This window comes from Barbatula barbatula, assembly GCF_947034865.1.
Source record: "Barbatula barbatula genome assembly, chromosome: 6".
Classification (NCBI taxonomy): Eukaryota; Metazoa; Chordata; class Actinopteri; order Cypriniformes; family Nemacheilidae; genus Barbatula; species Barbatula barbatula.
In genome coordinates, this window is record NC_136765.1 from 17,157,610 (window position 1) to 17,222,653 (window position 65,044).

At 39.2% G+C, this 65,044-nt stretch overlaps 5 protein-coding genes across 10 annotated transcripts; 2 read left to right on the plus strand and 3 right to left on the minus strand.

The window, feature by feature from the left end:
- Positions 1-586: 586 nt before the first annotated feature.
- On the minus strand, positions 587-31,988 carry ttc7b (tetratricopeptide repeat domain 7B). 3 transcript variants are annotated; one of them, XM_079459219.1, is made up of 22 exons: positions 31,805-31,977; positions 30,674-30,828; positions 29,703-29,871; positions 26,787-26,920; positions 24,505-24,626; positions 23,039-23,117; positions 22,196-22,368; positions 21,846-21,909; positions 21,506-21,643; positions 20,674-20,757; positions 20,311-20,415; positions 20,047-20,164; positions 19,308-19,365; positions 19,074-19,146; positions 18,571-18,731; positions 16,524-16,640; positions 15,380-15,477; positions 13,034-13,195; positions 10,301-10,351; positions 5,066-5,206; positions 3,197-3,399; positions 587-1,975 (listed from the first exon to the last, which is right to left on the minus strand). In XM_079459219.1, the coding sequence occupies exons 1-22, from the start codon at positions 31,923-31,925 to the stop codon at positions 1,754-1,756; spliced, it is 2,748 nt and encodes a 915-aa protein (XP_079315345.1). In that variant the 5' UTR covers positions 31,926-31,977; the 3' UTR covers positions 587-1,753. The 3 variants fall into 3 exon arrangements, with proteins under 3 accessions (XP_079315345.1, XP_079315346.1, XP_079315347.1); XM_079459220.1 differs by lacking the exon at positions 13,034-13,195; XM_079459221.1 differs by lacking the exons at positions 10,301-10,351; positions 13,034-13,195 and having other exon boundaries at positions 31,805-31,988.
- Positions 31,989-32,342: 354 nt separating this feature from the next.
- On the plus strand, positions 32,343-33,824 carry mrpl57 (mitochondrial ribosomal protein L57). The gene is made up of 2 exons (XM_079459254.1): positions 32,343-32,383; positions 32,796-33,824. Exon 2 carries the CDS (start codon positions 32,827-32,829, stop codon positions 33,130-33,132), a length of 306 nt encoding a protein of 101 aa, XP_079315380.1. The 5' UTR covers positions 32,343-32,383; positions 32,796-32,826; the 3' UTR covers positions 33,133-33,824.
- A 1,476-nt stretch (positions 33,825-35,300) lies between these two features.
- On the plus strand, positions 35,301-42,680 carry fam149b1 (family with sequence similarity 149 member B1). Of its 3 annotated transcripts, XM_079458168.1 has the most exons (17): positions 35,301-35,495; positions 35,568-35,726; positions 36,014-36,133; positions 36,586-36,703; positions 37,068-37,210; positions 37,312-37,428; positions 37,519-37,677; positions 37,765-37,943; positions 38,019-38,161; positions 38,663-38,731; positions 39,124-39,239; positions 39,390-39,614; positions 39,692-39,815; positions 39,946-40,071; positions 40,197-40,278; positions 40,372-40,509; positions 40,737-42,680. In XM_079458168.1, exons 2-17 carry the CDS (start codon positions 35,680-35,682, stop codon positions 40,790-40,792), a joined length of 1,962 nt encoding a protein of 653 aa, XP_079314294.1. In that variant the 5' UTR covers positions 35,301-35,495; positions 35,568-35,679; the 3' UTR covers positions 40,793-42,680. The 3 variants fall into 3 exon arrangements, with proteins under 3 accessions (XP_079314294.1, XP_079314296.1, XP_079314295.1); XM_079458170.1 differs by lacking the exon at positions 38,663-38,731; XM_079458169.1 differs by lacking the exon at positions 38,663-38,731 and having other exon boundaries at positions 35,301-35,726.
- Positions 42,681-43,389: 709 nt separating this feature from the next.
- ndnfl (neuron-derived neurotrophic factor, like) lies at positions 43,390-52,349 on the minus strand. 2 transcript variants are annotated; one of them, XM_079457919.1, is made up of 5 exons: positions 51,947-52,191; positions 50,418-50,683; positions 49,116-49,302; positions 47,115-47,239; positions 43,390-45,535 (listed from the first exon to the last, which is right to left on the minus strand). In XM_079457919.1, exons 3-5 carry the CDS (start codon positions 49,280-49,282, stop codon positions 44,091-44,093), a joined length of 1,737 nt encoding a protein of 578 aa, XP_079314045.1. In that variant the 5' UTR covers positions 49,283-49,302; positions 50,418-50,683; positions 51,947-52,191; the 3' UTR covers positions 43,390-44,090. The 2 variants fall into 2 exon arrangements, with proteins under 2 accessions (XP_079314045.1, XP_079314044.1); XM_079457918.1 differs by lacking the exon at positions 50,418-50,683 and having other exon boundaries at positions 43,399-45,535; positions 51,947-52,349.
- A 4,986-nt stretch (positions 52,350-57,335) lies between these two features.
- sparcl2 (SPARC-like 2) lies at positions 57,336-63,080 on the minus strand. Its single transcript, XM_079458156.1, has 9 exons — positions 62,424-63,080; positions 62,022-62,120; positions 61,344-61,416; positions 60,930-61,041; positions 59,904-60,022; positions 59,595-59,749; positions 58,639-58,751; positions 57,719-57,813; positions 57,336-57,608 (listed from the first exon to the last, which is right to left on the minus strand). Exons 2-9 carry the CDS (start codon positions 62,079-62,081, stop codon positions 57,556-57,558), a joined length of 780 nt encoding a protein of 259 aa, XP_079314282.1. The 5' UTR covers positions 62,082-62,120; positions 62,424-63,080; the 3' UTR covers positions 57,336-57,555.
- Between the last annotated feature and the right edge of the window lie 1,964 nt (positions 63,081-65,044).

Consider the following 65,044-nt stretch of genomic DNA (forward strand, 5'->3'; position numbering starts at 1 on the left):
CTACTTTGGTCAATGGAGTGTCCGAAAACAATTTTACGTACATACAAGGTGTAAAAACACTTTAACTTTCTAACAATAGGCAGTTATTATTACCTTACTTCTTGACTGAATCTAAAAATGTCTAATCCCCTCTTTTCTGTCAGCCTACTCGGATCTGATTGGTCAGATGGTCCCGCTAAAGTGTCGCAAATAGAATAACAAATCATAACAGAAGTGAAAAATTAGACAGACGACTCTTTCGTGTGATTCAGATTCGACTCCCATTTTTTCCCAAGCTAATAACTTTGTTATTCGTTCATTTCCAACTTTCCAACTTACACACAACACACATGAAATGTAATTCTTTGTAATAGTTACTCTTTAAAGAATGCTGGTAACCGAACACACATTATATAATTATATAAATTCTATTGTGTTCTGTGTAAAAAAGTCATACAGGTTTGAAATGACAAGAGGGTGAGAAAATGATGACAGAATATACAATTTTGGGTGAACTATCCCTTAAACTACCTTCAATGTTTCTCTCTGTTGCAATTACACCCCAACTTCCAACAAAGACACAAATATTTTAAGCAAACACATCTCTCACATTTTTCAATCGATCATTTATTGACATCATTTAAACAGCATTTCCAGTTGTGTGATTGGCTATATATGACACGCTTGCACGCACGCACACAAATAATCTTCCTGTTTCTGGCTTGTCATCCTGTCCATTATAAAGACATCTGAGAAATGTGTTCATCCGTTACCTTGTCATCCATGTTCTTCACACAGGTAAACACCCACCCACACAACACACACACATACATGTCTTCACCCGTCCCACACACGACCACTGTGACAGATAAATAAACATCTAATATAACATGTCTCTGTTAAACCAACAATATAAATCTGACCTCTGAATAAAGCTATACATGGAAAAATAAACAAACAAACAAAATCATCCAAAACTATATTTATCCTTTCTTAACAAGAGAAACCAGGGGAAATATTTGAATAACTGTTATTTTGGCATCCGTTCCATTTGCTCTAGTTGAATTATACATACAGTATATAAACAGTACAGTGTTGAATTCAGAAGGGGGCGTGATGTTTCCTTATGACTCATTGTATGTGTGACATACCTGCCCTCATACATACAGCATTCAAACATCACTTTTATAATATGTGTGTGTAACAGGGATCAACTATAACAGTGTGTAGAGTTTACTATGAAAAATAAACACACGCACGATAGGATGTCCTTTATCATCACATACAAAGGAAACACAAACTCCTACAGTCCATTTCACTCTGCACCAACACACACAGCACATTTACACACACAACCGTCTCCATGCCAGTGTTATTATTGGGTCATATGACAGACATCGACGAAGATTCTCTTAGGGGGAAAAAGAAAGGAATGTGGTTTGATGACATGGCTGCGTCAAACCAGACTGCCAAGAGCTTTACATGTTTCAAATTGGTCAAACTAACAGTAGTGTAAAACAAGGCCAATACAATATCTATTGAAGGGAACTGAGAAAACACTACCACCAAAGACAGAAAATAAGAGAACGAGAGAGAATGTAGACGTGATGTGGTTAGTGCAGTTGTGAAGTCTGTTGGTCACTTCTTCGTCTTGACAGATCCGAAACTGATGGGTGAGAAAGGCATCTCTCTCTAATGGCTCTCTCATGGGCGTGTCTGAGGACTGTAGTTCATGCATGACTCTCGGACAGATGTTTTATTGGTGCTGAGTGTCTCAGAGGCTGCGGGGAATGATGGTAAAGGGTAAGATGGGGCAGCTTGCCTCCAGCTCCAGGGCGGTGAGGAAGCATTCGGTCGCCGCGGCGTTGTTGCCCTGCGCTTGCAGAACTTCGCCCAAACTGTTCCAAACGTCATGGGCTGTGCTGTTCACCTGCACCGCGTCACGCAAGATCTTCTCGGCAAGGCTGTACCGTTGCAACTGATGCAATATCAGACCCTAAAGAAATATAAGTTGTACATTCATGATTAGTGTTCGACCTCCGCCATTACCTCTACCAAAAGAAGCATGTTGGTACAAGATAAAGTTAGGAATAAAGGTCAGAGAGACAGAGAGAGAGAGAGAGAGAGAGAAAGAGAGAGGGGTCAAATACAGTGCAGTACTTCCTCTTGGTGCTGTCTGCTAAAGAGAGCTCCTTTATGAGACATGACATTTATGCTTACTATGAAGATAAACCAACACTGGCACACAAAGCTGGAGACATCACTTGTTATGATCATCGACGCGCTCTATGACAAGCTTTTACATCCTGGACTCATTGTCTGCTAAACAATGACAATGCATTAGACGTGTGACGATGGCACACATGCACGCACGCATACACATATTCACATTGGGTGCCGTTATGAATGTGCATTAACGCAGCATGGAGGGCTATGAATCATAACTATGGGTTTTGTATTAAAAGGCATGTGGGGACTAAAAGAGAGAATGTGATTGAGAATTGACACCTGCTTGTCTGCATACAAGTGCCATTACACATTGAGTTGCAGAACATGAAGACGAGACAACAGACCACGCCTCCAAGCAGACGAGGAATGTTTGGGCAATTATTTTGGGACGTTGCGGGTGTGTGTTGGGGGGGTGGGGTTCCAGTTTTGCCTAAATTGTGTGAACCAAGGACAGTAAAATCTAATAACAGCGGAGCCGACCAACAGTGACGAAAACAGTTAACATTCGAAAAAAAAACATGTCTTGTAAAAAACAATAAGCTTGTGTATGTTATCAAAAAATACAATGGATCATTAGGTCACAATGCAAACAATCCATAGAGGGTATGCATTGCATTGACATCACTTTCCCACATGAACATGCCGGGACAGGCCCTGGGACCCGCTTCCCTTGTTGGCAAAATGGCTGAGCAGAATAGGAGAAACAAAGAAACCGGGACTAAAACACGCAATTATCTACTGAATTTACAAGCAGCTGGACTCGACAGTGATCCTTATGACTTCTAAAGGAATCAGGTGTTCCTGGACACTGAAATGTTGCAAGAAATTGCATTTCCTGATTTTGTAAGCAATTATTTTGCTGAGTGTTTTGCCACCCATGGGGCCACGCTTTTACGTGATCACGTGGTAAAGTCGGAGACACGTCCATACCCTCTATATCAACGGAAAGTTAGTATGATAGAAAAACAAAGTATGCATGACCGCTCACCAGTCTCTGCATAGTCTTAACATGGGTTGGGCTGATGGAAAGCGCCTCCTCGTACCAGCGTTTGGCCTCGTCCACGTTTCCCCGCAGCTCTGCCACCTGACCCTTCATAAACAACACGTTATGAGACATGGAGAACAGGTTGGCTGCTTCCTGTGTACACGCTGTCGCCTCGGCCGCCTTTCCCATTCCAATATACACCTCCGCTATAGAGAGAGAGAGAAGAAGAGATAAAAATGAAGAGGTGAGATGAAGAGGAAATGGAGAGGAACTCATTGTTGGGAATGACTTATCGTTGGGTTGTTTATCTGATCTAAGTCACACAGGAAATGAGATCCAGATGTGGATTGGATGCATCATCACACCTCGCTGCTTTAAAGGTTTCTCTGGAATTAAGCTCATGAAGGGAGAACTAGAGAGACCAACAATGGAAATGTATCTTCTAATTTCAGGTCTCAGCCAAACTCCATCCACAACAAGAGAAAGTGACTGCTAAATGAGCTTCACCCTTGGCACCTCTTCCACAATGCCAGGATCTGCTAGGGTTCCCTTAAGTGGCTCGGTGACAGTAAAGCTGATTAAAGAATAATCAGACTTAATCAGTTAACCGTCTTATCCTGAGACAACCAATTAAAGCATCCACACAGTATAATCAACAGTCATCTTCAAACGTACAATTTGTGCATTTAACAGATGCTTTTTATTCAAATTTTTATGTCCTCTGGAACTTAAACCTTCACCATAGCCTTCCACAGTTAAGCTATGGGAATCTTTATGAAAGCAGCACCTCGCTTCCTTCTGAAACTCATATCTGCATAATGTATCATTATTATTAGTAAGTCTTGCAAATATAAAAAAAAGTGTTAAAAATGCTTGTCAAATTTTACAACAGTGTTTAATCATTTAAAAAGTGTTTCCTGAAAAACTGTGAATTTGGACATTCAAGTTTTCGGAAGTGGCCAGAACAGAAGTGACCAGGACAGGGTCAGAAGTGATGACCCAAAATTTAGTATCTGCAAAATGAATAAATAAATGTAAACGTATAAAAATGTTATTCAAAGATTATTATCATTATATATATATACACAGTATATTGTATATTATTAAAGATGTATTAAATACTTTGCATTCATGTTGCATAGCAGTACATAAATATCTTGGCAGTAAAATACACTCACAAAGCATATTTTTGGTGCAGAATGGCTACAAAATCACTGTAAGAAATTATCAACAACTATTAATAACAGTTAAAATTGTAGTCAGTGCTTGCTTTATTTTCTTTGAGATTTTTGTTTGTATTTCTTTGTTTATTATTATAAACTCATATTACCTGATATGTTGTAGTTTGCCAAACAATTTTATCCAATAAAAACATTAACGTTTAGAGTTTTGTCTATTTTGTACCATGCTTTCCTCTAACCTGAGGGTGCATGAAAAGCAAATATCGTAAAATATGTCCCCCTGCACATCACTTTCAGCTACAACTGTTCTCTGGGTCGCCGGATTTCAAGCACAGCTGTCAAATTTGCTCGGTGCTGACTGTATACAAAGAACAAATGCATCCCGTGAAGTAATCTGACCCTGCTGGACGTTGTTTTCCTAATGTATTTTCCTGGACAATGGCAGCTATTGATATGGCAGCATGGGTTCGCAGTGCATACAGTGAGGAATATGATGCCTAAACAAGGTGTACATTTACAATTTACAAACTGTTTGGATGTTTGTAACCGAACCGGCTACGTTCTAGCACGACTCTAGAACACACGGTCTATTTTCGGCAAAAATCATTTGTTTTGCATGTGTAACAATACGATGTGGGTGTGGTGTGTGTAAATTAGATGCAAATTATGGGCATGTGCGTGTGGCATATACCTGCATGTAGCCAGATCTGAGCGAGGGTCATCCACGGATGGAGGGGTCCTTGTTTCGGAGCGCTACTTTGCAGAGACGAGGCCACCTCGGACAGCGCCTGCTCCACCCGTGATGCTGCTATGGAGGTGGCGTGGACGGAACCTGCAGTCGAAACACAGACAGTAAGCAATGGCGCTATGCATGGTTAGCATCCACAACACTCCAGGGATTAGGGGTCAAGCCACTCAGAGTGAATACTTATCTAATATCACGTTTTATCATTCTGAATCATATGAATGCTAATGAACAGCTGTATAGTAATAATATTGATAGTAAATAAGGAAGCTTTACATATATGCTGCTGCTTTGCACAAACGTACTGAAGTGCATATACATTTCACAACGGAGCAGCAGGTCAGTAGGAATAAGGCTTCCTGTCTGCTCTGTTTGAAAAGGAACGCCTTATTTTAAAGACACAGTTCACCCAAAAATGAAGTTGAAAACTAAAGTTAGCTTTTGAACTTGACAAATGATGCAAAAGCAGCATCAATGTATAACATGCAATTTGGTCACTTTTCCAGGTTTAAAGTTATAGATAAGAAATTCTGTCATCATTTATTCACCCTCTTGTCATTTCATACCAAAGATATTTTTAAAACTGTTGGTAACTGACACCCATTCACTTGCATTGGTTTTCTGTCCATACAATAGAAATAAATGGATGCGCACCCTGTTTGGTTACCAACTTTCTTCATAATATCTACTTTTGTGATCTGCGAAAAAAAGTCATACAGGTTTGAAATGACAAAAGTAAATGATGACAGAATTTTCCTTTTTAGGTGAACTATCCCCTTAAAGGCTACAGTTGTGTCCCAAGATAAAAAAACAGAAGACAGGGTAAGTGAGAAAACCAAGTCGTTCAGTTTAAGGTGAACTGTTCCCCTACCAGCTTCAACAATAAACTGTCCAGATTCGGTCTCAGTTCTTTTTCAATTTGCCAGATTCAAGAGATGAACGGCACAGAATGAACAGAAGACACCACATCAGTCCCTTGAACTGAAACTGCCCCATGCAGTTCAGCGATCACACAGTCCCTATTTGTCTGGACATGTGGCCGCTCAGGGCATCAGTGTGGTCATTAAAGTCTCGGTCGGGGTTCAGAGGAACATATTAGGATCCTCAGAGACTATGAGTCACAGGCCGGACTTTATCGACCAAACCAGCGGGACGTAAAACGCATTCAGACTGAAATCGATCCCCGTATATCTCAGTTTCTTTCTTTTTAGCAACAAGCCCGTTGAGTCCAATCCATGGCTGCTGCTCCTATGTTTAGCGTTTCTATGGTGACTGTGGATAAAAGCATGGATGACTGAACTAAACGCTAAGACCCTGACACCCCCTGTGTGCAGTGTTTAAAAGACTTCCAGGGGATCTTTCCTGAACGTCTTAAACCGTAGCCTTTGAAACCAAAGTTAACACGATGGACGCAAAACTGAAGGTTCCTTTAGGGCTAGTTGACCTCAAACCACTTTTGAATATAAATAATTTAAACAGAAAGAAACACTATTAACACAGTTCACCCCCAAATGTTTGTGCGGTATTAAACCTTTGTTTCCCCAGGCACTAAATCTGAATATCGTCGCTTTCCTTCTGAAACCTCGGATGTCCACATTGCTTTGATGGTTAAAGGTATAGTTCACCCAAAATTGGAAATCCAGTCATGAATTACTCACCCTCAAGTTGTAACAACGGAACAAAATAATGTATACAGTTTTGAACACAAAGAATGGATTTCAGTAACCAAACAGATCTTATCCCTCATTCACAGCCATAGTAGGGAAAACTAATATTTGCAAGACCCAGTGAAAAACATCAAGGGTGACTAATAATAATGATTTAAAAAAAATCACGAAATATGGAGTAAAAAGGTTCAAAAGGACAGCAGTGGTATACGTGAATGTGAATGATGTTCCTCACACAATGCTATCACATGGTTTCAGAAGACTTGAACAAAAGCACACAAATTGTATGATCTTCTTCATTTTGCATTAGAAAACAGTACCAAACATGGTTTTATTGAGTGGATAAAATAAAGTCAGACATATATAAACAACTTGAGGGTGAGTAAATAATGACAGAATTTTTACGTTCATTCTTGGGGAATGTTTTCTTAAAGTGTCCTAAACATTACAGGTCCACTCATGACAGTACATTCAAGTGGAGGACACCAGCGGGTCAACAGAGCTGGTGTCTGTAAACTGAGGCTGACAAGTGCATTCTGAGACTTAGATTGACAGCTTCGCATCTCTCTTGAGCACATGCGTGTGCACACGCAAACTCAAACAGACTATCATGATACATCAGTACAAACTGTGACAATAGCAGGACCAAGCCACATGCTAACAGTGGGATGGGCTTTAAAACTTCATCACACGCAGTCGCACATATAAAGCAGATCTGTATTTAAAGAGACAGTATTAATAATTTTCAGTTCAATAAATTCAGTAACAAATGTATTTAGAGCCTTAAGGGTGCTGTGTGTCATTTTTTGGAGGATCTATTGACAGAAATGCAATATAATATACAAACCTTTGTGTTCAGAGGTGTATAAACACTTTACATAAGGAAGCGTTATGTTTTTATTACCTTAGAATGAACACCGCGGGTCGCCTTGAATGGAATTCGCCATGTTGCTACAAACGACTGTATACATACAATCCTCCGAAACGCTTCATGGCTCTCTTAATGGAGCTCAGTGGAGTTTAGTAACAGCTGCAATCTTGGCGTTTTATTCGATAGTACTCTGTCATTTGAGAACCGTGTCACAAACACCTGTAAAATTGCGCTTTTCCATCTTATAAATATATCTTAACTACGTGATATGCTGTCACCGTCATATGCAGAGAAGTTAATTCATGCCTTTATGACATCAAGACTAGATTACTATAAAGCAATATCAGGTGGTTGCCCTCCAAGCTTATTACAAAAACTCCAACTGGTCCAAAATGCGGCAGCTCGAGTTCTTACACACAAAAAAAAGTATGAGGATATTAGCCTGCGTAAATATAAAGCATCGCATTAACTTTAAAATCTTGCTTATTGCCTTTAAAGCCCTACATGGTTTAGCTCCTCAGTACTTGAGTGAACTTCTCTCGTATTACAGTCCTTCACGTGCACTACGCTGCGTCCAGTCAGTTGGTAATACCTAGAATTTCTAAATCAAGTGCGGCCGGGAGGCAGACACACTCAGTTTAAATCTAGACTAAAGACGCATCTTTTTAATCTTGCTTACACTACACTATCATAATATAAATATTCCAAAGGTTTAGGCTGCACTAGTTAGATCAACCGGAACACTTCCGGAACACCGGATCATAACAACTGTTGTACAGTATTTGTTGCATCAAAGAGTGCAGAACAATACTCTACTATCAGCCAGTCTTGTCTCGATGTTCCAAGGTTACCAGAGCGGTAGGACGCAGTCCAAGGTTACCAGAGCGGCAGGATGCAGTCCATGCCCAGAACAGACAAAAGCTGTGATGACAGAGCTGGACAAAGGACGCGGTGACTCTACAAAATTCCAGGCGCTATTAGATTATTAATGATAATCTTAAATCAACATTTTTTATTTTGCCTTGTTGTGCAAGCACTGTCAAGCTTTTTTTTGTCACGCTTTTGCCAGAGGGGAACTGGAATCCCCTGGTTAGGCCTGGTTTCCCTCAGATGTTTTTTTTTCCTCCAATGGAGTTTTGGGTTCCTCGCCACCATTTGCATACTGTTTTGCCTGGCCGGGGGGGCTGCTAGAATTGTATTGTTTTATTTAATTAACACTGCATATAGGAATTTATAGTCTGTCTGATATTTCACCTGTGTTTTGACTTGCATAACCTTATATGTTTGGCTTATAGTCAATATGTTTTCTTGTACAGCTGCTTTGTAACAATGAACATTTTAAAAAGCGCTATATAAATAAACTTGACTGCTTAACACAAGACGCTAAAGGAAATGAAAGCTCGTGGTCTGGAGGCTATCAGATATCTCACACCCACTTTACACTGAGTGTCTAATGACAAATCATTAATATTTAAATAATATATCTTCAGGTAATTATAGTAAAATTCCTTTTTCGGGTGGATTTCACTGAGATTTGTAATATTTGGGACATGAAATGAACCATTGATCCTAAACGGGGATTAGAACGGTGAGCTGTCTGATGGAAATTAAAAGAGGTTTAATCTTATTTTGGATTACCGGTAAAAAAATTAAAGCACTTCTAACGTCAATGCTCTCAAGGCACTTAATCTGTTTAGATTAGTTGATTCAATTTTAACATCATAGCCATCCCTTCAAAAGAGAAGTGACTTCAGTGTTTTTGCTAGGCATTGGCCATTTAATCTAAATAATAATAATAATAATTAATTTGCGCAGCACAAATGCTGTGAGATGAGTTACATGCCAAAGTTGAATACTCAAAAGATAATATTAAATTATTGTCAAAAGGCTTGTCAAATATCAAATGGCTGTCAAACGATCATTTCATTATTTTCATATTCATTTTGTATTTATAAACACAAACATATACATGCATATATTTAAGAAATATAAAAACTAATAAATATTTATATATAATTAAAATGATTGGTAAATATAAGTAAATACATTAAAATATTTACAGAATACGTATACATGCAAGTGTACGTGTTTATAAATTCAAAATGAATATGCACCATACACAGACATTATTATTAATATTATTATGTAAACACAAACTTTTATTCTGGATGTGATTAATCGCGATCCTAGTTAAAATCACTAACCACGAGCAACAGCAACAGAGCTGTCATTGCAGCCATTACACCCTAACAATAAAAGTAAAATACTGGTTTACAAACACAACACTTAAGTGGATTGTGTACACACTTGTGAGCCAGCTCCGGGTGCGTTAAACCCTGGAGGAACAATACTGTCTCTTTAATTATTAAGAACTGAGGCCCATCGAGCGCAATTACGTCTCTCTCCAGCACAAAAAGGCCTGGGGACACAGCACACCAGGAGTAGACACAATCAGAGGGCGAAACAAAGGTAACGTGTCCACTAAACACACAATACCAGAGTGGTGATGAGTGTGAGATTGTCGACACAAACAGGTGGTGGGTGCACTCTGCCAAGGGAAAGCCAGCAGGGCAATGAAGCAAGTGTGTGTGTGCGTGTGTGTGTGTGTGTAGAGGCAGAGCGGTAACAGCAAAAGCTACTTACAAACCCCAATAAAGGAGTCAAAACCAAGAAAGAAAGCATCTGGAAGGTTGCCTTGGAAACCAAAAGAACAATATAAACACAAAAATGAGGTTTTGATTACTCATACAAAATTGAAATGAAAAGCACAACAACAGAAATGAGCACAGAAACACAGAAAGAAATATAAAGGAAAAAAGAAATTGATTTCTTTTGTCTTTACAGCACAAACCATGAGAGTTCTGTGTGGGTAAAGACAGTACCTGTGATTCCCAATCACTGCTGAACAGGTGTGTGACAGCGTCTTTGTTTGAAGTGTCTCCAAATAATTTGGACACTTGTGTCACATTATGAAGGTCTGACCTCTAGTGAATTAGAAACAAAATATCAACCAAGTGTCAAGTGTTGGCCTCAACAAAGTGGCAAACAAATGTTCGACTTAAAACGAACCTCACTTGTAGTTGTCACTTTTGCAACAACTTCAACAAAGTCTCAAACAGCACAAACTCCAATACTGCAGATTATTTATATTTAAAAATATGATCATATTTTTATTATTGTTTTCTGAAATTCTCTAATTTGCATTTCTTTCTTCACTTGGTTGAAAATTTTGTTGATCTAATGTATTGTCATTTATACACTTTTAGATGTGGGCTAGGTTTTCAAATACCTTGTGGGTTTACCGTGTTTGTAAATATAATGGTTTAAATATAATTATAACAGAGAATCACATAGAGACTATTGAGAAAGAAAAAAGACAGGGAGTACTTTTTAAATGGCTAACAAGTTACTTTATATTTTCTAGTTAAAAACTGTCAAGCTGTGTATAAGACTTTATCCTTTCTCATTACCGATAGAGGTATTTTTCCACATTTAAAGACATTTTAAATGTATAGTATGAAAATATAATTCATTAATGTCTGATTATATATGATTCATAAAACTAGCTTAGGCATCATGGCTTCACTTGTCTTAAGCAAACATGCCATGCGATTAAAAGTTTTAAATGGTTACGGTAATGAGAATTTTTAAGCCCTTTCTCGTACAACCTTTTTAAAAATGGTGTTAAACTGTCAGTAAAACTTTTGAAATGAATGCCTTAAACATGTTACCTTGTTTTAAATGAACATAAAGGTCAATTGTTTATACAAGTGTTTTTAAGAAAATCACGTTTGAAATCTTGAAAGCAAGATTTCGTGAGAATCAGCAGTTTACACTCGGTATTAACATAAAAAATATCACTTATTCACATTTAGAGTTAGTCAAAAACAGAAGTGACCACCGTATACATAGCACTAATGGCATAGCGCCCATAGGGCCGAGGCAACAGTGACTCACCTGTTTTTTTTCTGACGATACTTGGAATCATTTTGAAAACGCCCACACAAGTACATGCACAAGTTCCTCACGATACCTCATATCAACATGCAGTGACATGTGAAGCACACACGTTCAAAGTTCCTTATCGACATGCAGCGATACAATCATATTGTTAGTGATATTTGCAGTCAATGTTAATACTAGATGTAATAAAGGATCAAAGTGAGAATGTGGAAATATACATATTGTAACAACCTGGCAAACTCCCGATGAAGGTCACAAACTGTACACATTTCATTCAATACTAAAAAGATCTGAAGTTACGCTGTAAAACTTTGCTGTAATTTGCAGTAACTTACAGTAAAAGTAACCTAAGGTATTTAGTCTTGTTTAATGAAAGAAGATATGAGAACTAGGTAAGTTTATGTTTAAAACAAAATTGTAAATTAAATCCACAGTAAATAACTGGCAACCCTGCTGCAAAAAGTACAGCAAAGTTTTACAGTGTAGGATTACATTTTATTTAAAAAGTTTCCCCCAAACTTGATTATTTTTATGCTTACTAATGCATTGTGTCCGTAGCTTTGTCACATGCGGATGACAAACTCGATTGAAATCAATTGCGGGTTGAGATGCTGCCTTCAAAGGAAGTTGTTTAGGGTTCATTAGGTTTTGAAACTAGAGATCAAGGTGATAAGATGTTCCAGAGTAACACAAGAAGCCAGTTTTCTCTCTTTGAGTATGGTGGTTCAATGCTGGATATGATCTGGGGTTTTAAAGCTAGTTGATAGTGAATGTCATTCCTCGTTTTCCTGGGAATCTCTCTGTGGAGATTAAGAGCTTAGAGTCAGTGTGACGGGCCACTGGATCCCTGAACCCACACCATTGCATTATCCTGTCAAAGGCGTTTAGACCCTTGTATCAGTATCGTGCCCTTTTACAGCTGATCTTAACCTTTGCTGGACAACTATATAAGCGGATTGAGCTACATTTTAAATGTATAAACAAGACCATGATACCGGAGCACTTTTTTGATATACACTACACATTATGTATAAGTCTGAGAGAAGCCATTAAAGGAAGCCAAAGGATGTAGTAACTTATAAAACAGTCTCTCAGACACTCAGATTTTTAGAATGCTTATGTACATGTAGACTGAAAACTTGAGGAATTTATGGAAAATGTATAAATTTCACCATGTTGTGAAGCTGTCAGTGCCTTTGAGCATAGCATATTTTAAAGGGAAGCCTGCAAAACCACAACACAAATCCAAACTGCACCAATAAGTCACGATACACAACCCATTTCCAAACTAACTAGGCTGGTGGGCGGGGACTCAGGCAGAGTGATGCGTTAAGTGCCAGGGGATTGGCTGGTGAGCAGGGAGTCATGCCGGGCTATTGGCCGAAAACACAAGCAAGGTGCACAGTGCATTACTGGGAGAGGAGAAGCGCCGACGGGGGGCGTGGTCACAGAAAGCACGGCTGCTGCGCATCTGGGTGGATTCGGTCTTTGGTGGAGGTGGAGAATAGAAGGATGGAAGGGGAAAGAAAGGAGATGCGGGTTCTGTCCCCGAGAGGGATGAAGAGGTGTGAGAGGCTAGAAACAAAAATGAGAAGGTGAAAAGAAAGTGAAAGAAAAAACACAACAAAGAAATAAAATGGTCCTAAAAATAAAAAGGGTCAACCAAATAACCCAAGGGCTGAACAGTTGGAGCAGGAAAGGATGAGACAGTAAAGAAAATGGATAACTGATGACTCAAGAGGCAGGACGACATGTTTACTGTCTGCATGCACAGCACTGAAACTTCCCCCGCTGTGCAAACACTCATTTCAGCCCTTTCATCTGATTACTAACTGCATGAGACACTGGGCAGAATCCATTTCGGACATTAAAGTCTAAAATGATTAAATGCAGGTTTTCACAAATATTTGATGAAGGTCTACAGTTTGTTCGAGATTTAAAGGGCTAACATCATGCATTTTATTTTATTTGATGATGCTTTCCTGTAGGAATTCTGTCCTATACTTCCTATTTCCTCTGCTGAATCAGATAGGTTGGTTGCCAATCAGGTAAAATAGAAAGTTCTGACAAAAATGAAAATTCTGTGATCATTTCCTCACCCTCTTGTCATTTCACACATGTATTGCATTTCTTTCTTCTTGAAGAATGTTGGTAACCGAACAATGGTGGTACCCATTGAGGTGCACTGGTTTTGTTTCCATTAGGGGTGAGCCTGAATAGTTGAAAATTCGATGCTTCGATAGGAGGAGCCTGATTCGACTAACAATCTCACAATCAAATCTTCGCAGAGGTTTTATGCAATGGGGATCATGCCATTGTGGTTAAATGGGCAGTGGCGTAGAAGACGGGCACGCACTGCAGCGCAAACATTTTTATTTAAGAAAGAAATGGGACATTTTTGGGGTAGGGAACCAAAACCCTGGCGCATACGAGTGCGAGGTCCGGCTATGACCCATCGCATGAACACGTCTCTCCGCATCTTCTGTGCCGTGAGACCGGTAAAGAGAAGCAGCACGTTATGCACACGCAGATGACTTGCACACCGTTTCCAAACATTTGCCACTTACTGAATGTTTAGGCATATAAATATGAATGAACACTTTGTCTGTAAATGAACGTAGTTCGTTACTTACACTGAACTTTGCGCTGCATACCAAAAAATAAAGTGCTAAAAAATAACACTGCATAAAGCAAGCACGGCGCAGACTTTCGGAAGCAAGCTCGCGCGTCAGGGACTGATTAAATGGTAAGATGATTTACTGCGCTTGTTCTTTACATGCGGTAAATTAATTAACTTTATTGGTAGTTCATTGGTTACGAACGTGCTGTATTCCCGTTTGGAAAAAAAAATCATAATTATAGAGTAGTTTTTAAAATAGAGTTGATGCGAGATCTGGTCAAGTGTATGGCACAGCATTGTTAAGTGATGTTTAAGGAAAATGTCCATTCATTTGACTTTTTTTTTATTTCTTTTTGATGTAACACTGCATTTCATACATATTACCTAAACAAATGTATTTTGCACATTGCGAATTGCTCTAAACCAAATGATGTAAATTAATGTTTGATTGTTCTTTGGTGCATCAATGTTGCGCTGCACGTTGCGCTGTACCCTTTATTAACTACCTGGTGTCGTCGCTACATGTACGTGCACGCACGCAATTGATTCGACTATAGGCAAGACGTGACTATGCTGATTCGGCAATCTAAATCCTTAGTCGATACAATAGAAGTGAATGGGTAGTGCTGCTGTTCAATTACCAGCGTTCTAAGAAAATATATTTTTGTTTTGTAAAAGAATGAAAGCCATACAGGTTAGAAATGACAACAGAATTTTTCTTTAATGATAATGTAGTAATCTGTTTCACAAACCCAGGCAGTTTTATCAGCTCAGTTGGACTAAATTGTCTATTCAGACTGTCTGGAGTCTACACAGTAAAACACCAAATCATTTCAAATGAATTTTTTATAACGTGACCCCTTTAAAACAAAGAATTAAAGCACAGACTGCATGACAACTATTCATCTCTGCAGCTCCTCAGACTTTAAGCCATTAATTATAGTTCTTCTTTTTAAGTGTGTTTATGAGACATATTGAGCAATCCCAAAAAAGACAGAAAAGCTGATGTCGGTTGTCTTGGTAACCTTCCAAGGTATGCATAGGCTGCATGAAAGAAACAGCTATCACACTAACTATAATGATACAGAGGATGTGATGTAGATTTGCACATGTATGTGTGTGTGTGTGTGCCCGCTCACCCGTCTCTGCATCACTGAAGTCAGGCAGTGTCATGGCATTCAGCTGGCGACGGTCAGCGACAGCTCTGTCTAACAGACTGCTCCCTCTCCCAGAATCACTACACAAACAAACACACATGGTGAAGAGAAGAAAATGGCCATTAAGACATTCAAATGAGAGACAGAATCAAGTGCTCGGACAGATGATATTTGCTCATCAAAACACACGCACACACAAAGAATGATGAAACCCATAGAAACTTCACATCTTGCACAGCTAGACAGATCTTAACATCTTGTGGCACACTACTGTAGCACACATAAAATGACTATGCATATGTAAATGACACTATTAATGAGGAAAAAATAAATACTGAAATAAAAGAAATAATATTCTACTCCCTATATATGGCATCCTTAATAGATAACGTATTTACGTGTTCTCCAGAGCAGTTTGTCCGCTTAGGGCTACTATAGAAACAACATGACAAATTCGATGTAAGGGGACTCGTGGTGTACGTAGAAAGAAATACCTTATTCCAAGGTAATAAAACATTTTTTACACACCTCTCAAGAAATATATATTGTATCGCATTTCTGTCTATAGATCCTCAGGGAGAGGAGCCGGGACCTCTATTTCTAAAGCATTGATATTAAGGGCTTCAATTTCTCTCATGTACGAGTGTTATTCTCCGTCTCCCCTGCGTCCAACATCCTTGCACAGACTGGGGACTGTTCGGATACAAGGACAACCAATTCTACCAGTGGGGGTCCTGCCAAAGCGGCACAACCCCCTGGAAAGAGGGGGGGGGGGTACCACGATATGTGGCGATGACAAGGTAACTGTGTCGGGGAGCTAATTGGTCTCTGGTGGGCCGTCACCGGTTACTGACTTCAGGACAGTTTGACAGGAAAAGCTGGAGGGTTCTGACAGCGGGGGGCTGCTATTTCAGCCATTAGAAGAGCAAGAGAGCGGGAGAGAGAGAGCAGGACTGAATCATGGTATGCAGCACTGGTACGAACTGTGCTTTTATTTATTTTTAATGAAGGTGTGGTGAGCTCACAGTCAGAGACATGCTGTGTCGTCTTATGTGTTGATGGTTCATGCGGACACTTGAGCTTCTAGGATTCACGTGTCAACAGTGTGTATAGTGTGTGTGTGTACCTGGGGTTGGTGAGGTTGTAACAGGACTTCCAGATCTGCAGCATGCGTTTGCAGGAGAGCAGCGCCTCCTCGGGTCCTCGACACAATGTCTCCAACTTCACCTTGGTGAATAAAAGACTGACAAGAGAAGAAAAAGAAAGAAGTATAACTTGTTTATTTCCTCTCGTTCACACCTCTGTGTCTTCCTGCCACAGTTCTGTCTTTCTATCGCCCAGTCATCTCTCCCTCCTGAATGTCTAGTGAAGTGTTGTTAAAAACAAATCAAAGCAAATGCTCATCTCTTTTAAATGGACAGGTCAGGAAGATTATGCTGTATCTGCTGAAATATTTTCAAATGAACTGACCAACAGATTCATGAACTGTATACATCCAGAGTGAGGAAAAGGGCTCAGAAAATCACTCTGGATTCCTCACATCCAAGTTACCCCATCTTTGAACTTTTGCCATCTGGCCGGCACTTCAGAGCCGCAACTACCAGGACCGTCAGGCACAAGAACAGTTTCTTCCCCCAGGCAATCTACCTCATGAACAGTTAAATGGAAAAGCACTCAGTTATGCAATAAAAATGTGCAATATCCTTATATTTATTTGTTACCCCTCCATCCTAGTACATCCCAAATTCCTTGTATGCGCAAGCATACTTGGCAATAAAGCTCTTTCTGATTCTGATATGTATTGTTAACGTGGATGTCTTGTATATTGTGTGTTGTATATAATGTTTTTGTTTTATTATGCATATGTGCAGTATATTGTATATAATGTTTGTTAGTAATGTTTGTGGTATAACGTGTATGTGCAGTAAAATGTGTTATACAATAGGGTGTTACAATTGTTTCGTCTGGTATGTTTGTGTATTGCTTATAAGGTTGGTGGTGTATTGTATCTCATCTTGTAAAAACATCTGGATTTCACACTCTCATTTCTACAGGAAGCAGATCTGCTCGCAGACACCAAGTGTGTGGTGAGTGAACATCCCACAAAAAGTGCCACTGTTGAGAGTGCAGATGGGCATTTCTATAATCAGATATGACAGAGTGTAAGAAGCTCCAGCTGGTGTGAAGCGTATAAAGTAGAAAACACACAAAACTGCTCCTCTGAAAAGCTTCAAGCTAAATCGAGACCAGTTTGTGACTGCAAACCGGCTGCAGCATCTGAAGGCTGCACTGATCTGAGAACTCTGACAGCACATTATCATCGGCAGTTCTTTCATCTAAGCTGTATCTAGCGTGCAGGGTGCACTGCTAAGACGCCCACTTAATATTGTGTGTGTATAAAATAAGGAGAGTTGGATATTCTGTTGCGTTTCCTTTCAAGGCAATGAAGCAAAATAAAAGTGATACACTCGCATACATACACAGATGCTGAAATTCACAGTACTGGACAAAACCAAAACCCTCCAAGGCATAAAATGGTGAAAAAAGAGAGGCATGGTAAAGGGGAAGCAAAAATACATTTTCGTTTGCATATTACGTAAGTTGTTAAAATACATAGCCTGCGGACAAAACACACACACACACACACACACACAGAATTACAGAGATGGAGGGAACACTGATCAAATCAAATGAGATACCGCACACACATGCACAGAGTTCTTGCTTTTCTAATTGAATAGGCCTGGAGTGGATATCTTCCCATCTATCCCAGCTGCTACAGCGAACACAAACATTCTCATTACAGTGGGCACTGTAGCTTGCCTCCTAAATGTCTAAACACTGCCTGTCACAGTATGTGTGAGCGGGTGTCTTACAAATCTGTGTAAAAAAACACCACCCTATCATCTGCTCAGCTATGATTGGTTCCCTGATTCAGTAGTCTCCACCCATCTCTCTGACTGGCTGTTGTCAAACCTTGCAAACACGATCCTATTTATGCATCACAAAACAAGCCATTCTCCAACATACATTACATCCACGCATTTGGCAGACTTGCAGGGCATTTAAGCTACACATTTTTTTCATTATATATGTTCCCTTGGGATCGAACGCATGATGCTAAAGCAATGGTCCACCAATTATGCTACAGTGACAGAGAGTGAATGACTCACACAAAGTTCTCGGGGTACTCGCTGAGGGCCATCTCAATGATGTTGAGTGCATCATGGTAGTGCTTCTGTGCTGACAGCAACAAGGCCAGCAGATGCAGAGAATGAACATCATCACCCTGCAGCTGTAACGCCTGCCGTACATAACCCAGAGCCTCTGGAATCTACCACACACACACAGAAAATAGGCTTTTATTTGAATTTCTGTGTAACCTTGAATATAAAAAAAAATAAGATTAAGATATTTTGAAGAATTTATGAAAGCAAACAGTTCTGGGTCACTTTGGACTACCATTGCAATATTTCCCACTATGGTAGTCAATGTTGGCAAGAAAAATTCTCTGGGTTCATCTTATTCAGAACCAAGAAGATTATACAGATTTAAAACAAATTAGGGGTGATTAAATGAAGACAAACATTTTATTTTGGGGTGAACTGTGCCTTTAAACCTGCTATAGGAATAATGAGATGCTTGAATACCTGTGTGTGAGGAATGATTTTCTTACCTGTCGAGACACAGCCAGCTGGAGTGCAAGATAGAAAACAGCCAGATGATCAGTGGGGGATAGACTCTGTGCCCTGAGGATAAGAGAAACATAGTGTGTGTTAAGAGAGAGAGAGAAAGAGAAAGAGAGAGAGAGAGAGAGAGAGAGAGAGAGAGAGAGAGAGAGAGAGAGAGAGGAGAGGGAGAGGGAGAGGGAGAGGGAGAGGGAGAGGGAGAGGGAGAGAAAGAGACTTGCCTCTGGAAAGCACTCAGTGCCTTTTTCTGATACTCTTCCTGCATTCCTCGAAGTGATGCTGTAAACACAGAACAGAAGTGTGAGAAGATTGTAAATATGATGACAGGTTAGAACCAGCTGCTAAGGTTTCAGAAACCCTGAACATTAAAGTTACAGAAAGGTTAACACATCCAATTCACCCAAAAATAACAATTCTGTTGTAATAATTCACCTTCGAGTTGTTTCAAATATGTTTACATTACTTTGTTCTGATGAACACAGAGAACGATTTTTGGAAGAAGGCTTGTATTGATAAAGTTCTTGGCAACCATTGACTACGACAGTAAAAATTACAAGGGTAGTCAAAAGTGCCCCAGAACTGTTTGCTTTTCTACATTCTTCAAATTATCTTCTTCTGTGTTCAACAGAATAAAGAAATTTACAAAGCAAATTTCCCCAATATGGTAGGCAATAATAATAAACCAAGAACTGTTTGTGGACAAGCATTCTTCCAAACATCGTTTTCTGAGTTCATCAGAACAAAGACATTTATACTGATTTCAAACAACTCGAGGGTGAGGAAATGATGACAGAATTTTCATTTTTGGGTGAACTGTTCCTTTAAAGTAAGCAGCGAAAGTGCATTTGTTACAGTATTTTAGAAATTGTGCTATTCAACATTACATCGTACAGAGAAAACATCCAGAATTTTAAGGGTATACAAAAGGTACAGAGCGCATCCTGTTTCAGGTATGCTCACCATCTGTGGCCTTCAGACTGTAGACAAGCCCGATAGCTAGATATCCTTTAGCCCTGAATTCAGCTGCCTTCTCACCCATATCAATCACCATCTTAGCAAAGCGCTCACCCTCTTCCAGCTAAAATACACAAACACACACCCCATGTCATCAGCATCTCACTGTTCATGGATGGCCAAACAGTAATGGATTTACAAAGTTGTAAACAGGTCAGTGTCAGTTCTCTGGTTGAGTCTGCACGTTTCCCATGATTCTCCTTTTATTACCCAGTGCAGGTTTCCAATGCACAGCTTGACAGCCAGAAGTGGAATGGTGGGATCGTCCGGCCTCAGTCTGATACACTCCCTCAGAACCTTTACTGCTCGAGCAGACTACACACACACACACACACACACACACACACACACAGACAGAATAGTGTAAACAGGAAATTAACTAATTGTTTGTCTGGTAAGGGTTAAAGTTGAGTTTACTCAACACAGGGTTGTGCAAATTTCTGAATAAAAGGCTTGCAATTCATTTGTGTTAATATGAAATGCGTCCCTCAAATACAAGAAATTGAATCAGAATTTTAATGTAATTCTCAATTTAACTTTAAATGGAACAGTTGAGCAAAATAAAACACTGACCTTCCCAGCAGCCATCAAAGACAAAGCTAGCTGGAACCAGAGATGAAACTCCTCAAAGGCAAACTTCATGGCTCTCTCGAGGCACTAAGGAGAGGAAAAATTAATAAAACTTCAATTACACCGATAAGGACAGAAAACAATAGCTGTGATGAGCCAAATACGCATGCCCGCACGCACGCAGGCACACTATAACCATGGGTCAAACTCAGAGCCTCCTGTTTCAGATTACCCAGAGTGCCGTGGGGTTTCCAGCATGTCTCTGAGGCATTACAGTTAATCACACTAGCAGCTTAGCAGAGCGCTATTTCATCAATATAACAATAAAAGCTACACACACAAACACATGACACCGCAGAGCTGATATGTGCGTACAATATGGCACTCTTGGGGACCCGTGCACACACGATCACAAAATTCCTGACTTTGAAGAACTTCCTACACAACAAAGTTATACGAACACCAATATTGGCAGGATCACCATCATCACGATTAACAGATGCTGGGACAAATGGAAAGAAAAAATCTTCCCAAGTACACCAACTAAAACATCACACATCACTAACACTATAAAATCTCTTCTCTTTGTCTGGCTGTTCTTTCTATCAGACATCTACAACTTCAAAATGAACCAAGGCTGTCTGAAAATGAAAGATGCTTTAGATGTAATGCACAAGAAGGAACACACAAACACAAACACACACTTCACACACACACACACTTGAACACAGATCTTGTTACCACAGCAACCACACCAGGGCATTTAACTGCTCCTGCTGAAGGAATACAGTATTCCTGTATGCTCCCATGTTAAGGAGTGTGGGCGGAGCCTTACCTCTGACAGCATTTCGTACTGTCCACGTCGGCCGAGCGCAATGGTCAGCAAGTCGTACACTAGCGAGGCGCTCTGCAGACTGATGATTCGGTCATTATTGTGCTCGGGGATTCGGCTCAAAACAGCGTCTCTGTTAGCCTGTGACAAATACATTTAAAGCCAAATGAACACAACTCTCTTGATGCACATTTAGATTAAGCTTAGATCAAGTTAACAGAATCTTTGATTTGTCTGCTCTTCTTGTGAATACATATTTAAGATCCTGTAACAGTGGTGAAATCTTAAATAAAACCTCTGAAACCAAAATTCAGAGGGTGACTCAAGTTTTACTGTGACTCACCATGGACTCACTTATTAACAACAGAAGTAAAGCCTCTTCGGTGTTCTCCTGTGGACAAAACAAGCTTGAGACAGCAAGAGAAAAAAAGAGACAGAAAAGGAGATTGAGATAAATGAAAAATGTCTTGCAATAATACTTTATAAAATGCATAACATTCTTCCAAATATCTTTCTCTCTGTTTAACGGAACAAATAAATGTATACATGTTTTAAACAATTTGGGGGAAGTTATTCATGACAGAATTTTAATTTTGGGTGGAAAATCCCTTTGATCGAATCTGAATCTTTTTAGTGACAAGTTATGTCCCTGTTCACACTAAAAGTAAATTTGGACAAATGTACGTGTCCTACTTCTCTCCTGAGTAGATACGTGGGCGGCGGCTGAGGGCGTAGTCCTTAGCGTGGGCAGTGTGTCTGAGTGGATCGTCGAGAGGGGAGTGGTGAGGGGGATCTTCCAGTGGGTTCCAATAACTTTGTTCACACATGCCCCGCAGCAAGATCTCTGCAAGCTGCCTGGCAATAGTCTAAACATACACGCACATCTTATATTTACTGTATGTCTAAATTAAATGTGGATGATTCTTCTAAAATAAGCAATTTCTAATAATAATGATATTTATTTATTTACAAAATCACTTGACAATGAATCATGATTGAATCACACATAAGTTTAACACACAAATAGACACAAATGTGCAAGGTTAGTATATATATATATATATGGTTTCATCTTTACAACATAAAGTGCATGCGCACTCTTGTCACCCCAACTGAACTTCCGGTACACATTCATAAACAATAGAGTGCCTGTAGATTATTTATGATAACAATCAAAGAACAGTTACTTGGCTGAACTTGTCTCTCCAATATTTAGAATTTAGACTGTGATACCAAGCTAGATGTCATTGAACCATACGGTTTGTTTGAATGAGACCGAATTACAAGACCCATTCAACAAATTGTTTGTAAATAAAATGACAAAACTAAACCAATCGTTTATTTAATACTATTATTATACAGTAAAAAAATAATAAATTAATATTAACATACATATATGTTAATAGGAATAGTTATTATTATTAGACACTAGCCAAACACAAACCGGAAGTTAACTGGGGTTCAGCCGCGCGTGTCCGATGAAACGGTCTTTGGTATCTAATCTTTTACAAAGAAAAATATGTCAACATTTCTTACCATACGAAGGTTCTGAGTGGTCCTGGTCTCAACGGCTCGGAGAATTTCTCGGAAACGGCCGACACCTCGGGTCAGGTTACTGTAGTAATGGGAAAATGGAAGAAAAGAGGAAAAGGAGATCCATTGAATCACCTCTAGAGATTCAAACAAACCTGACATCAACAAACCTTACATCAACTCACACACACAGCCTCAGGCCCGGTCAGGTCAGAACTCTTCTATGATTTAATGAGCACAAGCATCGAGCACTCAAACTAATACAGCTGCATCTCAGCGGACAGGAAGTTATCGGAGCCTTAACAGCAGCAATTACCACTAACACCTAGATCAATGGCCAACAATTTGCATAAATGAACATGTGTAAACGTGTGCATTGTTATTGTTGTGAGACGCCAGTCAATAGCTTGGGTCAATATTTCCATTAGACTGCGGCGTTTCACAGCTTAAATAGCATTTCACAGCTTGAATAGATCTTCAATCTTAAAATGGAATTTAAGAAGACATTTTATCATTAAAAACAGTCCACAACTAATCTCTGACGTCCACGTACATGCAGCACACAAGAGCCGAAGAGTATGCAAATATGTGACCTGTCTGGTTTGTGTGTGCGGTGAGGTTCAAAGATGCTGCTTTGCATCATTTATGGGCCTAACAGATACATTTCCCACAATGCACCACTACACTGGTCATATTTCACACAGATGCATTACAAACACTGACAGATGCCCCACCTGTAACAATATAGAGGATCCCCTACCGCAAACTCACCGCACAAATAAAAAAATGCATAAATACAAGCTCACATTTGCATTTTCATACAATTCACAGGAGAGGTGCCAACCACTACAGTAAGACAACAAAACAGATGAGTGCACATCTAGGTGGGGGACACCTGTCAGCAAGCAGCGGCCTCTGAATTGGACAAGAGGACACAATGCAGGAACAGGATGAGAGATGGACAGCTTATCTTTTATTCTCTAGTCAGCAACTCATAGTGTATTTTACAAAAACAACTCCTTAGTGGAAGTGCATGTGAAGCTCAAATTTATTTAATTGGAGTTTATATTAAGACTTTATTGATTTATTCATTAATTTCCTTTAAAAGCTGCCAATATGTAGACTACTATGTTTTGGAACAGCAGTATGGGTGTATCTGCTACAGTAAAAGCAAAGGCACTATTCTATGTGAAAGAAGTGGTGAGATACATACGAATAGTCGTCATACACACGGCTTCATAACGTAGATGCCGCGGTGCAAGAAGGAAAGCGTGGCATCAGAATACAATGACACACAAACATCAACGGCTGTGAACTACTGAGGTTTAGCGGATACAAGTAAATGGAGTTCATCTCAGAGGGCAGAATAGATGATGAACCATTGTGAAGAACGTTTGGAGTTTAGTCAAAGGTCTGACCATTCAATACTACAAAGAACATAAACACACCCACATAAGTGAAGCACTCACCCATTTTTGAAATGGATAACATGTGCCCTCTGAAGTCCAGTTTCCAGGAAGTAGCCAAGTTCCTGTTCCTGTGTGACCGGGCCAGGCTTTGGACTGCGGTTCTGAATCCCAGCACTAAGGGCCTGATAACAAGAAGACCTTTTACTACCACATAATATCAATCGATGTCAACACAAGATCAATCTCTCATTCCTAGTCATTGTAGATTTTCCATTTCCTGTTAGTTCTTACTCAAATACAGAGCACATCTTAAAGGGATAGTCTCCCGTCATTTACACCCCTGTATGTCATTTCCAACATGTATGACTTTCTTTCAACTGCAATACAGAAAATAAAATATTTTGAAGAACGCTGGTAACTAAACAACGATGGCCCCATAAACTCATATAGACACAAAACCACAGACATTTCGCAAAATAATTGTGTTCCACAAAAGAAAAAGTCATACACACGCTTTAAACGAAATGAGGTTGAATAAATGTTTTGGGTAAACTCTTCCTTTAAAAAGAAGTTATGTTTAGAGATATGTTTAATACACGTATTCAGGGATCGGTTAGGACAGGATGGTGGTTCGGATGGTGAGCCATGAAGGTCAAACATAAAACTACAGCTGCACTTAAAAAAATGCAGCATCAACACTGCAGTAGAACACAAGCTTTTCTCTCCTGACATCACTCACTTTCCCTCCCTGCCTCTCCATCTCTTTAATCCCCTCCAACACTAAAGCAGTAAATAAGGAACACCAGCCAGGGGAATGAATCTGCACTCTACTCTCCAAAACATAAAATAATATACAGAAGAAAGATATCGTCTCATTCCGGAAGAAAAAGACCTTTGAGTTTTTACAGGCTTTGATTGTAAATTGAAGTGCATGGATAGGACAGGAGGGGATTAGTCTGACGGTTGGCTGCCCCTCACTTTGCCCCTCTGCAGCAGTACTGTGTAAATCTGTCCTTGGCTAAAATGTATTTTTTGACATTTCCATTGGTCATCAAGAACGAAACAAAAACCATGCATGAAATCGGTTAATAGAAAACATAATCTAAATAGAATTGCAAAACAATGCTAAGTAGAATAAACTCTCTAAAGCATTGTAATTTTTTCTTAGAAACTTCTGAATCAATGCACTCAAATTCACATTAAAGGTGCTGTGTCATTTTTTTAAGGACCTTTGACAGAAATGCAATATAATATACATGTCTTCAGAGTACTACTTAATGAAGCGTTATGTTTTTATTACCTTAGAATGAGCAATTCCTATATACATACACCACGGGTCCCCTTTTACATGGAATTTGCCATGTTGTTTCTACAGTAGCCCTAAACAGACAAGCAGCTCTACAGAAAGCAAAGAAGCGAAAACATGACGACATCTTAGAGGCCGTTTCCACAAAACCTTTTCAACAAAAAACTGAAAACTTTTTATGCGTTTTGGCTGTTCATTTACACTGAACCCGCAACCTTTTGAATACGGGTCTCAAAGTGCAGGTTTCTGAAAACGCTGGCATTATCGTTTCCGTTTAACGGAACAGTTTTCCAAAAACGATAACGTCATACAAATGCGTATTATGCATTTAGTCTGTATGCTCGAGTATTAGCCAAACAATAATGGCGGCCTCCATGCTGCATGTTTGTGCCGTGTGACATACTTTTTTCTGCACCACTACAACCAGCGGAGACATAGTATTTTTATACCCGCTAATATAAACGCACATATACACCGACAAAGTTTATTAAAAGCACTTTTAGATTAAAACAGGGGATGCATATGTGCGCAGGCACGTAGTGTTGCTTAACAGCGCAACATCACTATCCACTGGCCTGGCATGCACAATACATAGTTGTTATTCATTTTTTTGCAGATCATTTTGATAACGCTGTAATCTGTAAATGAAACTATTGAAAAATGCGGAAGAAAAACGTTTCAGCTTTATAGTGTTAACGTATACTTAGTCATGTGTCAGCCACCGTAGTACTTTCGAAAGGGAGGGGTGAAGTGACCTCCCGACTAGATTCCACTAAATTTCAAACACTGGACCTTAAAAATGAATAATTATGTTCATTTATAAAGCATGCACATGACAAAGATTATTAAAAACTTGGTAGCCATATAGACAAATTGTTTGGTTTTTAAGTGGATTGAAACTGAATAATGAGGTGGCCCGAGATTCATACCCTTAATACTAGGATTGTTATGTTTGTTATGCTTGATTTATATGACATGAACATAATGATCTTCAGTGTCATTGTTCTAGTCTAGATCAACAGGAAATGTGTAATACCTTTTCTACCTCCTGAAGATACAGCAAGGCAATGTCTCCAGACTTCTCATAGCAAGTGATGATCTCCTGGTCTTTGTCAGCATTACGATTGGACAGCGATGGGGATGCCGCAGGCACCTTTTCCAGACAAAGACCTACAAATAAACAACAACCAAAAAAAAAATCAACCACAGGAAAGACACTTTATGTTCTCGGATACTACAAGATGCAGAGGGATGTGGCAATTTAGGTCTTAATACAATCATTGAAATGTGCTTACATGAAGAATGAAGGACAACCGAAGAAATACATTGAATGTTTTTGAGCTTCAGATTCTCAGCTTCATATCTTAAATTACTAGGTCTCATTTTAGCAGATCAAACAAACTTCATCCGTAAGGGTCTTGAATAGCAATAATGCTAGACATGGCCTAAACTAATCCTGAATTCAGTGTTACTGAGCATGAGGACAGCTCTGCATGTAGGTTCTCAATATTGTATAATGCAGTGAAATAAATCCCATCTGCACAACAAGGAATTCTACATCAATCCCAATTCAATTGATTCATGAACCACTCCAATCTACTTTTTATGATCTGATCTTCATTTTTAAAGATAAATCATTAATTCTCATATGGTCAAACTGAACGTGATGTGGTTCATTTTTGCAGTCGGAGTTTGCTTCCTTTGTCACTGCAGGACCCTGAAATATACATGTGTGAGAAAAGCAAAGACTTCAGACCAACCAGGACAGCCTTAAATGTTTTAGCATCAGACATAGGGTTGGGAATCGTTTGAATAGTCTCAATTTAGATTCTGCTTATTGATTTAGATTCTTCTCGATTCCCAGTTTCGATTCCACAGTTAAAGTAAAACATTTAGATATCAATCTGTATGGTCATTTGGCCTGCACCGTTTTGTATATAAACATTGAACCATGTTTTATCTGATTTATTACAATTTGTATTATCATATTTGACCTACATCATGGTTAAACTGTAGTTACTATAATGAATCTATGGTTATTTTGGGCTTTTATTTAGAAGTCAGTAGATCATGCAATGCAAAGATTTTCGATTCCCAACCCTAGTTAGTGATCTCTGCTCAACTGCTGGACCCGGGGCCTCGTCTAGGTCAGCCAAGAACCAATCAGTGCAGAGAAGACACACGCATGGCTACCGAGATATCTCACACAAACTGTAGTAAATCTTTGCCTTCCAGTTTAGAAATCTAAAGCCACCTCTAAAATGTCTCATTGCAAGGGAAAAACAGGCTAAAGGCAGCGCTCAGGTGGCTGGTAAACACGATAAGTGTTGTTTGTTTGGCTGCTGTTAGTATTGGGTTCTCAGAACAGATAAACCTTTAATGACAGTATGGCTTTGTGACAGGAAACAGAAACTGTAGCCCTCCTAACTACTCAAACAGCATCAATAATACACAACGTAATAAACGGATATCACAGGGTGGAGAAAACTAATAACAGTCTGGAAAGTTCTAGACCGATTCAGAAAACTGAGCCGAATAATTAATCGTGATCAGTGATGTAATAACGACGACCCAGTTGACACTGTTCATGATAATTATGAGCATAACTATAATAATAACAACCACATTAGCATTTACACAGATAATGTTGTTTACTATAAGCTTTATATTTTTAAAGAGAAAGGTTTTTTAATACTAACATGTTTAGTTTTTATAGCTTTTCATCAAAGGGCTTACGCTGTTAAGAGCCAAAAATAATTTGAGCAATTTCGCTTGGTGTTGCGGAAAAAATACACATTTCACCTCCAAATAAAAGTAAAATGTCATGACTAAGCAGGGCAGAGGGGTTTGCCTTGTTGTTCCATAGCGATGCCTACGGAAAAAATTGTGAGAAAGTATGTGTGTGTGTGTGTGTAGTCTCATTGCCTTATATGATATGGATCTTTGTACACAGAAGGTCTGAACTTGGCCTAGAAGCTCTATGGTACATTCTCTTCCATTCTGACATACATAACATTTTCATCAGTCTGTACTCCTCAAATAAATATTCCCCATCCACCTTTACAGGTTTAAAGACCCATTATACTAGCCAGATCCTAGACAAGCCCCATTACTGCATGCAGGCTCCTTTATGACCTGTATAACAGCTGCAGTAAATCTGACGCCCTAGAACAGTCCGTCACAGGCATCTCGCAGCAGCGCGAGGGTTTAATATACACAGGAGAAACGCAGAAATTGTCAGTGAGATGAAACATGTGAGTATGTGTGCGGTGGATGATTGGGACCCTCCCCTTTGGTGTAAAGGCAGCTGTCAGTCAAAGAGATGCTACCATCCTGCAGTTTTCCCCCAGAGCATCACAGAACCGTCGACCCATCATAACTCTGATCACCTCACACTGTGGTCCTGGCAAAGATTTACTGTGCCTGGTACTAAAAATGTGTGCATGTACGCACAGCAAAGATTTAGAAAAACACCCTTTAAATTCACAATTCAATGCTGCCACCCAAAGGCCAAAATATGAACTGCAATAAATGATGCAGCATCTAGCCATGATGATGGTACAGGAGACAGCTAAAATAAAATTGAAACATGTATCTCTGTATAGATACATTTACAGCTTCTTACAGTATAATACAGGAGATGTATGTGAGAGGTAATACTGTAGCTTAAGCCGAAAAATATAAAAAAACATCTTCATGAAGTTCCATGAAGCTTTTAAAAAGCACAACATTGGCCTGGTCAGGGTAGTCAACAAACCGATAAACAAAGAAGTAAAAAGAGTAGCATACAGAGCACCGCTGGGGTCTAATCTCTACCATGCTTTTGGAAAAATATATATGTTTATGTCTTTATTTTTATTCATTTAAATAGCACGAAGACTGACATTGGTTATATACACAGATTATTGCACTGCTTATGCTTGCACAATAAAAAAGACAGCTGGTCTCTCACCTTTAGTGGCATAGGCCTCGGCGATCATGGAAAGTCTGTACACCGGAGCCCCAACCAGCTGCAGCTCATCCAGATTCACATAGCCGTACTGATTCAGTGCATCTCTGTAATCACCCTCTATGTAACATAGTTTAGCCATAATCAGCCTGGCTTCCTGCATGTATTCAGGCTGAGAGAGAGAAGATGGAGTCAGAAAAGAAATAAACACACCAGCCAAAGAACATTAAATCATAACCTGTTTGGACCTTATATAGACTGTTTCAGCAGTAACAACATAAACAAATGTTCTGTGGCCCAAACTTAACTTCCCTGTAGACCACGGCAAAGAATCAATAACTTAGTAGATTTAATTTAATACATTTACATTTATTCATTTGGCAGATACAATTAATATACAATAAAATATTCATAAAAAAAATGTATATTATTATTAATTAAAAATAGAATAACTTGTTATATTATTACCAAACACAGACTAACTTCGGGTCAGGCGTGTGCGTCCGATGAAACCGTTATAGAAACTAGTACTTCATTAACTCATTAAAAGGCTGTATAACTTTTATACATAGTGGGGTCCACCAGTAAAAATGAATTTTGTATTTTCATGAAAAACTAAAGAAAATGACACTATTTTCTCATATTCGGCTGGAAATCAAGCTCCATGAGTCTATGCTAATATGTGATGATGTATGTTAAAACTAAGCATGATATGAGAATGTCCCATGAATGCGAGCTGCAATAGTAACAAAAAAAATTGTTCACATGAAAATTATTTTTAAATGTGCTACACTGTAGAAATGGAGAATCTTGAATGTTTATTATTACAAATGCATATTCGAAGCTAGAAATCCACTGCAGTGATTCATAATTCACTCAGTTGCATATCTGAATAGTAATAATCTTTTTGTTGGACATGACTGTGGATCAGCTATCTCAATAAGGCACAAAGGCACTTGCTTCATGTCGTATACCTTTAAGTTTCCCCGATCAAGCGCAGCTGTCAGGTGTTTCCGAACCTCCTGAAGATGTGGTCGGGACCTGCAAGGACTGGCCCCCTGCTTGATAGGGTTTTCCTTCAAGTACTGCTGGAGTTTTGCCTCCCCCAGAAGAAGTTCCCCGAGATCATCTACAACACAAGCAAGACACAGTTCACTATTAATGAACTGTGAGAGATTATATATTTTGATAGCTTTAAGCTGTTAGTGTCCCAGGAAGAGTTGGGCCACTGGTGTGTTCAGATAGGGTCACAGACCCTAAATGCAAACAATTGAATGTAAAATAAACATTTAGACGTAATAGAAGGACAGCCTCATGCACACACATACATAAATGCACATAAAAGGAATGGGGAAAAGATCGTACTCTCATACATGCTTAAAAGAACCACAAGACAGAAATAAAACAAAGTATTGTAAAAAACGTCACCATAAAATATCAATAATAAGCTCTGTTGCAGTATTTGTAAAGCTGCATTTATTCACAATATTCCATATGCCTGTTTTGTCTATCATTGTGGAGTAGAAACCAACAAGGTTTAAGCATCGGAGCTGTCAACTGCACAGCCATATAACTGAACAGAGCATAATCCAATGGTGCACATTTAGAACCGAGCACTTTCTAACAGATCACGTGTGCTAGTTTAATCGCAAATCTTGAGTTCTCCCTCAGTCTCTGTGCTTTAAACCGTACAACTTTATTTAAACTGCTAAGGAGCAACTGAATTTACGACAGTTTTACATTTGCTTGTATGTCTTTTAGTAAGTCTACCTAGAACAATTTCAGCTTTAGAAATGCCACACTTTTGTTTATTGTTTACCTACTTCCTTGACTTCATAAACGAACTTAATTATAAGAGCAATGTCAATGTATGGACACAATTATAACATAAATCACGAAGTGTTTTCAACTGCATGTCTGAACTGTAACACCAACTAACATCTCATTTTAGACGCCTTAAAACAAACCTGTCATTCAACGAATCGTTTAGAGAAAAGTACACTGTGTAGGGATACATTGATATCGATTCTGCCCACCAGGCCTGAGACATACATTGTCCGAGCTAACAGGTTAGCCTATAGAATATGTACAGAAAACACACACACCGTTTGAGATTAGTTTCGCAGACAACTGTCGCACAAGTTCTGGTATCTTGTCCCATTGTGTCTCTGATCGACATCGCTCTATTTCAGTCTCTAATCGCGACCCGGACTTTCTGGCTGTCATCTTTCTACCTCCTCCAGACCAAAACACGACCAGCCGTAGCACAGAAACATCAAATACCGGGAATGGTCCGCTGAACATGACCCGTGAGACTTCCGGTTTATGAGACTTGAACGCTGATTGGTCGGAGGAATGTCATGTGTTTTGTGCTATCTTGTATTTTTCGTATTATTCGTATAACACGTTGGGGGTTTTTACTTACTTTTCCTATTTTAATAATAATTGTAATAATTCTGATGTAATAAAACGTCTAAAAACGTTGTTCTCCAAAATCTGGCAGCTTCAATGTCTTTAGGGCTGATTAAAGGAAGCTGCCCTTCTATGTATTTTGAAATTCATCGGTTGGGAGAGATCTTTGCACTGCAGCCTCCATTGCTGTAGGTGGCGCTGCATTAAATAAACCAATAGTGTTTTGCGGCAGTGCGTCTTCCGCATGGTGATCTTGGCTGTAGAGAGATCATGTAAGTAATCAAGTGTTTTAATGACTATTTGAAATGTTTTTATTTGTTTTCACCTCTAAACACATATATCTGTTGACACGTAGAATATTTATAGTTTCGCTGCTGTCTATTACGCAAGAGTGTTGTGGTTAACGTAGCCTTTTGCCCGTTTACAGAAACATCACTTAAGACGAAAAATAAAGTAACATAATCAGTGTCAGATATATCTTAAACAAAAACAAATGCATGTAAAGGAACTATATTTATTTCTGGTCTTTATCATTGAATTGTCTATCACATCACGAAGGTCACATCGGCCTTGTCATTTAAAGCACAGATATCAAATTCAAAAATTGGGTCCAAAAACATATATGATCATATAATCAATACATACTTGTGAATTGATGTTATAACTTATTCTGTTTTTTTACAGAATCTTTTCACAATCCATTGCTGGCTACAGGATGTTTTTGACTTTGGCACTTTTTCGGAAAGGGATCCCAGGGAAGCAGTGGATCGGGAAACACCGCCGACCACGTGCTGTCACCTGGCAGATGAAGTGCAATATGCTCAAACGACTGGAGCAGGAGGCAGAGAATGAATACTGGATCAGCCGGCCATTCATGACACTAGAACAAGAGCGAGGTCATGCAGCGCAGAGGCGGGAGTGGATGTGGAATCAAATTAAAGAAGCCAGACAAGCCAAGTTCCCTGAACACAAATACATTGCAGACCAACTAAACCATCTAAAAATCACCAAGACCTGGTGATTCCAGTTTATTAGGGCAACAAAGACTGATGGGGCAGATTGGAATGGGAGTATATTAGCTACCTTTCACAGGACTTTGATTGGATATTTGTATCTGTGTATCATATGGGTTGTGTTTATAAATTACTTCTGATCAACAAAAATATTGCTTCTCTCTTTATTATATTTCATTGTTGCAGCATTTGTAATTTTTAACAGTGTAATAGCTGTGTTATATTTTACCTTCAGAAGTGCTTTACACAAAACAAAACAAAGCATATACGGTAGGATTTGAGCAAGCTGCAATGAACTCAATAAATGTAAAATGTGGAAACTGGGAGAAATTACAAACCAATAAAAAACATCAGCTGGGCATATTTATTATACTAAATAATGCCTAGCAGAACATGGAGGCTGGTCTGAGAAATGTCTCTGTAAACCATAATCAACAACTGTTTTGATAATAATTTGTCAAATAAATAATCTTTTTGTTAACTGTAAATAAATATTACTTTATGTAGAACAAAGCCTAAACCTAACTAACTAATATTAATAAAAAACTGGCTTATTGTATAGAATATTTCATTCTTCGACCTACTTAAAAATAGCTATGAGGTGAATTAGATGTACCCAACATGTTTCATCCCATTGATTACAAATAGTGTATGTTGTTTTTCTTCCATTATTAATAAATAATATATGTATCGAGCGTTTACAGGTACATCTAAAGAAATTTCATTTCATGAAAAGGGTCTATATTTTTTGTCACTCATTTCAGTAAGCGAACCCATATATTATATATATTCATTACACATAGAATTAAATATTTCAAGCTTTTATTTCTTGAAATTTTTATTATTATGGAAACCCAAAAACTCTTACAAAAGATCAATAAAAAAAGGATATTTTAAACAGAAATGTCAGGCTTCTGAAACGTTTGTTCCTTTCTATGCACTCAATACTTGGTTGGGCCTCCTTTTGCATGAATAACTGCATCAATGCGGCGTGGCATGGAATCTATCAGTCTGTGGCACTGCTCATGGGTAATGGAAGCCCAGGTTGATTTCATAGCGGTCTTTAGGTCATCTGCATTATTGGGTGTGATGTCTCTCATCTCATAGATTCTCTACGGGGTTCAGGTCAGGCGAGTGTGCTGGCCAATCAAGCACAGTAACAATGGTCATTGAACCAGCTTTTGAAAAGCTTGTCAGCAGAAGGAAACATGCAGTGCTCTAAAATGTCCTGGAAGATGACTGGGTTGACTGTGGACTTCAGAAAACACAGTGGACGAACACCAGCAGATGACATGTCAGCCCAAATCATCACTGACTCTGGACACTTCACACTAGACTTCAAGCAACATGGATTCTGTACCTCTCCGCTCTTCCTCCAGACTCTGGGACCTTGATTTCCAAATGAAATCGAAAATTTACTTTCATCTGAAAAGAGGACTTTGGTCCACTGTGTTTTCTGAAGTCCACAGTCAATGCAGCCAGCTACCAGGACGTTTTAGAGCACTTCATGCTTCCTTCTGCTGACAAGCTTTATGGAGATGCTGATTTCATTTTCCAGCAGGACTTGGCACCTTCCCACACTGCCAAAGGTACCAAAAGCTGGTTCAATGACTATGTTGGTACTGTGCTTGATTGGCCAGCAAACCCGCCTGACCTGAACCCCATAGAGAATATATGGAGTATTGTCAAGAGGAAGATAAGATACACCAGACTCAATAATGCAGATGACCTGATGGCCGCTATCAAAGCAACATAGGCTTCCGTCACACATGAGCAGTGCCACAGACTGATAGCCTCCATGCCACGCCACATTGATGCAGTAATTAATGCAAAAGGAGGCCCAACCAAGTATTTGAGTCCAATTAACATACTTTTCATAAGCCTGACACTGTTTTTTTATTTATCTTATGTAATATTCAAATTTTATGAGACACCAATTTTGGGGTTTTCATATCTGTAACTCATAATCAGAAAAATGTCAAGAAATAAAGGCTTTAAATATTTCATTCTATGTGTAATGAATCTATCTAATATATGAGATTCACTTTCTGAAATGAGTGACAAAAAATATTGATCTTTTTTTAATGTACCTGTATAATTCCTCCCTTACACTAGAGGGAGGTGTACACGTCCAGGCTACCGTCCATATTTAAAACTACGCTTCCCACGAGTCATTGCGCACAAGAGGCTTGGTCTCCATGGTAGTCATGTTGTTCAGTACATACATAATCATGGATGGATGCAGAGTTTGAATGCGTTTGTTTTCATGGAGCACATACAATAAATCCGTTTTAGACATGCTGGAATAAGGAAGTATTCGTTTAATGGTCGCGGCATTTTTCTGCCATCCACGCCGGGTGAAATATATCAGGTTCGGCTCAGGTTGCTGCATACTAAGCTTTTTCCTCCAGTACCTTACGATCCTGACTCTGTGCTTGTGAAGCCGTAGAAGCATGCTAGAGGAGCGGTGTGGCAGTGGCCCGATCCGGACACAGGAGGCTCGGAGTGGCATCGCGGGATTGATGGAGAAGATGCGCATGTAACTGCATCAGAGGATGATTTCACGATACAGCCGCCGGCCTGTATCTCACAGCCTGGAGATGTGCGTGAAACTACCCCAACACGAAACACGCAAGGTCTCAAAACCTGAATGACAGCATTTTTGGGCGCCTTGGTTGTGAGACACCACTGGCCTTTTTACAAATACATAAATTTGAAACTGGATTTACAATATGTAAACATGTTGGATGCCAACACCAAATAACATCATACATTTTTAAACACATTTTATTTTGGCTTGGTAAAAGCTTCCCATTTTTAACTGTAGTCTATGTTTCTTTCTCATTTTTTCTCTCCCTGATGCCTCTGGTGGTCTTGGTACATTTATAGCCGTGGCTTGTCCCGCAGCTGTTTGGACCATCATCCTCTTCCAGAGGAGGCAGACGATGGTACTGTTCATCCTCATAGACACCTGCATGATCTACAGGAGGATTCGTCTTCATACAGCAGGTGTGTGTCCCATTGACAGCTAATCTGTACAAGGATATGATAAATTGCATTTTTTTAGACCAGAATTCTATCATTTTGACACTGTTGTTTTGTAAGAAGTGAATTCAGATCCTTTGTTTAGACAGTGTGAGTGTGAGGGTAAACTTTGGTTACCATAGAATTGACTTACAGTAGGTGTCAGCACAACGGTAGGAGACACTTGGGTTGTAAAAAGGGAGGATGGAAATTGAAAAGTTTTGCTCTGCTATTGTCTTTTGTCATAGACAGCTTGTGAGGATGTATTTTAGCTCTTTAGTTTACTAAACTATAGATGTGGCCAAAAATGTCTAAACAAAGCTTTGAATACCACAAATGTATTTCCACCGCATGCACATGCATGTAAACTATGTTTCATCATGACAACTGAATCTGTCTTGTTCCACGTCTGATGATTCCTCTGCTACATCTGTCAGATCAGAATGTCAGACAGTCACCACAGATGACAGCACTCAATCCTGGTCTGGTATCCATAGTTACACGGGAACTGGCATCTCCACAGAGCGCAGCTCTGTCTTCTCCTGGGGCTATGATGTGAGTCGTAGAATGATGAGCAAGTGTGATTGTGCTCACAGTTTAACACTGTTTCCTAAACAGGCATGATGTGATGAAATTCTAGCAACAAGCAATCGATCTGTCCACACTTGAGCAGAAGATATCAGATATTTTATAGAGATTAATAAACAGCAAAATTGGGGACCAGGACTTTGGATAGATGTCCATGTAGGTCTTGGAAAATAGCAACAAAGAGAACAACAGAACTGCTCGTCCATAAAATAGAAACTAAACTCAAACAACTTCTTGCTTTTATCTCTTCTGGCTTACATTTGTTAAACAGCATAGATTCTTCAACAAAATATGGTGCAGATTGAACCCTTTTTCCTCTTTACATCTGTAGGAATTTGATAAGGCTGCTTCGAGACAGGTCCAGCAGATGTTTGAGGAGATCGACGATCTGTTGTACGAGAGAAAGTGTGAAACTCAGCTTAAAGGTCTGCAGGATGAATGTCAAGAGTGGGCTTCTCGATTCCCTCATCTACGGTACACCCACCATCATACATTCATGCTCATACTTTGAGCACAATGCATTGCGTGAAGATACATTCCTAGTCACTGATTACTGAACCTGTTTTGGGTAACAGGATCCTTGGGGCGCAGCTGGTATGTCCTACAGATGAAGGATTCCAGTGGTACGCCACACCGGCCCACATGCCCATGTCCTCTGGTGGCGGACAGAGCCAGGAGAAAACGGCCAATGAGTGAGCATTCTTGCGTTCCAAAACAGCAACGACATTGCAAAAGAGAGCCAATAATTCGATCCATTATTGAAATATTTGTGTGCATGTCAGATTATGTGTGCAGGGTCGAAGGGCTGTTTTATGTCAGCGCTCTGTGGAGGTGACCTACCCTAGTACCACATCTAGCAGTAACCATGGAGATGAGTTGCCCAGGGTGATCGAGGCAGAGGGCTTGATAGAAGAATATCTTGCATTTGACTGCAGGGACCTGTGAGAGTGTAGTTTCGGATAAAGCATTATTTGTGTATGTTTATTTTTATAGCTTCTTTTCTGTAAATAATTTATACGTGCGTGTAGGGATGAGGAGTGGGAAAGAGAGTATGTGAACAGAAGGCAGAGACCCTTCCTTCCCCCTGTCTCGCCCTATCGGTGTCGTCGGGAGGCAGTGCTTGATCTTCTTTTTGATGATGCGTGGCGTAAGCTGATTGGCTGGATGGAAGAGCTCGTTCGCAGGCATTGGGAAGGTTTCATGTCAGGTAGATTCAATTTTCAGTTTTGGTCGATATTCCAATGAATACATTTATGTGACCTGGAATGTATCTGTCCATAAGACGATGAGAGGAATGCTGTAGCCCTCAGCCCTGCATGTCCTGACTCCCAGAATCCTTTTCTGCTGCCGTCCACCGCCTCAACGGTGCTTCCTCCACTTTCCCAGACCAGACCACAGCAGCTTACAGCCAGCCTGCAGGCTCAGGTTAGTCAAATGCTTTTTGGCTCCAGGAGGCTTGTTTGAGTAATTTCAGATTTATGACTGTTAACAATGTTTAGCAGATTTCTACATAGTTTTTTACTGTACTGATTCTAAATAATTAAGCAATTTCTGGGGCCGAATGACTAAGTTATATTTACTATCAACATTTCTTTTGACTTTCGTTTTAGGATTATTTCATTGCAATGCATTGCGGGTTTGCCTTCTCTGTGAATGAAACATCCCTTAGATTTTGGCATCACTGCTTTATGTCTTCTCTGTCTTCACACAAACATGCAAATTCTAAAAGAAAAACACACAGATGCTATTTTTCACTGCTGTCTGTCTTTATCTTTTTTTCGGGCTTTCAAATCATTAACTGTTTACTTCCTTGTTTCTGTGTTTCCCCTAATCCCTTTTTCTGCCTGTCCCATCATCCATCTCTCATCTATATTCTTTCTCTCTCTTCCTATTTCTTTTATTTCCCCCTTCATCTTCTTTCCAAAGAGCTCAAAGTCATGGGGTTCAAAGCACAAGGCAAGAAGGAAATCCAAAAAGCAGAGAAAGTCATCGACTGTATGTAATTCTATGCTGATAACCACATGTAAATTTGGGGGGACCGCCGTTGGTGGTCTGGGGTTTTAGGGGCGAGAGAGGTTTTCTGTCTTTGCGCAGGTTTTTTACTCGCAAACAGATCTTTTGAAACTTTCTGATGTTATGTTATGCTTGTGTTTTTTTGTGGGGTGCCGACTGTAGATGTTAAAATAGTTTCTTTCATATAGTTTGTTGTATTTCAGTCTATCTCTGTTGCCTGCGTTTCTCACTTTACTTCATGTTGTACAATGATGGATGGCGTAACTAGTCTGTTATTTAAAAAAAGAGAAAATTACCTTTCAAAGACTTTCGTTCCTTTTTGGATGCTTATTCCCTCTTTATTTTTATGCCCCTCTGTTTCTGTTTTCCCTCAGACCAGTCGACTGCCTGTAGGGGCAGCTGTTACCCATCACAATCTCAATGACCTCATCATGATACATGGCATTCCACTGCAGCAAAGGAACCTGGGGGCTCTGGACCGAATATCTCAGTATGAACACCATAGGAAAGACAGAAAGGATAAACAAAAATAATGTCTTTAGTTCATAGTGTATATTTAGCAGCTAAAGGCAAATTTTTAGAATGAAATATTCATTTCATTTCTGTAGTTTTCTCACCCTCTTTGTCTTAATCGCTCTAGGGACCCTGAGGAGAAATTGTCTCATCGTCCTGGCTCTAGCATCATTCCGGCGAATAAACCCCGTCCCCGCCGTGCGCTGGAGCAGAGCACTTCCTCCCTGACCCGTCCCCCTCAGTCAGCCCGACGACGGAACCCGCCCCCTCGCACCCTGATGCCACTGACATCCGGCATAACACAGCCCATTACAACTGGGTCTATGGAAGAAGTGGTTAGAGGAACAAGACTGTAAGAGCCCCGTTTATTTTCCACTTTCATTTCCTTTTCTATTTCTTTCGATTGTGATAGAACGTGTGTGTTTTCAGGACGACTGCCAGCGATCGTTTGACTTCACCTCCAACGCCTCTCAGCAGAAATACACTCCTTCCTCCCATTGGCACAGGAGACCCAGATCACCCGCACTCTGGACAACACTCTCGGCTCACACAGGTCCTTTAAACATAACAGCTGTATATTAGCCATTTATCATATCCAGAAAGTATAAGACAAAAATCCTTGTGTCTTTCGGTGGTCCTTTATTAATATTGTTTCTAAGGTCTGTGTGCTTGTGTGTGTGCAGAAACAGAGAGGCTCTTCTAGTCAGGCTCATAGTGCATTAACCGATGAAGGTGTTAATCTGCAGCCCCGAGACAAACTGCAACTGCTGGATGTGTTTTCCAGACCCAACACTACACACACTTTCAGGGTAATCCCTCTCAAACATATATACATACAAGCCTGAGCCAACATGTCATGTGACCTCCAGGCCTTTAACAGACATTCAGTTTACGCTTGTATGTACATTATACTGTTAATGGTTGTTTTTTTTAGTCGGATACCCCTTATCGACGTTCATTCACTGGAATAGACAGCATTGGGCAGGGACGACCTGGCAGAGCATCAGTTGGCATAGGTTGAATTATACATGCATACGACTTGAAGATTTAAATTGACGCTGCACAGAGCAATGTTCAAAAACTTTAACCTTGCTTGTGTGTTCGTGCAGATTCTCTAGGAATTGGTGTGACTGGCATCAGTTTGGGCATCAGTAGCTCCTCCTTCATAGACTCATTTTCCCACCATCCTCTTGGTCACTTCCCAGTCGAGCATGAGGAGGAGACAGAGGCAAAAGCTCCTCTTCCAGGTGAGCGACAATTTGTTTTAGTAAGCGGTTTAAGCCTGGGACCTAAATGTGAATTCATTCAAAGAATTAATGTCAACAACATTTGCATTGCAAGGTTTTATAATATTTACGCAGTGGCTTCTCAGATTTGATCTTTTTGATCTCGGGTCATGAATCATGCACGGTTTTAAAAAATAGGAATGACACGAATGAAATCATAAAGTTATTTATTATTCCTACTTTTTCAGCACGCTCCCATAACAGAGGTGGTACAACGGCACGCAGTAGCAGACCAGGGCTTTAGCACACACATACACACACTCACACACATAGTCCCTTATGTTTTTGATCAAAACTTTTCTCCAGTACTGACAGACACTTTACACATCTGCTGGACTTTTGTATAACATGCCGTTTGGACATGTAGATAATTTATGAGGACTATTGTTATTATTAATAGTATTGTTATTCATGTTGTGCTTTGAAATTTTCTAAAATGGTATTTTTGTATATGGGACTATTCAGCTTTATATGGCTGCCAAATAACTGTCTATCTCTACATCTGCAGATGTACAGTACTGTACGTGATGTACTGTATTGAGCAAAAAACTTTGTTTTCCTCATGACGGCTTTTTGAGGTCTACATGGTATTTTTATGAAGGCTCTACAAAGCATGGCTAGGTTTAGTAGAAAAGGGGTGCCTGGATGTAATGGAGGTGAATCTAGCTAAAATTAATGCTTTCAATTAGACATTTCTTTATGCAAATGTAAAAAAGTTTTAACAGCCCTGTTATTATTTTTACGGGTTTTAATAATACTTATAACAAGTAACCCCATGATCTGTGGAACAACGCACCTCAACATTCTCAAAGATCACTTTTGTCGGTGTGACATCATAATTGTATCCAGATTTTTATACCCATGTCCATTCATAGCTTCAGTCTGGGAACAACATGACCCTGTTTTTTTAGGGTGGAACGGTACAGATTGAAATTCTGGAACTGTGCCGGCCATAATGACAGCTCAAAAGAGGACAGAAAATGTTATGTTGTTTTATTTTTTAAGAATACTTATTCAGATAACAAGCCATTTGTAACTAAGCCTTAGTCCCATGAGCCATACAAAGAATGCTGTGTTTGGCTTGACAAGTGAGAGAAAATTTAAGGATGCTTTAATAATAATACACATAATAAATGCACACAAAAAGAGTTCAGGTTTCATTCAATTAACTGTACTGTAAAATATTTTTGTTGGCATGGTGGACAGGAATAAAATCATTATTTTGTAATTATTTGAACGTCCACTAAAATGGTTATTTGGTTTCTGTGGTGCCAGCAAATTAAAAAAATACATAACTGGAGAAGCACATATTTTTTTCTGCATACAATTTTTGGTAGATATTGAATGTGACTCTTAAAGGTTTGTAAATGTTTGTGTGGCAGCTTTATCGTAACAGCATTTTATTGAAATTGCACCAGTTCTGACAAGCATCAATACGCTGTACTAACTGAACCTCTTCAGATTTGATTATTGTGTTGATCTTGGTGAGTGAGTGCTGCTTTTAATCAACTTTTTTTATCTGAAGAGTAACCTATCTCAAAGAATGTATTAGAAGTGTACAGGCCAAGAGATTGATGATGTTTAATGGTAAATCAGATGGATTCCTTTACAGCCATAATGAAGTGATGTCACAGGAAGCTTTCTGTCATCTCTTCATACCGCACCCTAATGCCTCTGAGACAGCTCCAGTTCTTCTTTATTCTTCAATTCATCCCTCAGCTCAGCAAGGACAATCTAAAGTTGCCGAAGTTGTAGCCATATATGAGATTTTATTTTCTTGAATTCCAGTTGATATTCTTCTGAAGGGTATTGGGCTAGATATTCTGATATATCTGTAGACCACAGAACTTTATTGCTGCTGGTTTGAATTGGGGAGATTGACAGACTTGTCATGTGCTGTTCTTTAACACGGATGCACAGATTTTTTGTGAGATGACGTGTTCAGGAAAGTGTGTTCATGTGTGGAAATAATTTGAAGTGAATCTGATTGAGATTATAGAGCTGGATGTGTGCGCGTGTGGGTATGTGGAGGAGGTGAAAATTGCCTCTTTTTCTAGGTGTAGCAATGCTGTATGATGATTCCCTCTCAATGTTTATTTCTGTAACATAAAGGCAAATAAAAAAGTGACTTGAATAATATTGTTGTTGTCTTGTCATGTTTTTAAGTACGTTGATAATCAGATTTACTGAAAACGCTTTCAGATCCTCACCGTGAAAAAACCACCATGGACATAATTTCTGAAAGATGTTTGTTCTACGTATGAACTGCAGGGGGAGCCACCTGAGCAATGTTGTAATAGAGATTTTTAAAAGTTTTGTAATTTATTAAACCTTATGTCATAACTGATGTGTTTGTATGCCGAATAAATCTTTTTTTACATTACTTTTTTACTTAAAATGTTATACAAGAAAATATTAATTAAAATCGCTATAACCAGACCGATCAACAAACACAGACCGGAAGTTAACTGTAACGTGTGACAGAGGAAACTCTATAAATAAAAAATATAGTTTTTTCTCACACACCTGTTCTATAGATATTAACTTACTGATGTTTGGAGTACTGTAATGATGCTGTCTTTGACGAATTCTACCTATTATTAATTTCATATACATTTTGCTTTTCAATTGTCGAATGTAACACCTGAATGTGCCAATTTCCCAATTGAACACATTAAGTTTATTTTAAATGCAGCCTTGTGAAAACTAACCATGTTTGTTTTAAGGTAAAAGTGTGCTTTTGGTGTATGGATTACTATTGGCAAAACCATCATTTTCGTATGGGCAGCATCCTGAACATTGTCAAACTGAAACAAAATGTCATCAACCCTGATGAAAGTAGCTTGACACATCTTCGAATCTGTTTATTGTTCTTTTATTAGCGCGCCGAAGCGCATCACAACGATCACAACAAAGACAATGAATCAGATTGGTAGCTTATATTTCCCTGCTGCATGCTTTAGCAGAGCATATTTAACACACTGGTTTCACACAAATCTTTCGCTCCTCTCTCTCTCTCCCTCCATCTCTCCCCCACACTCTGTGTATTCTTCTGATACTGGTGGCAGATTGAGAGATCTGTTACACAGCTCTGTTAAATGCTGGCCCTCAAAGCCCGCTAGCTGCTTCTTTTGCATATTTTGGCACAGTCTTCCTTTGTGTATGAGATGAGAGAGTTTCTCTGTTTTTCGGACACTCAATACTTTATAACTACCAACAGAGACAGCTTCACACATAACAACAACAACACAAACATTAGTACATCGATATTGTACAGTAAATTACTTTTTGCTGGTGTGAACTTGGTCTCACCTCTCTTTGTATTTTTGTGTGTCTGTGTGTTATAGCATTGGTCTCTGTGATCTGATTGATTATGTAGACTTGCTTGAGTGTATTTATGTGTCGGTGGTCACATTTGACCTCCACCACACCAGATCTTGGCCCGACAGTGTCTTCTCTGGCCTTATCTTGGGCTTCACCATGGCTTAATGTCTTAAGTCCTTCTCAACCGAGAGTTGATATCTGTAATGTCCACCCATTACTCAACATTCGCTTCTGGTTCTCATCATCTTACTATGGTACTTAATTGGCAGTCCCCAGCGTCTCATAAGATAAACATCAAACACGTACAGCGCTCCTGGATCCAGTTCACCAATCACAGCTGTCGTGACCGCTCGACGTGGATTGAGCTCCTGGAAGTACTTACAAAGGACTCTCTGGTTGGCCGGTCGGGACTCTGGGTCAAGGCAGCGGTCCGTAGAGTTGTGTTTGCCTGCGTCATTTGGAATCTGCCTTCGGTAAACACAGTAGAGGCTCCGTTCTTCTGTTCCCATCCATGCTATAGTAACAGAGTTGCAGGTCCGCAGTTTGTTGAAAGACTTGATCTGGAGCGTGGCAGGAAGCACTGGCACCGCTCGCCGATGGTAAGCTGATGATGCCTGCATTCGGAGACAGAATTTATCCGAAACGCCTTTAGGGATTGGGAGTGAGGAAACGTCTGGAGCTAAGGCTTGAAGTTGGATGAGGTATGATGGGCCACCATGCAACCATATCTGGGCCAGCTGGTGTCCTACCTCCTGAGATGTAAGCTCCTGATCTTTACTGGACACGGTAACCTTGACATTGCTGGTGCCATTGCAAGTGTGCATGGTTAGAAGGCCGTTTTGCTGCCACCCACGAGGTTTAAATTGGAACAACCGTTCCCTCTGTTGGCCGCTTCCGGTCCTGCTCAGGGTCACCCATTTGACCTGCCCCTCTCGTAAGGACATGATGGCCGGACGAGCCTCTTCGTGTGTGCGGGCGAAGGTGCCCGTGTATGCCATGCTCGTGCCATTAACCCTGTCCACTACAAACACATCAAAGTAGTACTGTGTATCCGGAAGCAGGTCGGAAACTGTGCACACACTTTCCACGTCCTTGCACACGCATCCAGGGTCCTCGGAGTTTTCTAACAAAGCGGTAGAAGATTCACTGTCCACAGGGGCATCTGATCGCTGCCACCACCAGTCTTTAAGTGGTGCCCACACAATCTCCTTGCCTGGTTTGTCTCTCTTCTGCCTCAGCTGTTCATCCTTCCTCTCTTTTTTGACTCCCTCACGAACAGCGCAGAGACTGCGGCGGTTATGTTTGCTGTCAACCAGGACGCAGTATTCGTAATATGGACGCTTAACATGGCGACCGTCCTCAACAACAACAGAAGAGCTCGGAGCCCAACTTAAAGTAACACTGGTCATGCCTACCCCCAAAGTGTGCACTCTAGGGTCGGACGGCAGCTCCGGAAAAACCCCAGAGGGCCCGGTGCCTTCATGAAGGTATGCAGACACCTGGGTGTCATGCTCGTTCGATTTCAGCCTAAGAATGTAGATGGATGCTGGAGCGTAGGCAGGACCAGTATAGGTGTCTACAGCGTTACCGGTGTAGGTGTGAATCCTAACTTCTCTTCCAGAACCTCTCCACCAAAGCTCAGGCATGCTCTTTTTTGAGGTCCCTGCAGAAAAGAAGCATTTCAGAAGACCCTGCCTCAGATCAAGCTTATTCAACAGACAGCTCTAATCAAAAGAAAGCCCAAAACATTGGGCAGCTCTCTCACACACACACAACCCAGTTTTACATGCGAACCATCATTACTTCAGTTGGCACACTTTTTAGAGGGAGTGTTTTGTAATCAAAGTGAATAATTTAAAGGTGTGGATGGGGACCACTGACTTCACAGTCTAAATGATTTAAATGTCACTTTATGACTTTATAATGCTGCTTTGCCTGGTAGACTATCTATCTTTTTAGATCATGCACACCATTACGAAAATGCAGTCACCATAAACCTGTGTGTACACTTTAACCGAAAAAGCAAGGTAAACTATGAAATGTTCTTCTTATTTAATATAATAAATTAGCGCCTAGAATATTTGATAGATGCATGAGGTATGATGTAAACTCTGTAAATGTGTAACTTGAGTTCAAAGAATTTGACTTAAAAAATTGAATGTATAACATAAGTGATGTGTGTCATCACTTATGTTATACATTCAAATTTTTAAGTCAAATTCTTTTAACTCAAGTTACACATTTACAGAGTTTACTCTGTGTATTTAAAATGTGGACATCATTTATTTACCCTCATGTCCTTCAAAACCTGAATATGACTGTTACATCTGTAGAGCACAAAAGAAAATATTTTGAGAAATGTGGTTTTGTCCATACAATGACGGTAAGTGGTGTCTAATGTTTGTATGTTTACCAGCATTCTTCAAAATATCTTCTTTTGTGTTCTGCAGTTGAAGGTCAAATGAGATGAAGTTAAGTAAATTATGAAATAATGCTCTTTTTAAGGTAAACTATGCCTTAAGTATATCATAGTTCAAACCACACTCTACCACACAGACAAATCTTCCAGGCACTAGTTTCCCTATAAATATTACAGTAATAAGTAATAAATTAGAAAAATACAGTACATAACTGAAGTAAAGTGAACACTTGGTTTTTGGTGATATGGTTTTACAAATGTTGCAACAAATAAAAAGTGTGATTGAAAATGGATTTATCCATCCAGAATTTTGTAAAACAAAAAAAATAGAGTAAAACATTTATTTATAAAATTAATTTAGAAATTGAGCAGACAATGTTTATCCCTCCAGAAGGTGCTTGCATATGTTGTGTCTCTGTTTTCGTTTGAAAATGTGTTTCTTTCTTTATAACAGGGAAACAGCCTGGAGATTTGGAGATTTGGAGATGGATAAGAGGAGAATCTTCAGGCCGCTGAGACCCCAAAGCAACACAACAGCAGTTTTACACCTGCTAATTAAATCAGTGAGCCTCAAGCGACTGTTTCAAATCTTCATTAATGTCTCAGGAGGGATATATTACCCTTCTGCCCTTCAAATACAAACCCCTGAGTTGTCTGATAGCCATGGTTAGGACTTTGCCTGCACTCCACACAACACACACGCATGCGCGCACGCACACACACATGCTTTCCAAATATACACACCTGCATTTTTATATGAACATAACATGTGCCTTCGTGCGAGTAAATCAATGAACAAGCAAACGTACACACACAAACTCACAGTGGGGCTTCTTAGGTGGTTTATCCTTCAGAGTGCGAACAGCCAAGCTCCATTCAATGGGTACTGCGCAGGGGCTCACAGTAACAGACATCAAATCAGCTTTCTTCTTTAATGTAAAATACAGTCTGAAATACAAATGAATTTCAAGCATTTCAAGGATTTGCATTTCTGCAGCTTCAGATTTATCAAAACTTATAACATTTAGAGGGGTCCTTATAGACAAATGCATTTGTTTTAAATCAGTTGAGAATTATGTGAATTTAAAAAGGTTCAAAATGAGGCACTGTAAAATATCTATAATAAAATAATGTAATAGCATTTTAAATAAATAAAATACTGCCAGATGGTGTAACATTAGGTACCAGCAGTGATTTAACAGGCAATTCTAACCAGCCAAAGTTTGACCTCCTGATTTGAGGAGGATATTTATTGTGGTTAGTTTTGTAAACCCATCAATGTATCAATAACATATGCTGGATTCTTTTTAGCGTTGGATCAGAAAGCGAAAAATCCAACCATTAGGGTAAATTCCCAGCAGAAAAGAAAGAAAAATAGCTCAAAACAAATAGTTGTGAATCGTAATAAATAAATTTTATGTTTTTAATGCAAAAAAACTACATTGTAGGAAACTAATGTAGGGAATAATTGCTAAAGTAATTTAAAACATAACAGGACCACTATAAGTAATATCTTAGAGCTTTGCTTGTCTGCTGTTGTTTGCACAGCTTTTTCTGATGATGAAGAAGAGGCGAAGCAAGAGCAATGACAGATCTCTGATAAACTTCCATCGATCCATCACTGCTGATATGCATCTACACAAACCCTAATGTTTACAGAACGCCAGGTGCACCATCGCTGTAGCGTGCTCCGCTCAGACAGGAAACACATTCATTCCCCCCCATGAATAACATCACACTGGGCAGAATCTGGTGAACCTCCCTCGTGGATTCTGGTAACACCAGCCATTTGGCAGCCACCACTTCCTCTGACCTTGAAATCCTGCTTGTGGTCTTTGACATCTGCTCTCTAATTGCTCTTCATTTTATTATATTTGTGAAAATATTCAGACATCAGATTTAAGACGATTTTTTACATTTGTCTACGTGAATTTATTTGTTTGACATGATTTGGATCTTTTCAGGAAACCAGGTTTTAACTTTGACCTTGAAAACAGAAATCAAGGGCGGTTGAGGGATTATTAGACGCTTGCGTTAATCTCCGTTTTATCAGGTGTGTTCGTCCCTTGCCCTTTGAATACCGTTTTAGTCGGATTTTACCGTGGAAGGTGCAGTCTTTTAATTGATTCATTAATTTGATTTATAATCTGAAACTCGTAGCCCGTGGCTGTGCATTTAAATGTGTTCTTTCTCTCTCTTTCTCACACTTAGACTGAATCCTGACACCATGTCGGTTACGGGTGAGAGAGCAGTCCTGGCTGTGTGAATCGCACAGGCTAATGTTGCTAATGGAAAAAAGCTGGCATTTTCGCTGTTTGACATAGAGCAATCGGGGGAATTTGTGGTGAGATTTTAATACCATTAACAAGAACCGAACCAATAAGTAGAGAAATGACTTACTGTAAACTGTTTGTGTCAGGCTAATTGTCTGGATACATCATTCTTCTCAAATAATGTATGTACTCTATGGACCCTATGGAAATATTGCACTTTCACATGGAATAGGTTACAACCATTCTTGTGGAACACCCCCCCCCCAAGGACTGATATTAGTTTACTGTGATTTTTACTGTGAGTCTGTTCCCTGCTAAGTGATACTGCAGTATTAGTTGTGTCTCTGGAGATCTATAATGTTGGTTCTCCCACTCTTGTATTGCTTCTCTAGTCCAGTATGAAGCTTCAAAACACACACGCAATCCGTTTTTCCGTTTTGTTTGATTTGTTCCGTCTGGTCGGTTAGCTTGACTGAGTTTTGTTTGTCAATTTCTCACATGTCTGTTTGCCCGGAGATGTTTAATTTGACCCGCTCATGTGTGTTATTTACCTGCGAGTGCGTCCTTTAGGTAGATGTACTGATGTGATCTTGTTTTCACTCAGCCATGTCGTGGGGTGTAATGTAACTTCATTTTCAGGTGCCAGGGCGAAGATGGTGGCTGGGCCGGAAAAGAAGGCCACAGCCAGGTAAAGACAGCAGGAAAGAGTCATCCTCATTTAGCTCAAATGGCCAATCACTGGAAAGACAAAGAAAAGGAGGGTACTTTTCCTTTACAAGCCTCTTGACAGTTAAGATTGTTTCAGACTGAAAACCTGACATCAAGGAATAAGCCAAAATATAATGCTTTACATTTTTTATGTTTTGTCCTTTTTCATTGAAACAACTTTAGTGCAGAAGGATTTTCCCTGACAAAACACAACCGTGTAGTATAAATTATATTTTATAGATGTGGTCTGTTTACCCTTCACCACGGTGAAAAGCTCTGATTCAACTTGTCATTCAGTCATAAATCACCATCCATTTAGATTCTAAATGAGTAAAAATGCTGGCTATAAAAGCTCCAAGACAAATGAGGACATCTGGATGTCTATAAAGAACTGCTAATTCAGCTAAATCTTGTTTTACAAGAGGGAATCCATCATATCTGAAACATCGTCCTTGAGGAAACTGCGGAGACAAAATTGCAAATTTTAAATTAAGATTAAAATCTAAAGCTGTCAAAATGCAGCTTTGAAGTGATTTGCAGAGGCTTTCAAAGTCGTAATTCACTGTAAACCCTAACAAGATCTGCACTCTTCAGTGTTGCTTATTTATCTCACAAGGTGCTGACAAACTAGTTTGTTTCTACAGACTTTCAGCACAAAGGTTTTTCATTACGACTGACAAGCGCAGAACACAGCTATCAGTCAATCAGTTGATTCTCACACTCCATCTGTTGTGAGGGCAAGATGAGAGAGATAGAAGCTGTTGAAGAGACGTCAGGAGGTAGAAAAAGTTAGCCCCATCCCAGCTGATGATTCATTGATAGCAGGAAACATTCCTCTTTTACTCAGAGAGAATTATTTATACGAGCAAAGGAAAATTGCTATCCACTAACACTCGGGAATCTATCAGTGCTCTCTGCTTTGACACTCAGCTCTCAGACTCGAGTATTTTAGTAATGCACGGCAAACACTCTCATTTGAATCTATGTCTCTATTTTTAACAGGATGGTTCATATTGGTATGCCGTGGAAATTGAAAGTTCTCGCTTGTTGAACCCGACTCCTCTCATTATGCACGAATAGTAGGCTTCTTGATTCTTTTTTAACCCGTCACAAAAGAAAAAGAACAAACCCAACCAAAACAGCACCTGGAGGTAATCCAAACACAAAGTGTGGGGGAAGTTGAGGAAGTTTCAAACTCTCGGATGTTCGTGCACTGTTTATCTGCAGCTGATGGGCCTAGTGATGTGAGTTCACCTCCCTGGAGAGAGAGAGTCGGCGATCAAAGCCGTTGTGCTGAAAAGTGTCCCCATAACAACACGCACAGTTGTCGCTGGGGAAACGTTGCCCTGTAGATCAGATGACAGGCGGCGATGGAGTGAACGCACCCTCGCGCCCAACGTTTGAACAGACCCTTGTAAGAAACAAGAAGAGGATAAGGATGAAGAAGAAAAGAGGATGCATGAAAAGTGCGAATAGAGAGAGATCAGGTACGGGAAAATGTCCAGGAAGATGGAGAGAGGAATTAGGAAAGGTGAAAAAAAGACAGCGGAGGTGAGAAAGAGAAGATCAGAGGGAAAAAAGAAGGAGGAGCTGAACATATGCGTAGGAGGTGAGAGAGGAGGAGAAAAAGAAGAAAAGTGTAGAGGAAAAATGAATAAATTGATGGGCACATAAATTAAACATTCACACGCCCCCGTAGGAATAAGTTTGTAAGGTTCAGACAAGGAAATAAATGTATTCTTGTCTATATCACTGTGTTTACTCGTGTGACTGTGTGCACGCTCTCTCGCTCTCTCAATCTGCTTGTTGATGGCGTTGGTGACGGTGTCATGTGACACATGCTCTTTGCAGGGGTCCTGACTGCTCCCAGGGGAACCAGATATAAAGAGAGAGAGAAGAACAGAGAGCGAGAGATGGAAAAGAGAGAAGGAAAGATTGCAAACTTGAATAGTATAGAATGAAAATTGAGAACTTATGCAAAGATCTTGGCCGTAGGGGGATTGATAGAAAGAGAGAGAGAGGAGAAAGGGGGTTTAGTGAAAGACTGACGAAGAGTATGAAATGAGTATGACAAGAGAGCAGAAATATATTGAACACAGGGTTGTTATTGTTGATTTGAACAAATCGGATCATTTCAGATTTCAAAGAAGCATAAATATCAACATTTTGAAGCATATACAGTTCATATGTATGTTAGACAGACAGACAGACAGACAGACAGATAGATAGATAGATAGATAGACATAATATATAAGCACGGTTTGTCGTTTGAAAGTTTAGTTTTTTTTACAAAAAAGCAAAAAAATATATAAAATGCTTTCTCTTTGGCACTTTTTTGTTGCTATTTTTATTTCAAATCAGTTTAAGTTTCCTCAGCAGTATCATTAGTTTCCCATCCCTGCTTCAGATTTCACTGAAACAGATCCACCATCCCAAACCACAGACCATCTCATTGCTCTACATATGGACTCTTTAGTGGTCAAACAAACATTGGAGAGAGAGAAACACAAAAAGACGTAATAGAACTCATGTACAAAGGCGGTGAAGAAAACAATAAAGAAATTGTACATAAGGATCTCCCAGATGAACGTGTCAATCATTTACACTGTAGCAGAACACCACACTGATTGCTTTCCTGACATTTTATCACAGCCACTTAATCGCACGTTCCTACCTCAGCCTTCGCTCTGGACTTCTCCTCTGAAGAAAGAAGAAGAGAAGTAAACGTACGATGTCTTTTGCTCTGGAGATCACAGTCATGCAACTCTGCTGGAGTCCTGAAGACCGAGGAGAAGAACACAAATAAGAAAAGACCCCCCACTCTTCTCCTTCTCCTCTTTCTTTTCAATCTCCTCTCTCTTCTCTCGTTTCCTCTCCTTTTCTCTCTCTCCTCTCCCCCGACCCAGATCGGTGCAGTCTGATAGCTGAGGCGCGCTAGTCAAACAGACACATGCGCATGTGGAGTGTGTGTTTGTGTGGAAGAGAGAGAGTGAGTGAGTGAAGGAACAGACAGATGACGGATAGAAGGATGGAGAAAGTCTCTTGGTGATAGCTGTCGTTGCATGTATGACGAGACTGGGAGGTCTTGTTAAGAGAGGGGGGTGTGTGTGAGGAGTAATTGAAGAGAGAATTGGGGAGGGTCTTTTGAGATGTGTGTGTTGAAGAGTGCAAATGGATGTGTTAATTACATTAGAGGACCCACACTAAACTCAAAGTTCATTCCTCATTAATTCTCATAGAAACCTTTGTCTTCTATAAACAGATCCAAGGAAAGTGTACATTGGAAAACTGATTTCCTATGTGTGTATAATAAATCACTGACACGCCAGTTGCTTTGTACCTGTTACTAGAACTTTTCACAGTGTAGAGCACATTTGACAGATTTCATCTATAGTGTAAACGATCTATGGCAGCTACATTTATCATAAAAAAAACTACACACGCAATGCCTCCTCACCCAACATATGCGTATTTATATATGTTGCTCTGTAGGTCAAGTGCTCTTTTCAGAGAGATTGAATATATGCTGTAAGTGTTTTTCCTCAACTCGACATTGTGTGTCTCTCCTCCACACAATGCTATCTCTCCATCTTCCACCCCTCCCTCATATTCTGTCCATCCTCCACGGCAGAATGAAAAGAGTCATTTGCATTGTGTGTGTTAAGCATGTCTCCTGGGCCTTTTTGAATGTATTCTATGGGTGCTTCAGCCACGCTATTGAAGTAATGAGAACACTCCACCCATCTGGCCGTTGTGCGCATGAATGTCTGTGACCCCTGCATCAATCACGAGCAAAACCAGAGCTCAAATCTCCTCCACGACTCTACCTCCAGCATTTCCCTGTTTCCTTGACCATCAGATATATCCGTTTATCGTAAGAAGTGAATTTCCGTGGCTGGCTGCTATTGGTGGCTTTGGTTCAGATCAGGACAGCAGCAGTGATGAAAGGAACCTGATATGACTGACAATCAGTCGGTCCACTCTGTGTTCTCCAAAAAACACGAATGTCCTAATGAATCTAGAATGTTCTTTATCTGCACTGTCATCCTAGAAAAGCACATGTATGTATTTGATTTGCTTACATACATTTACAGACTTTTAGGATTGTTTTTTCTGTGAAACAGTTAGTGTACTGGTAAGTTTTAATGACTGGTTGTTAGTGTTGAAACATGTAAAGTGACACTTTTGGCTTTGGATTAGAATGGTCTTCTTTCTAACCACTTTTGGTACAAAAAGACTCTTTCTTACTGGGTAAATGTAAGAAAATGAGACATCAGCTCTATTACAATGTAATCTAGTTTACTCTAATATAGACTACATACTGTAGGCATCTACATACTAAATCTGTTATTGTGCTTCATAAGTTACACATTTTGAGCATATTAAATACAACTCCTAATCCTAAAGTGATGCAGAACACAAAAGAAGATATTTTGAAGAAGGTTGTTAAGCGAACAACAGCGGCACTCATTCACGTCTAATGCATGGACACAAATCCAATGCAAGTGAATGGGTTCCGCCATTGTTCGGTTACCAACATTTTTCTAAATATCTTCTTTTGTGGTCTGCAGAAGAAAGAAAGTCATAAAATGTTGAAGTGACAAGAGGGTGAGTAAATGGGGTTAAATTTTCTTTTCTGGGTGAACTATCCCTTTAAATTACAATGATTTACGTGGTGATGATGACAAAATTCTGGAATAAGCATAAAAATACAAAATTATGTACATTTTGGTCTCTCAGTAGCAGAAGTCATCATTGGGTAAACTTCTATAGCGGTGAATGGGCAGACTAGCACAAATATATTTTTTGCATTCTCATTTGCTCAAATAGCTCGATGCAAAGGTAATATAATAGAAAGTATAGTGTTATAAACGTACATGCATTTAAAAACAATGTAAATATAAAAAAAACTTTGCAGGATGCCGACGACATTGAATTATAACTTTTACTGTATCTAGAATCTAGGACATATACAATCTATTTGTTGAAGAGCTTGTCACATTGTTGCATTGCTTTTTTCTCGATGAGATTTTAGCAACACAGCTGTGGTACTGTTCTCAACCATAAGTTTTGAGACATTAAAAAAAACTCGAAAGCTCGTGACAATATCATGTCTTTTGTGTTTGTTATGTTTTGGTTGGAGACACGTGGCCTTTGTTTCGACTTTGCACCACGTGTCCTCCGGTCGCGTCTCTTAGCTCTCATAATTGTCCCATTAGTGTTTCATCTCCCTCACCTTCCCCGTGTTATCTCCCTGTTAGTTTCCTCCTCTATTGTTCATTCCCTTCACCTGCATGTATTATCATCCTTCTTAGTGTCCCTGTATAGTTCCCTTCTATATAGTTCTGTTTATGGTCCTGTGTCGGTTCATTGTGTTATCCAAGCCTCATCGTGTCTTCAGGCTGGACTACCTTGTTCCTGTTTGCCGTTTGATTTGGACTTATTATTTATAGTATCCTGGACCTTCATTGTTTTGCCCCCTTGAGGGAAGTTTTCTGTTTAAGTCTTGTTTGTTGTTTGCCCCATCGTGCGTCTATTGTTTAATCAAAGTCTGTTTTATTTTCAACTGCTGCCTGCGTTTGGGTTCTGCTTTCCACACGCCTTTCTTGATTTTGGAGCAGCGAAATGAATAATATTCTATTTTCATCTTCAAAATACAGAGTAGGAATGAATCTGACCAATCTCACCAAAAGATATATATTTTAGACTCGTGTTTTAACCAGGCAAGTGCTAAATCTTTTGGGTGTTTTGAGGTGGGCCCCACTTTCCATCCCCTCTGGAGAGCTGGGTGAGTGTTTAAAATGGTTCTGGCCCACTTCAAAAACCCTTTGAACTAACTGAAGTTTGGCTCTCTCTCGTACTTCTCGGGTTTTGAAGTTTTGATTTATAACTGATTAACCCTTTAGTTGTGCCAGAAATACTCAACATGACACACACACACATACTGTACATTTAGACTCTGTGACACTTATAATCTTTTACTCTCTCTCTTCCACTGGTTAGTTTTTTGATAATAATTCATACATTTGCTGAAAGTTTCCATTCCAATACATACACATTTATTCCAAATAATTCCAAGGAGAAATGAATGAGCGTCCACACACATACACACAGGGTAACATAGAACTAAAACCGGCAGAAGGAGGATCAGGAGAACTCAGGGCTTAAATACACACTGAACGTAATCATGGAGAACAAAAACAGGTGTGAACTAATAGAAACTAATGAAAGAACACAGGCAAACGGGAACTAAACTAAAACAGAACAAAACACAACTGTGACAATATGTAAGGGATAGTCCACCCTTAAATATTTTGTGTTCTGCAGAACAAAAAGAGGGTGAGTAAATGATGACATAATTTGCATTTTTAGGTGAACATTTAAGAGAGAGAGAGAGAGAGAGAGAGAGAGAGGACAGAGAGTTGTGTTGACAGTGATCAATGATCAGTGAGAAAGAAACATACAAAAAGAGCAAGAGATGAGACAAGAAGAAAAGAGACAGTAAAGATATCCGAAAATTATTAAATGTGCTGTCATAGTCACTCTGTCTCTTCAACACATGTCACTTTAACCCATAGTTAAGCTTGATCCCCGGGAGTGTGAGGTCATGGACACAGCAGGTCATAGAGTGACTATGATCTGACATCCGGAGAGATTTAAGTGAATGACACATGCAGATGATCTCATCCATACAACTGTTCCATATGGACCAGTTATTTATGCATCTGCCTCCATTACAATTGCAAGATCTGTCTTTACGGCCTTAGAGAGATAAAATGTGACCACAAAAAGGGTTGTAAAGTTTATATGTGTATGCTTGTGTGTGTATGTGCTGTTGTGGGAGTCTAAGGCAGAGTGTGACAATGGATCTGTTAATGAGGTGGTGTGTGTGTCTCCCTGAAACAGTTACAGCGGATTAGGGAGAAGGTTCCTTTGTGATCTGAGCGGGGGTCTGATTTGACCTCAGGGGTTGTGTTTCTTTACTAGACCTCATTTCATTTTTATTGATAAAAAGGTTTTCTCACTGCGTTGTTTCTCGCTAAGTAATTCATTGAAGATTTGCCGAGCTCAAATATTGGATTGAAAAAAGAACTTAACCTTTTAACTGTCAATGAATGTATTGAGTATACACATTCAAATGCACAATTCACATTTCAATGGTTGTAATTCATAAAGACCTTTAAGCCTTTGTGTTTCATTCAGAATCAGAATGAAACATATAAAAACAATGTAGACCACACGATTTGGAGCACCTCACACGGTACATAACCCCAAAATAAATGTCACAGCACAAAATATGGTTTCATCACACCCCACCACAAACCCAGCAGAAAAGCATATAACTTCATATTCTGTCTGTAGGAAACTGATCCTACTTTAAAAGCTACAAATGTAATGAGATCTGATTACTCTACAGCACTTCCTGGAGTCATGTATACATGGAAAACTCAATCTACTTGTTTTCAAATCTTCTGATTCCAATTTTCACACTTTGCGCAAAACTATTGGAAGCGTGAGACACATCAATGATGCTCTGAAAGTTACTTTGTGGTCAGGCACCTTTTAGTTAAACTCTCACAAACAGTCTACCCCACTAACCCTTCTGCAACTCTCTTTCCTTCATCCCCATCCCCCTATTCTCTCTTTTCCGATCCATTTTTCATGCTTCAATCTATTTTCTCTCATCCATTTGCAACGGTTTACTGTAACTCGCCCATCCCCGCCCTGTTCTCTGAGTGCATTACAATATTCTCTCTCTCTCTTTTCTGTGTCCTTCTCCCTCTCTGCCATATTATCTATTCCTCTCATCCCTGCTCACGTAGTCTTTTATCTCTCTCATGGGTCATCCGTCTCTCTCTCCATCTCTCTCCTATTAAACACCACCCCTCAATTAATCTCCATGCCTCTGTTTAAGGTTATAGCCCAATCTCTTCTTCTCCTGCTGTCCCTCTCTGCAGTAATTGCTTGTGTGATCCATGAGACATTGTCCAGTGTCCCTCAGTTTCTGTTGACTGTATTGCAGCACTGAGTCACGAAAAGAGCGCACACACACAAAACACACAGAAAGGATGTTTAGACTTTACTGTTATGTTTTTCTTGCTTATGAATTGATATACTTTACATTTAATGACAATATAACTATATTTGAATAATCTAAAGGTTAGAATAATATACATTTTGGGTGGAATCCAATAATTCAGATTTTGATTGTTAACAGTGGTTTCGTCATAACTTTAAGAACAGCTGAATACACAAAACCCACCAGAAAAACAACAACTGAAATCAAAGGTTATCATTCGGCAAAGGACAGAGCTTTGGTGAGTCCATCTTGATAGCTAAAGTAAAGAGACAAAAAAGAGAAAATAATGAAATCATATGTTTGTGCGTGTGTACAGTTTATGCTTACACACAAGATCGCATTTTTGCATGAAACACATATACGTACACATGAAATCTTGAAACCAGCGTTCTGACTGGTTAACCAGACAAGAAGTCCACTCCCTCAGGGTCACCTTCTTGTTCTTGTTCTTGTCACATGACCTGTGTGCACACACATTGTCTTGTAATCTACAAGTTGTCTCTCTTTGTCTCTCTCTCTCTTTCTCCCTCACTTTTGATTTGTATATCCCTCTACATCTCTCTCTGTTGCTATCAGCCGTAGAGGACACCACTCACATTAGAACAGCAGGAAGGCAATAAGTATGCACAGCTCTGAATAGGGTAAACGAGGAAAAGGATAGGGAGAGAGAGAGAGCGAGAGAGAGAGAGAGAGAGGTGGATGACATCCTGAACGAAGCATGTGTACTGTAATCACAATGATGTTGGGGGGGTTGAAGCAATATCATGCAAATACAAAGAAGGTCAGACAGGTGAACATTTCACAAAGCTACATCAGTCAAACTTTGATGCAGGTTGGTGTCATTTTCTTTATATGTGACCCTGGATCACAAAACCAGTCTTAAGTAGCACAGGAATTGTTTTTGTAAAAGCCAAAATTACATTGTGTGGGTCAAAATTATAGATTTTTTTCTTTTATGCCAAAAATCATTAGGATATTAAGTAGAGATCCTGTTCCATAAAGATATTTTGTAAATTTTCAACCCATAATATATAAAAACTTTATTTTTGTGAGTGGATGGCCTGCTACAGTGCCTCGGATTAACAACTTCAAAGGCGATTTTCTCAATATTTAGATTTTTTGCACCCTTTACTTCCAGAGTTTTACACTCTTGTATCTCCACCAGATATTGTCCCATCTTAACAACCCATATATCAATAAAAAGCTAAACTATTCAGCTTTCGGTCGAAAAATTGACCCATAAGACTGGTTTTGTTGTCCAGGGTCACATATGTGCTTGTTTTTACTGAAAGAATCTTTGGGCGCAGTGCTCCAGTGGCATCCGCTTATAGTGCAGCTTCTTCAGATCTTTCCTGCTCAACTTCCCATCCCCGTTACGATCCAGCAGCTCAAACCTCCTCTGAAAGAGAAAGCCAAAGATCTAGTCAGGTTTTTTATAGGGGTATTTCGGGTAGTTGAGTAGAGATCATTTTAATGTCCCTTTACAAAGTTTCCATTGAGTAAGCTATAGAAAATCAATCAGCAGATGTCAAATAATGTCTATAAGTATTTATTTCAGTCATAAAACACAGGTATCAGTTTCTCTGCTTGAACATTCACCCGCCTGGATCTGTATGAAACTGTTATCTTAATGTTGTTTCTGTATAGCAGTGCAGTGCAAGTGTTTCTATGTTACTGTATGCAGCAGGTTAAGAGTGTGTAAATTTTTAGTATGTATATATGTGTCTAAAATATTTTATCCATTTTGTAACTTACAAGGCATTTTATATTTTTAGTGTGTTAATATGGTTATTCGGGAAATCGAACCCATGGCCATGACACTCCCAACACTGCCCAAAGGGATATACCTAAAAAAAACTATTGTTTTGCTTAAATTTCATTATATCAATGCTGTCCTTCAGATATCCAAATTCACTGTACTTTAAGGGAATGGACAAAAACCTGTACTTGTAAAATGATTAAAACTGTATTTTAGACAAACATAACGGGTAAATAATAATAACGATTGATGAAATATGATGAAATATGGAGATATGAGATTTCAGATGGACAGCAGTGATATATACATTTTGATTAAAAGGCAACCACAAGCATAAAAATTGCTACTGCCACAACTATGTCATAGGCATACAGGTTGCATGTCAAACATGTTCAACAAATTGTATGTCAAACATGTTCAACAAATTGTATGTCCAACATTTTTTAAATAAACAATGACAGGGACTCTTGATGTGTTTGTTACCTTTGCAAGCCGAGTTCGTTGTGTGTGTGTGAGGCAGCTTTGCGAGGGAGCAGCTGGCGTGTATCTCTCTCCCATTCTGCTGAGAAGTAAGAACCAGTCCAGCAGACGGTACGGGAACTGCCCCAACTCTTCCTCAGTGCACTGCGACTCGCTCACTGAACATCACAGCAGAGACAACATCATCGGATACAGGTGTGTACAATGAGTTAGCAAACTGCTGATGAATTTAAAAAACTGTCACAAACAGGAATGAACATGCCTATAACTGTCACTTAATGTTTTTTAAAGTGTGTGTGTGTCTTTTTCTACCCAGGCAAACTCCAGTATGTGCTCTGCCAATGCGTCGTTTTTTGCGGCAGGCCTCTTTGTGAAGCAGACACTCATTACTGTACATCTTCCCTAGAACGCTGCACACTGGTGCCCCCTGCCTGTATACAACAAATACATTGGTTGTGACTCAAAAAACAAGGTCAGGAAGGACCTCTCAGTAATGTTCTCATCGCAGCACATTTGTCTACTTATTTCATCTGTACAATTTATTTTATCTCTGTTTCAGCTTAATACTGTATTGTATATAATAAATAGTATCATGATGGAATTGTAGTGCAACACATGTAGGCCTAAACTTCTCTTCTTTTGTTGCATTTTGATGTTTGGCTAAGTCCGTATTTACAGTAAATGTATAACAGGTCGTTTTATGTCGTTAATGTGATAAAACTTTTTTTACACATTAACAAAATTCAGTCTGTTGGAAGGGCAGTGGGCCTAAACTTTGTCAACAGACATTTGCAAACCAGCATTGTCAATGTGATGTTGTATTTATGTAGCATTTGGCTTTCTGCTTTTTGTACGACAAACCTTTGTAACACTGTGTCACAACATTCATCACCAAATATAAACTTCTTATATAACTATTTATTGGTTTAAACAGCTTCAGATTTTTAACTATAGTCTGTTAAAAGTTGTAAAAATAATGGCTGTGTGATGTAATATTTTCTTTTCTGACTAAAATCATCACGTCAGCATCATTTTCCACGTCATGTCTAAAGGATTATTTACGTTGTAAAACAGATCTTGAGCGGATACTTTCATTGTCTGTACGGTATCTAAATCTAAGACTATGTGCACTGGGACAGAGGTAATACTTAAGTGGTTATGGGATGCCAGCCATCAGGTTGCGGGTTTGATTCCAGGCCCCAGGGAGCCTGTTAACATCTAATGTCAAAATTCTGTTCCGAATCATGATGCTGAACACTACACAGCTCATTCCTTTAGACAATTGTGATTCAAATAAGCACAGCTGTATTGGGTAGATTTAATGTATTTGTGGCTTACCGAGGACAGGTCTTTGGACACACACATTTCGGGACAAGAAGGCCTCTATCATTCACTACTTGGCACCAGGAACCAATGGGACTGTGACATTTTAACAGCTGACAGAGTGATTCTGAAGACAGAAAGAGATAAGAAAGGGAACAGTGAGCTTTATGGTCAAACATTTATAAAGCCATTAAACCTTTCCTAAAGTAATTGTCTGAAAATGTTGGCTTAATTCATATATAATGGGTATGATACATATATATATATATATATATATATATGGATTGAAAACTCTTTAAATTTACTGCAAAAGCGACCAAAATGTTGCTGCTCTTATTATACAATGATTCATTATTTGTGGGAAGGGTGCCAAAAAAATGTCTTACGTAGGGATGACAGGTCAATGTCACATGCTCCAGCCTGTCTTACCTGGATCCACTCTGCCCAGATAAGGCCTCAGTTTCTCTTCAGCCTGTCTCTGTTTGCGCTGGGCTCTTCCACCCTTTCACACACACGCACACGCTTTAAAGTGTTGTAATATATTTTCCATAACCGATTTTTATGAATGTTCTTCATCTTGAACTTTGAAGAAATGTAGGCCTTATGGCTGCAAGCTGCAAAATATTTAGACTGAAATGTGCATAGAATATACACAGACATATGGGCTTTGAAGAGAGAGAAAAGAAAAAAAAGATAGTTGGAGCACACAGTTTTCATGCAATCTGTTAGTGATTACAGCACAGTAAGTGTGAAAGCTTTCTAAAGACCTTTAGACTCCTGCTCTCCTTGCACACGCTATCTCAGTTTTAAAAGCCTCCCTTTATAATAATAATAATAATATCAAATACATACTGATAATGTGTAATATCTTTTAAATCCTAAAATGTTGTACCAATATTGTAAATTCCATTGTAAATTCCGTTGAAAAAAGTATTAGGCATATAAATGTGTCTTTTTACATTTAGGAGTACACTAAAATATAAATGTCCTCAAAGCTGATACATAGAGACTTATAGCCACGAAACGCTTGATTTTATTGAGTCTTTGATAATACAACATGAGCAAACAATAAATGTGTTATCACCATAGCAATAATAAACTACTCACCATTATGACATCAAATTGAAGAGTCACTGTCAAGAATAGCAGATGAGAGAACAGGTGCATAGCTGTTGTGGCCGTCTCTTAGAAGAAATGTTTACACGCCTGAAATGTGTTAAACATGCATTTTTAGTTTGTATTAAAATCCAATCTAGAATCCAGTAGAACTCAGATGTTTGTTTCTTTAAACGAAAACATTTAAAGTGCTTTAAAGTGAATAATTTCACTTCAATAATAATAAAGGACATCCAGCGGGAATGCGCTTTCATTCCGTCAAGAAGACACATGAACTAGATAATGTGTAAAACATGAAAAATGTCTGTGTCAAGAGTTAAACCATCATGTTAACCTGAAGTCAACGTTAAAAAAGATCATAAATGAAGAAATAATAGTCCTCAAAGCACAAACCTTGATCAAAGCGGATCTTCTTCGCTCTCTTCTTCGCTCTCTTCTTCAAGCAAATCAAAGTTGTTCCAGTATTGTGTATAAGCCCCCGAGTGCTCATTAGATGTGTGTGTGTGTAGAAAAGAGGAGCCCCATCACTGGGAAGTCATTATGGTATAAAACATCTCAGAGCAGATAGAGTTACTGTATGTTAACAGAGCAGTCGCACACTAACAGAATCCCTCCTTCATTCCTTTGCTATATCTTTGAATTGGTGTTGAAATTCTTACCAGATCTTCTTCTTTCTTTAGATCTTACTTTCTGGGTCTTTTCTCTCTCTCTCTCTCTCTCTCTCTCTCTCTCTCTCTCTCTTTCTCTTTGAATTACCTCGCTCTAACACTATCCGTCACATACCTTCACTTTTCCCATTCATCTTTGCCCCTTCTTCAGATTTCTCTTTTTTCACCTTCTCTCTTCGCCTGAAAATCTATTTCTACCTTCTCCTCTTACCTGCCTCTGCACTCCTCCATTTCCTCTTCTACTTTTTTAGGCTTCACCTGAGACGCCCCTAATTAGCAATCCATTTACAGCATGGACAAGCACACACAGTCACCTCGACTAACACATGGACTTTGAAAAACATCAAAAGCCACTCTCTCTCTCTTTCTCTCTCCCCTACTCTGCGTTCCTCCATCTGTTTTTTTGGCCTGTAAATCTTTTTGTCTATGAAAAAATGCAGACTTCGATAAGAACCAGAAATCACTCACTCTCTGTCTCACTCTTACTCAAACATGAACACACAAAAAGTCAGTGAATATTGATGAAATGAGGATTTTCCAAAACTCTTTTCTAAACTGTGGTTTGATTATGGCATAGTTATATACAGATTTTTGCACTAAAATCAAGCTAAAAAGTCCTTGAAACATCATCGTTGAATACTTACTTAGCTTTGAGGTGCCTTGTTATTTTAAATTAAGCTTTCACAGGTGCTGATGTGTTTATCTTAAAGACGTCTGGTTCGAGACAAATACATAAATAATGTGCTCTGTGTTCTTTTGCAGCGCATCTGACCTCTGTGCCCTTTGACCTCTGTTGCTACAACATAAAGCAGTTTGCCATACTGTTTCTTTGCCAATCGTCCCATTTGCTTTGGTTTTTGTCACATTGATGGTTGAGCTTCCTCATGCCGATTCATATGTTTTGAAATACACACGCAAGCACACATACAAGCACACACACATATACGATCAAGATCAACCTGTTCAGATTGTTGATTTACAAGTGTTTTTATATATTATATACACTATTACATAGTCTTTTTTATTTTATGAACAATTGGCTCCTAAAAAAGCATGTTTTTACATCTATCTTGTGTTTAATAAATTGGATCTCACAAACCTGTACACATGCACACAAAAATAGATTCCTTTAAGTAATTATGGCATGTTCCCAAAATTGCACCAAAGGTACTCTAAAACAAAATAAATAAATTTGTTTACAAACATGAATGTACTAACTTTATACATTATGTACATCATTTGTTTTTGCCTTTGAGAGTTATATCAACTGACAGCTGTAAGATGGTCTCAAGGTTCAATACAAAATAAAAAACATAAAAAAATCTGTAAACAAAATAGAGAAAATCTAAAATAAAATTATAAATCAGAAAACAAAATAACAAACCATAAAACCTAGATTCCAGGAAAAAAAATAAGTCAGAAACCACAACGACAAGTCAGAAAACCAAATAGGTCAGAAAACGACAAGAAATGTCTCTAACAATGAAAAATGCATATTACCTGTTACATTACAAGTAAGTAGAAAACTTAAATGTTAACATAATATATACGAAATACCTTGAAATACCTAGAAATAAAATAAACATCTTAAAATATATCAGCGTGATTGTGTTGTATAAAGATGCACTCCAGTAATGTTTTTTGTAAAGTATGTTGCTAACATTCTTCCATGTATCTTTCTTTGTTCAAAAGAACAATTTTTACCCATATTATATCATTTATATTGTATGTTTTACAGACCCCTTTGAAACAATTGATTTATACACTAGGGGCCATGAATATAGAGAATGGCCTTCAGGTATATTTACATTTACTTTTACATTAGTCATTAAGCAGACGCTTTGATCCAAAGCGAATTACAAAGAGTTTGGGGAGCAATAAGCGATATGTCATAAAAGAGCAATAGTACATCATGTGCTAAGTTTCAACAAAAGCTAGACCACTACCTGTTGAGAGAAGAGGGTTTGTGTACTTTTCTTTTCATATCTCTGTCAGGTATTCACAGAAGTGTGTTTTAAGTCGTTTTTTTAAGGTTGTGAGAGATATGGTTGACCGGACCGCATTAAGAAGAATGGTCCACCAGGAAGGAGTGGTGAAGGAGAATGAGCTACATCATAATATATAGACATCATAATTTTATTTCATTGTCTTTCATTAACTCATTGTGGCAAGCAGGGCGGGATGAGAGCCGTGAGGGAATGGTGCGAGCAATGTGTGCATCAGTACCAGTCTCGCATCTCTCACGGAGGAGCTTCGGGAGCATAAAAGGAAGAGCGACAGGAGTGTTTGACGAGAGAGGACAAGGCCTGGACTTCATGGTGTGTTTTATTATGTTTTAAGTTCGCT

Excerpts from the sequence above, each read along its gene's own strand:
- ttc7b (XM_079459219.1), bottom strand. The coding sequence starts at position 31,925 with ATGACAGCCAGAAAGTCCGGGTCGCGATTAGAGACTGAAATAGAGCGA. Across the intron at positions 26,921-29,702 it reads CGAGGCCTATGCCACTAAAG|GTCTTTGTCTGGAAAAGGTG; the intron begins GTGAGAGACCAG and ends GTTTATTTGTAG. Across the intron at positions 24,627-26,786 it reads ATCTTCAGGAGGTAGAAAAG|GCCCTTAGTGCTGGGATTCA; the intron begins GTATTACACATT and ends TCTTGTTATCAG.
- mrpl57 (XM_079459254.1), top strand. The coding sequence starts at position 32,827 with ATGTTTTTGACTTTGGCACTTTTTCGGAAAGGGATCCCAGGGAAGCAG.
- fam149b1 (XM_079458168.1), top strand. The coding sequence starts at position 35,680 with ATGATTTCACGATACAGCCGCCGGCCTGTATCTCACAGCCTGGAGAT. Across the intron at positions 39,240-39,389 it reads GCTCTGGACCGAATATCTCA|GGACCCTGAGGAGAAATTGT; the intron begins GTATGAACACCA and ends TAATCGCTCTAG. Across the intron at positions 40,279-40,371 it reads CAGAGCATCAGTTGGCATAG|ATTCTCTAGGAATTGGTGTG; the intron begins GTTGAATTATAC and ends GTGTTCGTGCAG.
- ndnfl (XM_079457919.1), bottom strand. The coding sequence starts at position 49,282 with ATGAGGATGACTCTTTCCTGCTGTCTTTACCTGGCTGTGGCCTTCTTT. Across the intron at positions 47,240-49,115 it reads CCTAAAGGACGCACTCGCAG|ACTGTATTTTACATTAAAGA; the intron begins GTAAATAACACA and ends TTTGTATTTCAG. Across the intron at positions 45,536-47,114 it reads ACCACCTAAGAAGCCCCACT|GGACCTCAAAAAAGAGCATG; the intron begins GTGAGTTTGTGT and ends TCTTTTCTGCAG.
- sparcl2 (XM_079458156.1), bottom strand. The coding sequence starts at position 62,081 with ATGCACCTGTTCTCTCATCTGCTATTCTTGACAGTGACTCTTCAATTT. Across the intron at positions 60,023-60,929 it reads TGTCCAAAGACCTGTCCTCG|GCAGGGGGCACCAGTGTGCA; the intron begins GTAAGCCACAAA and ends TGTTGTATACAG. Across the intron at positions 59,750-59,903 it reads ACATACTGGAGTTTGCCTGG|TGAGCGAGTCGCAGTGCACT; the intron begins GTAGAAAAAGAC and ends TGTGATGTTCAG.